Raw genomic sequence first — 72,089 nt, 5'->3', positions numbered from 1 at the left:
AAGTCTGTCTAACTCTAAAGCCAGCGCTCATCACTACCGCATTCTCTTGCCATCATGATCTCCAACTCAGCCTTTTAATACTGGTCTATCTGTCCCCCAAATGTAACTCAGTGTGACAATCATCATGAACTATGCTATTTTTATTATAAATAAATATCCTATTGATGCAATTTCCAAGTTTAACTCAAATTCTAGTCAACAGCTTCATCGTGGGCTGGAGTTTTCTGGAACCTACAAACTCTGTAATGATTTGTGTATTCCCACCAAAAAGACCACTGTGTCCAAGTTTTTCTTGTCCTTTCTGGATACCCAATGCCAATGGATTCAGGTCATCACACGTGTTCTATTTTTCACGGATCAAAAATTAGTCTTCTATAGATTGGTCCATTACTTGCACATGCAAACAAGCTCATATGCACATGTGCATGCATGCAAACACACACTCACACATAAACCCACATGTGACTAAGAATGTACCACAGAAATTACTGAGAAGAGTTATAGTCAACACACTTGGGAAAACACCCAAATTATAACAATGCAAATATTGATCACCCATCATGAAGAAAAGACCAGTTCTGCTGAATCAATTGAATTTAATATCATATTGGAGAAATCATTTTGTAGTCTTGAACCTTATATGAAGTTCTCATTACCATAGTATCTTACATTTCTACTGCAATGTATAATTACAGATTGTTTTATTCTGCAATATTTCATCATAATCCTCATGACAACACCCTGAGTTAAGAATGCTTATTTCCAAACTACATAGGAGGAAATCAAAGTTCTGAGACTTTGTGTAACTTTCTAACCAGTAAGCAGCACTGTCAATTCTTGACTAAAACCTTCTGATACTCAATCCAGGGTTTTCCTTCTCCTGTTTCTAAACCAAGGCTGCACCCTCCCCCCATCTTAGCTGTGACTACTGAGTGGTCCCAAATGGTGATACAGATAATTGAGTGAATTAATTTAGTCCACTGCAAAGCCCCTGTCCTATTTGCACTTCAATTAATCCATCTTTTCTTTTGTAATTTATTGGGGGACCCTGAGAGGTTGTTTTTAAGTGATGAAGAACAGTAGCAAGAATACACAAATGCATCAGTCATCAGAGAATGTATCTCCTTCATCCCAAGAATCTGCATTTTCTGCTGTAGGCTGATGCTCTAGCCTATTAGCATTAGCCCCAATGTCAGCATCAGTTCGTGGAGTTAATCCCCAGCTCCAGGCTGTTGTAATGACTCAGCAATCAAAACTTCAAGTTCAGTGCTCCTGGTCCTCACCCACCTCCAGGGCCAGAGCTCTGAGAGCAAGTTACGGGGCGATCTTTCTGGCTTCCTTTAAAGGTTCTCAGTAGCTGACTTTTCAGCTGTCAGCTCTGTTTGTTACAGAAGGAAAGAGCCATTCATGTGTTAAGTGCCCTGGGTCTTAAAAACATAGAAACACTCTGGAGAGTGTTGGTCCTGGCTGGCTTACTGGAGCAAAGACCCACAGAAAGGCTGGCCAACTGACTGGAACAAAATAGAGAAGGATTTAGAATTTCCTTTCTTCTTCCCAAATAAACTCAGGGCAATCCTTTACCAACTCATTCTTCTAAAATTACAGCTCGGCATGTATTTTTCTGGAGAACTTCAACCTTTTCTTTGGCCACTCTGACATGTTACCCCTACTGAAAGTAAACCTCCCTCCCTCTCTTCTCTTTTCTTTTCTGCACTCACTAAGCAAGAAAACCAACTCTGTTAAACTCCAAAACATTCTCCGTCACAAAACAAAGCTGGAAAAGACAAAAGAAAGCCAGCCATGGATCTGGAGCCAGTTCTGACTGAAAGCTGTTCACCATTGCTCTGATCTGAGCTAATAATAAAGACACAAAGTTACAGTTGCTCAAAAACCATCAGGAACCCTTGAGATACCACAGAGATACTAAGCACATTGCATGAGCTATAATCAGAAAATCCTGAGTTGGCTTGTACTCCACTTCTATTATTAGCCTAAAATAAGTGATAATGAAAGTGTTGCTGTCGCTAGAAGATTCCCTCATTACAATGATTAAATCTCAAATACACAAAAGCCAAGATGTTATCTTTACTATTTTTTTAAGATGGTGTTGAGAATAATCTATGCAATTAATTTTTACCAACACTACAAGTCTAAATATACCCACACTAGATGAGAATGTGAATGGGAGGAGGAACAGTCAAAATTAAAGAGCTCTTGATAAAAAGAGGCACTAATTTACCAACTTCCAGAACAGCATTTTCTAAGGGCTTCTCTTTATTCAGAACAGTCCTAACACAAAACAGATGATGTAAAATACTGTGTTCTGTGCCTGGTACTGATTATCAAAAGCTGCAGGTTAATGAAGAGTTGACCAACCTAAGCAATGGTGATTGTCCTGGCAGTCTGGGGAAACTTCCATCCCCTGACGTAACCCACTGCCACTTGGAACATCGGGGCTCTGCTCTCTCCTTAGAACAGTAAACTTTGTGTTTTTTGTCAACATATTACACTCGCCTTCAGGTTTCATGAGTCCCAAGTTTTCTCCACACACACAAAATGAAATTTTATTTGGGGTTTCTCCTATGTTTGAGTCATTCAAAAGTGAAAAATCCCCTTTCTTGATAAGGGAAATGTCACTGGAACCTATGAATAACAGATGAAAATATTCTGAGCAGAAATAGTTGACAAGAAAGACATGCCATAAATTATACTGATAGGAGAGAGTTTTTCCATAGTATTTTTACCAAGAGCACCCTGTGAAGTAAGTATCAGTCACAGGAGGGAAGGGGGGTCTCCTTTAACTGTTTCTCTAATACCATTATGCAAAAACATTAGACAGATGGCAGGGATGGCCCATGGAAGTATCCGAGTATAATCTCATCTTTAAGTTTTTTTTTTTCTTTTTAGTTCAGAATTTTGAAGAAACCCCTTTCAGAAAAAAGAAATAGTACTAATGATTTGAGTATGATCTTTGACATCTCTCAACTTGGATGCTTTCATAAATCTTTGACCCAGTCAATCGTCTTGGAATAAATCTCTTATGTGACAATTTGCACCATCTCTTTATCTATACAGACGTCAATACTTGGAGAGAAACACCTAGGTATGTTCTCCTCTGCCTAGTTAACATACCTGTGATCTCCTCCATGAATATATTCACAGTAACAGTTCGAGTTGGCTAACATTCCATGAAATATCACAATTCCTTTTAGGGCAAACCATCCATATGCATTGACCCAGGAAGACTGAAGCTCTATTGCTTCCACTTGGGGTCTCGGGATTTTAGAAATATATTTACAAGTGATTCACACTTCTTGGGAGAAGCTAAGCGATGCCAATGCAGAGATAAAAATACTCACAGATGCAGGAACACAGATGCTATCACAATGAAATGGTATTTTGCTTTAATTAAATAACCTCGGGATGAAAACAGGTAAAATGCTATCTACATTTCACTTCGAAAGAAAGGGAAAGAGAAAAAGAGAGAAGAAGGCACAGCTAACCACCAGGAAACGCTAAAGGGACTGAGTTAGACAAGATGTTCGACTAAAGTCACCTTAATTCCTGACTCTGCTTGCCTGCTTTTACAGCCAAGAGTAGACAATTAACAGCAATTTGCAACCACACTCCCTTCTCTAGGGATCACATAGGGCAAGGGGATGTTCCAAAATGAGAGACACTAGTCTTAATCAGGGGGCACTGCATTCAGAAAGGTTAATGAGATGCAATAACAAGAGAATCAGTGCAAAAAAGAGGTTCAAAATACTAAACAATTTCCACTTTGTTCTCATTTGCTCCAATTAAGAGCTGTTGAAGCAGCTTTTCTGTATTCTACACATTCACTACTCTCCAGAGCAGATTTAACTATTCAAGAAAAAAAATAAGTGCTATGGGGAAAAAAGTCTACTATTAAGTTATCATAAAAGTCCAGATTCCCCCGCAACCCCCACCCTCAGTCTCTGAGCAGACACACTTTTGCCTCTAACTCAGAGCCTCTGCCAGTAGCTTTTCTGATTTCTCTTTTTTTGGGGGGGGTGGGGGGAGTCAAATTTGGAGAGTATTTCAAAGAGAGTGAAGGATGGAATTGATTTTGTCCAGATTTCACATATGCAGAATTCACTGTGAAAATGTTAGATAAATAAGAGGTATAAAAATGGGAGGAAAGATGGGGGATGGTTATACAAATGGAAATAATCTCCTTGGCATGAAAATAGCCCCCAAATGCCACACACTGAGTTCTTCTGAGCATCACAATCTCTAAAAATGCTCTTGTAAACTGCATACGGATTTCCGAAAACAAGCAAGAACGCACACACATCGCAAGAAAACAAGGACGAAGATTCCAGGAGTCCCGTGACTTACCTTTATGGATCCTCAAAGTTCACCGAAGAGAATTTAAAATCCTCTAGCTTGTCTTGCACTACTGTATTTTCTTTTCTTCTTCTTCTTTTTTAAAGTCACATAGGAGAAAAATAATCAGTTTTCAAAGGTTCCATTTATCTGATCTTCCAGCACCAGCAAAAACGTGTCCAAAAGACTCCGCCAAAAAGTAAGCCAAAAACTCATCAAAGGCAAAAAGAGAAGGAGGAGGGAGGAGAGAAGGGGGTGGTGAAGGCTGGGGGGCTTCAGACTGTGAGCCCAGGGACCCAGAGAATATTTCACGCTGTTGAAATCTCCCACTGTACGATATACCTGCTTTGGTTGTCACACAAACACACACACACTGACGGACACTCGCACATTCTCTTTCACACAAAAGCAGGCACCCACACTCACACACACACACAAACACACACACTCACACAAACCAGTGTAACGAAAACTGTCAGTAGTAACCTCCAATAGCGGCTGTGCGCTGCAGATGGTACGGCTCGCTGTTACCTTCCCAGATCGGTGTAGGATCAAAAGAACATCCAAAACTAGGGGGGCCCCCAGGACTAGGCAGATTCCGGATCCCTCAACCCCAGGCAGATTCATCAAGCCTGGAGCGGGTCAATCAGCAGAGGTGTCTGCCTGCAGGGTGCCCCGGATTATGGCAAGGTTATTAATCTTGATGTGCTGCATCCCCCACCCCCAACATTCAGCAGCCTGCATTGAGATGATTGCCAGAGCTGTATCTGTCCCTGTTCTACTGCATTTTGCTCAGCCCTCTGATGCTGCAAGTGAGACACGGTGGAGGCAAGAATACTAATAAGGTGGTTAGCTACAGTTTCTTCAAGGCAATCGGCAGGCAGTACAGTAAACGCGTACTTCCAGTGCTCTGTGTGTGTGCCTGCTGTCGGCAGGGAGGGCAGTGAATCCATCTCCAGCCAGAAGGCGAGATGGTTTGTATCCTGCCTGGGAGGACTATATTATCGGAATCATCACTGTCCTGCGACGGCATTGTCTATGACAGTATTTTGTTTGAGATAAAAAGGGGGGGTTAATTGTTAGAAGCCTAGAGCTGGCATTTGAACGAGAGAGAGAGAAAAATGTCCAGGGAGACAAATTAGCTTTATAAATAGGCTCCAAGGAGACCAAGGCAAATTTTAACATGCTGCTGCCCTGGCTGTTAAATGGAAATACAAAGCAATTTCAAAAACCAGCTACAGCCTATAAATCTTGGAGCTGGCAACAAGTATCTGAGTTTGACTGATGGGACTGCGGATAAATGGATTCCTGGTAACATAAAAAGTTTGCTCATGCATTCTGCTTCGGAACCATGACCCGATGCGTGCAAGGATCTGGGTATAGTTCATTCATTTTTAATACGGATTTAGACTCCATCTCTTCACAGTTTACTGACACAGTTTTTATCACATAAGTATCAAATTGTAGAGAATATCTGAGTGACATTATATCCCTAGGAGGACTGGTTGACAATTGCCAATAGTATTACTAAACATAACACCCTTACATGAAATGAGTTTGGAGTTTTCAGGAAAAAAATAAAAAGTATTATATTTCTTTTAGCACTAAGCAATGAAAGAAAATGTATGCATACTATATTAGGTGAATAATTTCTCAGCCTCTGGAGAGCTAAATTTTTTCTTCTATGATTGGGTCTCATATTATAATAATTCTTTACTCAAGGGTACTCACTGAATTCCCTAAGGTGAATTCAATTGGTATCTGAATAAGTGTGGGAAAGTTGGAGAAGGCAGATAAGGGTGAATTATGGATCATTGTAATACCAGCTATTGCCAGCAGATGTCACAAAAGAGGATACAGGTAGAAGAATTCTACCAACTGCAAACATTTCATCTAATTTAGTAAACACAGATCTTAATAAAATTCATAACATTAATCTGAAATACGGAATTTTTATCAAATTTAAAGGTGCAAATAAGAACTTGGAGAACAACTTGCATTTTATTTTTTTCCAAATGTACCTCTCAAATGACTGTTTTACATAACTCCAGTAACTATCCGTTATTAATATTGGAAAGAAAAAAAATGCTACACCACTGACTAACATTAGTTTTGCATCTAACATTATTTCTAGGAGTTATAATATTTTACTTTCTAAAATATAGCATTTAATATCTTCTTGTTTGTAATAGAGCGAATACTAGATGGCAAAGCCTACAAAGCAGGTAAACGGGAAGAAGTAAATCAGGTGATTGAAATTAACACATAGAATGTATGTTTAAGGCTTCCATTGAAAAGCAATAATTCTGTTGCATCTTGATCTTAATTATAAAAATAAGTTTAAAAGAATTATTCATGTTAAGGAGTTGAACATCATTATTAATAAACAGTGGCACATAGGCAAAATATATAATTTTGATTGATCTTCATTAATTCCACTTATGTTAGAATATTATATCATATCATAGCATATCAACTTTATTTATCTAAATGCAATTAATTAGTACCCCCCAAATCCCAGCCTTAATTGACCCAAATGCCAATTAAAGATAGTGTTAAAAGCTTGGGCATTGGAGTACAGACAGACCTGGGTTCAAATTTCAGTTCTGCCTTACATCAGGAGGTTAATTTCTGCAAGTCTTTGTCTATTTCTCTTTTTTTCCCTTTCACTTGCAAGCAGGATATTAATATGTACCTAATAGGATTATTGTGAGGGCTGGAATGAATTAATACTTATTATGTACTTAGCATGCTTCCTGACACATAAAAAGTGATCGATAAGTACTACATAGGTCATACATAAATTAGATCTTTATTTCTTACTATGTTAGCTCTGTCTTTGTTCGCCACTGAATAAAACAAGTGGAATCATTTAATCAATCCTTTTGATGTTGAGAGATTTTTTTAAAATTGATTTTTACAAATAGTTATGTTGATCTTGTTTTTGTAAATCTATAGCTGGGTAACATTGGACCACTTTTTAAAAGTTTATTATATACACAAATACAAGACATGCAACTATGTATGTGCTCCAAGACTCACTAAAACAGAGAAATCACTTTCTTGATTAATTGTCTGAGGTCCCTTTGACTCGAACAGAATATTTAGAAAGAAAATCTAATGGCAGCTTACTGCTTCCCCAACAAGACTTGTTTTGAAGCCAACAGTACCACCAAGCACCAAAATGTAGATGCTTAACAATGTACAAAAAGACCCCAGAAATTAGAAGAGTTCCTAAATCAGCAATTCCAGGACAGATTACAGCAGATTATCATTGCAACTCAGATTATTACTTTAAAATGGATGTCTGGACCTTGGATTTCATCAAACAATTGTTATGTATTCAGTAAATACTTAGCTCAGGAAAAAGAATACCAAGAATGTGACTACTGTTGGTTTGAAATCATAGGAGTGTCCCTGGTGAAATCTGAAGCCGACCCCTGTACACAGAGGGCAAGGAGAGACCAAAACAAGACGCAAATCATTCTCCGTTGGTAGGTGGCAGTTTTAATAAGCAAGAGAATTTACTTACAGACTTGTCTTGTGCAGCCACAAGACGAATAGATCTCTGCACTCACCTGCCAGAATCTTAAAAGTTTATATAGAGGCCTTAAGTGGGTTCAGTCACTATTCTATGCAGGTAGTCTCAACAGCACCTTACTCTCTCAAAGCTGCATCCTTGGAAATGGCCTCCGCTGTGATTACATCTTGAAATTAGCTTGGATCTTTTATTTAAAGTGTTTTAACCAGTTATCAACCAGTTGGACGTCATTATGTTTCTCAAATGATTTAGCTATCTTATTTACATCCAGAAATTTCAAGCTTAAATAACTCGAGCATAAACATTGAGCTGTTTGGATCAACCTCTCCAAGAGGTCTGCCTGGACCTTTGTAACTACTGCTTCTTGTCAATCCAGAGAGTACTTGCTGAAGTCATATCACTTAACACTTATTGTTTTATTATTTAATATACATAATATGTATCTTCAAAGGACTTCTTGTCTTTTTGCTCCCTTGAGAGAACCTAACACAGCTCCCTCCAAACCTCAGGTACTAGATAATTTTTTATTGTTGTTTTTGATGAAAATATGCTAGACAGGAGACTTAATATATCATGTTGTTGATCATAGCTCCTCCTTTCAACTTCAGCCTCTAAATAAACTAACAATAGGCCGTGTATAGATTGCTTGCTAATGGTGGTGCAATTAAACTACTGCTTTACTAGTTATTTACTAATTCATAATATTCTTTATGATCCTTTTAATATCTATACGATCTATAGTGATCCCCTCATTCTTGATATTGGAAATTTGTGCACTTGCTCTTTTTTTATTAGTCTGGCTAGAGGTTTACCAATTTTATTGATCCCCTCAAAGAGCCAGCTTTTTGTCCAATTGATTTTCTCTATGTTGTTTATTTCATTGATTTCTGTTCTTTTCTTTATTATTTCTTTTCTTCTATTTTCTTTGGGTTTCATTTCACCTACTTTCCTAAAATGGAAGCTCAGGCCACAGATTTGAGATCATTCTTTTCTCATGCAAGCTTTTAGTGCAATAAATTTGCCTCTAAAAACTTCTTAGGCTGCATTTCACAATTTCTGATATGTGTGTTTACATTTTCCTTCTGTTCAAGATAGTTTTTAATTTTACTTTCAGTTTCTTCTTTAACGCGTGGTTTAGTCATAAGTGTGTTATGTAGTTCACAAATATTTGGAGATTTTCCAGATATCTTTCTGTTATTGATCTGTAATATTAATTCTATTGTGATCAGAAATCATTCTTTGATTTGAATCCAGTTAAATTTATAGACTAGTTTTATGGCCCAAAATATGGCCTAATTTGATAAATGTTTGTGTGCTCTTAAAAATAATGCATTTTATGCAGTTTTTGGGTGAGGTGCTCCATAAATGTCAATTAGGACAAGCTTGATAATGTTGTTCAGTTTGTCTACACTCTTAATGATTTTCTATCTACTTATTCTACTATCGAAATTCTTCTCTGTGACTGTGGGTTTATTTATCAATTTTATCTGTTTTTGCTTTGTGCATTTTGAAGGTGTGCTACTAGGTACATAAATGTTGAAGATTTAATATGCCCTCTGATGAATTAACCCTTTATCATTATTCGATGACCCTCTTTGACCCCAGTAATATTCTTTTTTATAATATCTACTTTATCTGGCATTAATATAGGCACCACAGCTTTCTTTGGATTAGTATTAGCAACAGATCTCTTTTTGCATCCTTTTATATTTAACCTATTTGTGTCTTTGTAATTGATGTGGGTTTCTTTTAGGCAAGATATAGTTGTGTCTTACTTTTTTACCCAATCTGACAATATCTGACTTTTAATTAGGGATAGTTGAACCATTTAAATCTATTGGGATTGTTAAGAAGGTGTGGTTAAAACCTACTGTCTTGCCATTTCTACTTTACATGTTTCATTTATTCTCATTAATTTCTTTTTCTACCTTCTTCCAGATTGAATATTTTTAATAATTCAATTTTTTCTCATTTGTCAGTTTATTTTCTATACTTCGTTTTATGTCCTTTCTTTCTTTTGGAAAGTAAGTGGCTTTATGATTTAGAGTATACAATTTTAAGTTATCACAGCCTACTGTTAAGTAATATCCCACTTCACGTATACTATAAATATACAACAGTAGACATTAATTTCCCCTCTCCTGGACTTAGTGCTATTACTGTCGCATATTTTACCTCCACATTTGTTATAAATCCAACAATAAACTGATATTATTTTTCTTTAAACAGTCAATTGATCTTTTAATATGACAAAAATAAGAAAAACATTTATGTTTACCTACATATCATAATTACCATTCCCAGGGTTCTTCATTTATATGTATAGTCACAGATTTCCATCTGGTATCATTTTCCTTCTACTGAAAAGATTTCCTTTAACTTAACTTTGGGGTTGCTGGTGATGAATTCTTTTAGCTTACGTATGTCTGAAAAAGTATTTGGCCCACTGTCTTCTTGCCTTTATTGTTTAAAAAAGAAAAACTACTGTTACTGTCCCTCTGTACATAATGGTTCTTCTTACTCTGGCTACATTTAGATTTGTTTTGCTTTTTCTCTTTGTTTAAGTAATTTGATTATGATGTGCTTTGCTGTGGTTTTCTTCAGATTTCTATTGCTTAGGTTTCACTAGCCTTCTTGAATCTGTGAATTTATGATTCTCACTGAAACTGGAAATATTTTATGTATTATTTCTTCATATAGATTTTCTATCCCCACCTCCTCTATTTTGGTGACTCCAATTTACATGTCTATTAGGCAGCTCGCCACGTAATGTTGTCCCACATCTCACTGATACCCTGATCTTTTGTCTTTCAGTCTTCCATGGCTTTCCTTAACATATTTATGTGTTTATCTACTTTTTTTTTTGCAGGGAAGGATTCACCCTGAGCTAACATCTGTTGCCAATATCCCTCTCTCTCTCTTCTTTTTCTCCCCAAAGCCCCAGGACATGGTTGTATATCCTGGTTGTAGGTCCTTCTAGTTCTTCCATGCGAGCTGCCACCATAGCATGGCTACCAACAGACAGGTGGTGTGGTTCTGCAACCGGGAAGCAAACCCAGGCCGCCGAAACGGTGAGAGCACTGAACCTTAACAACTATACCATCAGGGCTGGCTCTGATTTTCTTGAAAATATGAAATATAATTAAAATATGTATTTTAACATCCTGTATACTAAATCTTTCATCTGCATTATTTCTTGATTGGTTTCAATTGATTAGTTTTCCCTCTCACTATGGGTTATGGATTATTGCTTCTATGCATGTCTGGTAAGTTTGATTGTATGTCAGGAATTTTTAATTTTATCTTGATGGTTATTAATTTTTTTAAAATGAATTCTTGACATTTGTTCTGGAACACAATTATTTGGAAGAAGTTTGAGCTTTATTGTTGGTTGCATGTAAGGTTTGTTAGGCAGGACGAGAGGAGCTTTTAGTCTGAGGATAACTTTTCCCACTACTCAGGCAATGCCCTTCTGCATACTCCACCTGATGCCCCATGTATTATGGGGTTTTCCCACTCTGACTGGTGGGAACATAAAATGTTCCTCGCCATGTGTAAGCCTTGGGGATTGTTCCTCTTGTTCTTTGAGGTGGTTTTTTCCCTGGTATTTGTAGTTTCCTCACCCACATCCTCCGATCAGTCCTCAGATGAAAACTAATAAGGACCTTCTGCAGATCTTCAGGGCTTTCTCACTCTGTAGTGCATCCTTTCAGTACTCTGCCCTGTGAACTCTAGAAGAGTTGGCCTCATAGGACTCCAACCTCTATTTCTTCAACTCAGGGTGACTTCTGGGCTGCATATAGCTCCCCCTCCCTACTGTAGGGCAGAGAAACTCTCTCCATGCATTGAGCTGGCGAACCGGTAGGGCTTACCTCATTTATTTCCCTGGCCTCAGGGCTTATTGTCTGGTGATGACTGCTGTCCAATGAAAGCATTCTTTCAAATATCCTATATATCTATATAAGAGATCAAATATCCTATATATCAATATAATATCTATATAACAGACAAAATATATTTTGTATATTAGCTGTTTAAAGAGTGGGGACAAATCCATTCCCTCTTAGCTTTGGCTGGAGGTCTTTACTTACCCATTCAAACAAAAAATTACATGGCAACCTATTTTATACCAGTCACTGTTTTTTGAGCTGTAAACACAGTAATGAACCAGAGAGGCTACATCTTTGCGATCATGGAACCGCCATTCTCTGTTGGCAGACAGCCAATAAACCAGTAAACATACATAGAAATATTTTAGATGGTTTAAGAGCTGTGAAGAGGGGCCGGCCCCGTGGCTTAGCGGTTGAGTGCCCACGCTCCGCTGCTGGCGGCCCGGGTTCGGATCCCGGGCGTGCACCGACGCACCGCTTCTCTGGCCATGCTGAGGCCGTGTCCCACATACAGCTACTAGAAGGATGTGCAACTATGACATACAACTATCTACTGGGGATTTGGGGGGAAAAAATGGAGGAAGATTGGCAATAGATGTTAGCTCAGAGCCGGTCTTCCTCAGCAAAAAGAGGAGGATTAGCATGGATGTTAGGTCAGGGCTGATCTTCCTCACAAGATAAATAAATAAATAAATAAATAAATAAATAAGAGCTGTGAAGAAAATAAAAGATGTTATGTGATTGACAGTGATGGGATCAGAGACTATTTTAGATAGGGTAGTGAATAAATCCACTCTCAAGGAGTGACATGTAAACTGATATACGAATGATGAAGAGACAGCCATGCAAAGATCTGGGGGAAGTGCATTCCAAGCAAAGGGAAGTGCAAATATCAAGGACCTAAGTCAGGAACAAGACTGGTCCCATTACAAGGAGGACTCATTTTTAGCTAGCTTGTCTTTTACTTTTTCACACACTTCTGTCTCTATTATGTGATGTGGAGTGTCAAAACCTGAAAGGTCACTAACATGGTTTATTGTTGATCGTGGATAGATGCCAGAGCAAGTACTTTGCCCTGTGAAGATTGCTTTCAGTAACTTCATGAACTTAATATGATGCTAGATACTGGAGAAGAGTTGTTTCTTTTTTCTTAAGATTTTTTTTAGTTTAAAGTTCACAGCAAAATTGAGGGGAAGGTACAGAGATTTCCCATCTACCCCCTGTCCCCACACATGCATAGCCTCCCCATTATTCACATCCCTCACCAGAGTGGTACATTCATTACAATTGATAAACCTACATTGACACATCATAGTTACCCGAAGTCCAGAGTTTACATTACCATTGGCTCTTGGTCTCTTGTGAAGAAGAGTTTTTAAATCCTTCCCTGTTGTAATCAGTGTAATCAGAGTAAACTAAGTTAGATTGTGATAATAACAACAAAAAAATCCAATCAAAAAAACTTTTTGCTCACACCATGTGTACTTTGCAGGTTGGCAAAGGGGCACAACTCATTGTAGTCACTCAAGGTCTCAGGTGACAAAAACTTCACCTTGACAGGTGATTTCATACCACCTTTGAATGGGCAAGAAAAATAGGGCAAGTAATACTCGTCTTCAAAAGTCAGAAGAAGTGACTCATATTATTTCCACTCATATTCTGTTTATGAAAACAAGTTATATTTCCTCACCTAACTTTGAAGAAGTGGAGAAACACTATTCTACCACATTCATGGTAAGCAGAGAGCCACAAATATTTGTTTACAATGTTAATGAGGACCACACCCTCTACCAAGGAAGCTGTAGACTCATGCCTCTAATAAAATTAGAAATTTGCCCTTATTTCATCAAATTCAGCTTAAAAGCATCATTCACTGAGTAGATCAGGTATAAAGCACATACTCATATATATTCTGAATTTCCTTTACTTTCTTCAAATCCCAAGTGCAAAAGTGGTCTGCTAGTTTTCTTCCCATAAGAAAGAAAGAGAGTGTAAAGGTGGTGACTTAATCTAAGAAAAGTTCCAGCAGCTTGGAGAATACATTTCTACATCTAAAAAGCTATTTCTAACTTCTAAGATAAAAAACATTTCTTTGGGAGGCAACATTTACAAGAAGGCAGTATTATAGTGTTTCAGTATTGTAAATTGAGCTGCTTCAATGAAAATGCACACCTAAGAACAAAGAGACATTTGGATCTGGGGAATAATTAAACATTGAAGTAGACAAAAATGCTTTTTTGTTTTTCTTTTTTTAGTAGTGCCTCCAACTACTAGAGTCCATGGTGTCTTTTACCTCTCCCCAAGGGAAAAAGTTATATGTACTTGAATCCAGGAAACTAGCTATGGTACTAGGAGTTAGAGATTCTATGTAAGCACAGAATATCTTTTTTAACTTTCTAGTTTGGATTCTTTTTCCTCTTTCAGTTCTTGGGATGATATTTATTTCTCCTCACTGCACTCCAGGCCTTGAGTAGTTGTCTTAAGTCAGCTCTTCAAGGCCTTAGGGAATAATGCATGCTTTTTCTTGGCACTCTTTTCCATGAGATCTCTTTTTGTAGCTTCTCCTCACCATGAGAAAGGGGGCAAGTAAACCATTTAACTTGACTTAATTTAGACCTTTAACCAAAGGAACAGAAGTAGATAATGAACCTCACGCATGGTCTAACCCTTCCAACCACACTCACCAAGGCCTGGGGGATTTTTCACAGGGTTTTGGCATCAAAGGCTAATAATTATAAGCAATTTTCTTGGAGATTCTCCTAAACTTTCTTCTAGCTCAACCCTGCAGTATAAGTTGACATTGTGGCAATTGGGATGGAGGCAAGGTTTTTGGTCTTAAGTATCATAACTCTTTTTCAATATATTTCCATAAAAGATAGTGCTTACAATTTAATTATGCTTCTGGCTCTTTTCTTAGTAATCCATAGAGCATTGTTATGTTGGCTACTAAAAATACAGATGCTAACACTTGACTTTAGGGTTTAGAAAAAACTGTTAGGAAAGAAATATTTTTTCTCTAATCCGAGAAGGTTGAATTATGCCTGTACACACACATACACAAACTCTTCCACCCACCTATGACCTTGTGGACTCTTTCTCCTTGTACATAACCAAGACCACCCACAGGGAATGGTCCCCATTATTTTGGTCATGCTTATTCAGTAACTCTCCTTCAAAAACAGTTTCCAGAAGAATAGGCGTATTATATTGTTTTGTCCACTCTTCTCAGCTTCAAAACTAGTACTTGTGAAAAGAGGCTGTGATAGCTTGAATGACTGAAGGTCTGTACTTAGGCACCACAAAGGAAGAACACTCTGGTCATGATGGGAGAAAAGCCTCCTGAGTATGGCATCCTTGTTCATCCTGTGGTGTGGCTGTGGAGAAAAATTTGGAACACCTTTTATGTGCCTTTCTTTTGTCCAGATAATTAGCTTGGCAACTGTTTGTCCTTAGGTTATTCTGAAAAACCCATCTAAATCCTAAATCCCCAAAGCTGATTACTGTCAAAATCTTTTCTTCCAATGTCAATCTTTGGATAAATGGTTGCCACTTTTCCATTATCCTTAAGAGCCAGAGGGTAGATTTTTCTCATCAAAATTTTGGTCAATAATTCCTACTAGAATAGTGTAAGGCATTTACAATTGTCGGCAATATAGTAGACCAAGAAATTCTAAGGACACCATTGTTTCTGGGGAACATTTCAGACTGAGGAGGAATAAAGAAAAATGTCAAAGGTTATAATATAAGATTTTCATATATTTTTGGCTCTAATTTTTAGAAAACTTGAGGGTGGACCCCCCCACCTCCAGCAAGTATAGATACCTAAGCCTTTGTTTGTTACAAATAACATCATTTGTCTAAGTCATGGTATATTTTTATGCCAGAACAATCTCTAGCTGGTTTGTTAATTTTGCAGTTTTTTAAAGGCATGAGTAAAAACCAACTGGGTCATTATATTAATACAATCATTGAACTAAGAGTCAAGTCTCGAAGGCTTAGTAGCTGTGAGGTATTATTCTTTCTCTCTCCTTCTCTCTCTCTTTCTCCCCTTTCTCGTTTCCTTATCAAAAGCCAAATGATTGTAATGAACTATTTGTATCACAAGCTTCAGGTAGGAATCAAATATGATGGTGCATATAAAATCTTTATAAATACCATTATAACCACTACCAAATACATTTATAAATACTACTATTAATATTATGACAAGGAATAAAATGCAAATTATTTTATTGAGAGAATCATTTTCACATTGAAGTAAGGTGTAAGAGTAAACCTAAAGTTCTTCCAATTCAATTAGGAATCTGAGAGAAATAGCCAATAAGTCCCATCGTGTACAGCCAGGACAAGGACCAGAGTTAGAAGTAACTAGGCCATCCCACCGTATCAAGAATAACTAATAATAGTTATATGAACAGTTAGTTGAACACTTTTTTTCAGCTAACTTGTGGTAATTGTAAAAATAAAACTAATATTTTGATAATTCTTTATGTTTTCCCCAAAACTTAGCTGAATCCTTTCTCTGGATTCTGTTTTGGTTTGATGGACAATAATCTGTCTATAGGAGAATAGCTGAGATCAATAGTATCAAAATATTTCATTAGGGGCTGGCCTGGTGCCGCAGTGGTTAAATTCACGCACTCCGCTTCAGTGGCCCAGGGTTTGTAGGTTTGGATCCTGGGCACGGACCTACGTTCCACTTATCAAGCCATGCTATGGCAGGTGTCCCACATAAAATAGAGGTAGATGGGCACAGATGTTAGCTCAGGGCCTATCTTCCTCAGCAAAAAGAAGAGGATTGGCAACAGATGTTAGCTCAGAGCTAATCTTCCTCACCAAACAAAAAAAAAAAAATTCATCAGCTTAATTCAGTTTGACTTCTATATATGTGTATGTGTGTTTGCTTGTTGGGGGAATTATAATATAGTTTAAACTATAAATCTTAATCCCAAACTGCAAATCATTGCACACTTTATCCCGGAAGTTGTAACAATTACATCATTTTGTCAGTCTGTTTTGGTTGACTTAGATCACATTAACTGGAATTAATTAATTATTCACAGAAGATAGGTGATTAAACTTCCAAATTGGTCAATGCTTCCTAGTTTTTGTTAGCAACAATGTCAGATTATTTACATTCTCCATCCTCAGGGGTAATTAATGCATGTCTCTAAATGATTAAAAATTTTCCTGGGAGTAAATTTATGATTGGGAAATAAATGGTCTAAGTGAGGACTTTTGCCCTTTGTGTCTTGGGGACGCAGGAACACTATACACCTCTAGGAGTAGAAAAAAAGGAAATATTTACTGTCTCTTTTTTTCTCTCCATGTGTTCATTTTCTGCCTCACTCTTTCTTCTTTCTTTCATTATTTATGGCTCACTCTCTCTTCTTTCATTTACTCATCCACCAAATATTTCCTGAGCATCATTCTGTGGGGAAACAGTGATGGACTAGGGAGAAAAGGTCTTTAACCTTGTGGTAAACTCTTAGAGCATGGTGCGGGAGCATATGCTGATTGACAGCATGAACCTTCAAGCTTGATTCCCACCTCCCACTTAGCAGCCATGTGAATTTGGGTACCAATGCCTCAGTTTCCTCATCTAGAATATGAGGGTTATAATAGTATCTACTTAAGAGCTGTGACAATGTTGAACTTCACCTGAGCCCTGTGCTTCTGGAAAGCAGCAATTGTTAAGAAATCTCCCCCATTCTTTCCCCATTCTTTCATGTTCTGGGAAATGGCTAATTTCAAAAGACCAGTCTGCCCTCCAGATTCTGAGATAAGGCTCAACTCCATCCTTCCTCATGACTCCCATAAGACTCCTAGATGACTACCTTTTCTATTTGGTCTGACTGTCTCTTGATCTCTATAAAGGGATTCATGATTTATAGAGATCTTCTCTCTGTTGGGTGAAAGAGGACAGAAAGTCTGCTTTACTGTTTTTCCTGTTTGTTTGTCTATTTTGATCTGAAAGAAATTAAGAAGGTATACTCACTGAGAAGAGATCAGGTCTTTGAAATGGACATGTGAATTTTATATTTGTTTATACTGGACTCATGACTGAAATTTTGGACTTAAAACTATAAACTCTCTCATCTGTCTGTATGTTTATATGTCTGTAATTCATCTTTCCTCTAATTATGTGAACATGTAATATTTTCCTACCTCTGGATAGTACTAACTAATTATATTTTAAATCCTTTACATTAAAAGAGCTGTATTGAGATTGGCTCAGAGATAAATATTCATATAATTGGCCATTCTCAATATTTCAGAAATTAAAGAAATTGAACCTCAAATAATTTCAATGTGAAAAAAGAGGTATTCTCATAGGAACTAAGTCAGAAACATTTTTAGAATTTATATTCACATAATTAGGTAAAACTATGGCAAACAAAACTAGTTTAATAATTTGGGTTTAATACAAAGAACTAAGTTTTGTCCAAGTTATCAGTGTTATCAATATAATGCAAGCATACATTTTTATTCTACTTGAGTATGTTCTTTCTAAACATAGGTTTACTGATCAAATGAGCTAGCGTTATTTCTACCTACTGTTTAAGATTATGAAAAATTTAAATTTGGCTTTAACCAAATTGAATCATTGTTCTGACAAACTTTATTTCAACGGTAATTACATTTTGTAGTATGTAAGTTTGAGCATAATTTTCAAGATCTTTAGGTAATTTAAAATTTTGGACTGCTACTAAATTGAACTAATTAATGACATTCATTAGATAACTAGATAATTTTTAAGTAAGATAGAATACCATAACATTAGTTACAAAGCATAATTTTAAGTTTATATACTTTTTGTCTCGTATTTATATTGTAGAGAGAGGCTTTATGTATTTGTGTCTGTTAATAAATGTGTTCCTTTTTGTCATTTTGAGAAATGGCACTGTAGGAGATATGGTTTTGTAAGGTAAAAAAGAGAGTAACTTTGTCTTAAAGTAAAATGACTGATTCTTCCAGAATGAGAAGGAGGAAAGTTTAAGAAAAAATCTGAATGGACATAGAAAGTTGTAGAAGATTCATGAAAAGGGAATTTTATTTGTATTGGTCAGTTCTAGCTAAGGTTTACATAATGGTTTATATAATTTAAAAAATTTTCAAAAAGAGTTTGTATTTACATTTTTCTTAGGTACTGGTCATTCTAAGAGATTGTAAAACGTTCTGAGTAATCTGCCTCTAAGTAAAAATTCTGTGTCCCATGCCTTATGTTGACTTTATCATGTCCTTGGTTATTTAAGATAACCAAGACTTCTCAATTTTGAAAGAACTAAGGTTCTTCACAATCATGTTACCTCCTACATTTACTTTAAAAAAATTTTATTGCCATTTTAATTAAATAAGAATTCAATTGTTGTTTCTCAGTAACCCAAGATCAAATCTCAAATCTTAATCAAATCTCTTGACAACTTTATCAATTTCCCTTTTGTAAAAATCAAATTCTAAATGATATCTTTTTCACTTAAAACTGTCTTTGAGACAAAGATGGAGGGTGATGGACAGTAATGAGAAGAATACTTTTTAGACAGAGAACTCAGGAGAGCCCTTCATTCTTGCCACTTGCTCAGATACATTCTAATAGAGGTCAGCCTACTTGGTTTTAACATCAGGTCAAAGAAACCATTGCGTTGTGCTCCCAAACAATGTCTATTCCCCACCCTAAATTATTAGATTCCTCTAAATTGTCTATAGTTTATTTGTTTTTTTTTTTCTTTCAGGAAAATGACCCTGCTGTATCTGAAATATTTCTCCCCATCTGCATAACCATCCCCTTCTTTATTTCCCTTATGAACTGTAAGGTGCTCATCCCAAGATGTGTGAGAAGCCAGAGTGCTTTTTTCTCCACATGTCTTCATAACCTCCTCCCTGTCTTTCTTCAGTTTCTATTTAAATTTTATCTTACCAGATCTTGTCCAACCAATCGACATAAAATGTCAGTTCCTCCTCCTACATAACCCTCCCCTCCGCACTATGTATGCATACACCATCTATCATTCCCTAACCCAACTTTATCTCCGTAGTACTTCTTGCCACCTTACATATTATATATTGATTTGCTTTATGTTTATTCTGGGACTCTCACCACTGGCACGTAAGCTCTTTAAGGGAGGGATTTTTCTCTCTTTGGGTCCCTGCATATGCCCAGCTCCTAGAACAGAGACTGGCAAATTGTAAGCACTCAATAAATATTGATTGAATATATGAATGGATTTATTAATGGTCCATTGGAGGATAATATGCTGGAAAACTTTATAAAAGTATGCTAAACACAAGTCTTGCCTTCAGTGAAGAAGTGGAACAGAGGAAAAAATAGAATTCAGAGTTCAGAGGATCAAGATCTAGAGAAGTAAGGAAATGCATCACAGATGCACCAGTGCAAGAAGGCAGGGCCTTGAAGGATATGAAGAAATGAGATAGAAATGGTAGGGGATAATGTTGTAGATTCAGGAAATAGTGTGAACATAGTGCAAAAGAAAGCCTGGCTATTTTTTCTGCTGTAGACTGAATGTTTGTGCCCCACCCCCCCAAATTCATATGTTGAAGTCCTAATCCTCAATGTAATAGTATTTGGAGAGGAAGTCTTTGGGAGGTGATTAGGTCATGAAGGTGGAGCCCTCATGAATGGGATTGGTGCCTTTATAACAGAGGGCCCAGAGAGTTCCCTGGTCCCTTCTATCATGTGAGGACACAGTGAAAAGAGCCATCTATGAACCAGAAAGTGGGCCCTCACCAGACACTGAATGTGCTGCTGCCTTGATCTTGGACTTCCCAGCCTACAGAATCATGACAAATAAATGCTTGTTGTTTATAAGTATATATATATACATACGTATAAGCATATATATATTTGTTTGTATATATATTGGTCACCAAATGTGTGGGGTTTATCCACACATCAAGCAATTCTGCTTGATACTGAAGACTTGGGTACAAGCATGAACCAAGAAAATAAAAGTTAATGGAGAAACTGTTTTTTATGAGACCAGAAAAGAAGTTAGTTATGCTCCTGAGAGAAGCATGGGAGGAGAGAAGAGATGATGGGTTCTGAACATACAGAAGAGATAGGAACCAGGCTCTTTGTGGGTGGCTGCAGTTTACCTCGGATATGGGTCAGTGAAACATTTAAGTATGTGGATGAATAATGTCCAATTTGAAGTTGGGAGTGTTTCTTCCTTCTCACAAATCTTAGTAAACTATACTTGACTTAGGGATGCTTCATGTGGGTGGCTTTTGTCGCAAAATAAAGAAGAGGTCAAATGAGGAAGTGGCTCAGCTCTATATCTCAGGACAGAATAGTTGAGTGGCAACAGGAGTTTGGTGAACACAGGCTATGAGCTCCTGGGAAATGACAAGGTTGTAGAGTTTCATGGGACTTGAAATTAAAATGGAAAAGAGCCTCCTGAATAAATTTCAAGGACAGAAATTCATCAGTTGATTTCCAGGTTACAAAAGATAATCAGTTATTATGAGAGCAAATGTGGAAGGCCAACCAAGACCAAATTGAGGCCTATGACAGAGCAGCAAGAGACATAACACAGAAAATGTAACAGTGACACAGCAAGAATGTCCTAATGAGATGAGTTTATTAAGTTGCCAGGAGTGGAGGCAGGGAGAGGGAAAGCAGGCTAGAGAAAAAAAAGAAAACTGTAAATATTTAAAATGAGCAAACAAATAAAACGACAATAAGACTGGATGCCCTTTAGACGTGAAGGAACAAGAAAAGAACCAACATTTACTATGACTCAAACACATGCCACGCAAAATATCAGGCACCAGATTTTTATTTTATTTGTTGAATTTACATACTATAAAATTCACTATTTTTGATTGATAGTTCTATAAATTTTGACAAATGCATAGGGTAACCACCACCACGATCAAGACACCTGCTGGATCACACCAATGTTCTCCTAAGCCCCTTTGTGGTCTACCCTTCCCACCACCCACATCCCTGGCAACTGCTGATTTGATTTCTGTTATTTCTTATAATTTTGTTCCTTTGGAATGTCATAACAATGGAATTATACAGTATGTTGTCTTTTGAATTGGGTATCTTTCACTTAGCATAATGCATTTGAGTCTCATCCATTTGTTGTGTATATCAACAGTTCACTTCTTTTTACTGCTTTATAATAAGCCATTGTACAGATACATCATACTTCTTTTATCCACTCACCACTAGAAAGACATTTGGGTTGTTTCTGCTTTGGGGTAATTATGAATTATGTCACTATAAGCATTTGAGTAGAGGTTTCCGTGAGAACATAAGTTTTCATTTTTCTTGGGTAAATATGGAGGAGTGAGATAGACAGGTAAGTGTATGTTCACCTATATGAAATACTGTCACATTGATTTCCAAATGGCTGTACATTTTGTCTTACCACCAGCAATGTACAGGAGTTTGAGTTTCTCTGCATCTACACCAAAATATGGTAACATCAGTTTTTAAAACGATTATTATTGCTATCATAATTATTGTAACACCAAGGATTTCCAGAAATCTTAAGAAGCTAGGAAAAAGCAAGGAAAGAGTCTTCCCTAGAGCCTTCAGCAGGAGCCTGGTCCTGTTGACACCTTGATTTTGTACTTCTAGCCTCCAGAACTGTGAGAGAATAAATTTCTGTTGTTTTAAGCCACTCAGTTTGTGATAATTTGTTATGGCAGCCCTAGGAAACTAATATATCTACTAATGATGATGAGCATCTTGCACTATGCTTGCTTGCCAAAGAAAATCTTTGGTGAAGAGGCTGTATACTGCCTCTGCCCATTTTTTTTTTTTAATTAGATTGGTTGTTTTTTTATTATTGGATTTTGAGAATTCTGTATATGTGTAGGATACAAATTCTTTTTCAGAAATGAATTTAAAAACATTGTCTCCCAGTCTGTGGCTTGTCTGTTCATTTTCTGAAGAGTGTCTTTTTCAGAGCATAAATTTTAATTTTAGTATTTTAATTTAAATTAATTTTAAGTTGAATTATTTTTGCTTTCTTTTATAGGGCAGTGATTTTGGTGACCTATGATCTCTTGCTAATTTGCATCTTTCCTGCACAGGAAGCTCAGTGTGGAACCCAGGATTTGTGTCCGGAGTTATAAGATCTTATTCTCCAGATGCCTTCTTTCTGATATTCACCCCATTCTTCAGGTTTTAGGGGTTCCTTTTCTTGTGCCTCTGGCCAAAAATAAACTTTCAAAGTTTTACTGCTCTCTCCACTGCTGCTGCAGCTCCAATTGAGGGGAAAAAAAAAAGAAAGGGAAGCTTATCCCTTTTCAAGGTGTTTCTTCAATTTTTGTCTCCCCTCCCCAACTGCCTGCTTTTGTTTAATATTCAGAGTGTTTAGTTAGTTCTTTTTTTTAACTTTATTTCTGTTTTGTCCAGAATTTGGGGTTGTAATCAGCAAGAAAGAATAGCTAGAGTAGGTTTACTCTATCTTGGTCAGAACACTTTATTTTTTATTTTATTTTACATATTTGTTTTTATTTTCATTCAGGGAATAGCTAAGTTCACTTTGGCAAAAATGCTGAGTGCTCGTGAAGTGGCACTGTGGGTGGTAATGTGGAAAGGTAATTTGGCTCTAGATTGAACGGAGGCTGACACGCCAACCTAAGAACTCTGGATTTCTATTCAGTGGATTATAGAAAGTTATAGAGGTGTTTTCATTCAAATGCCTCAATGTGGTTGGCAGCCCTTGAAAACGGTCCTGCTGCCTTTTCCTTTTTTTTTTTAACCATTCTGAAATAGAAGTGAAATAATTTCAAGTGCTTCCATATTCTAGTCCTGGCACCAATCTTATTTCCCCAGAAGGCGTTTCTATTACTGAAAGTGGCATTCAGGCACTGACGACCACACATTCCCTTATTATACATTGCATAACACAGGAAAAAAGACCAATAAAATCGCTGGTCCTACTCAGAGAGAACCAACAGCATTTGGGGCAGGGCTGGCTCTACGCCTCATGCATACATGTCGTGGATAAGGTGGCTACAGATTAATTGATGAGGCCCTATGTATAGATAACTATGTATAGCAAGCAATGCATTAAACATTAACATAAAAAGGCAAAGTCTACATTTTCTCTTTTGCTTAACTGACTCTGTAGAACAATCCATGTTGTTAGTATAGATGTCTCTGGTAAATAACTGTAATATCAAACATTTAATTGGCACCTATTCTGGGTGTCTGCCTTTAGGCTGGGGTTTCCAGAAACAGACCATGAGACAATGATTTGTGTGAAGAAGATCATCTGAGGTGTACTTTTGATTAACACCCATCACGGGTGATGGAAACAGGATTGGCCAGAGGGAGAAGCTAAATAATTTTTGTGTGTGTGTGTGAGGAAGATTAGCCCTGAGCTAACATCTGCTGCCAATCCTCCTCTTTTTGCTGAAGAAGATTGGCCCTGGGCTAATATCCGTGCCCATCTTCCTCTACTTTATATGTGGGACACCTCCCACAGCATGGCCTGATGAGCAGTGCATATGTCCACGCCCAGGATCCGAACTTGTGAACCCCAGGCCAGGCCACCAAAGCAGATCACGCGATATTAACCACTACGCCACTACACAACTGGGACAGCCCCTAAATAACAATTTGATTGCAGCAAAGGCCTCGCCATCCCTCAGGGAATTCTGGACCTGAGGCAGCTTTTCAGAGATGCCCCAAATTGAGGCAACAAGTGGACCTTTGTACTTACCCACCAACTAGTCAGAGAAAGAGGATTGCCCTCTGGGAACTTAGCGTTACCTGTGGCAAGGAAGCTTTTTTTGGTAGAGAATATTCCCCAAATGGAACTCAGCTGTGAGCTTTGGCAGCCAGCATTTCAGATGGCTAGGGAAATGGCTATGTAGTCCTGAAGGAGGCTCTGAGTGGTGTTCCACAGCACTCGTCATGGCATGGCGCCTGAAATCAACATGAGTCGTGTCATCTGCGAAATGGAGATGATAACCCAACCCAACCTCATAGAAGGTAGAGTGGTTTAATATTTTTGAGGGGAAGGTACCCACTAAATAAACCTCACTAAGAGGCTGGGTTGGGAGAAATATATAGATGTATATATATTCTATGCATATTGTCTCATACAAAAGTTCTCAATAAATGTTGTCATTATTTTTCACACAGCATATCTGTGTATAGGTATTAGTAATTGAGAAATTTCATTTCAATATTTTCCAGGAAGCTGAGGTAAAAAGGAGTTAATGCCTGGTCTAACAATTTCCAGACAAGAAGATTCTCTCGATTTCTAAAATGCATGTCCTTGCTGTTACCCCTTTTTGCTGCAGTTCCTCAGCTCAAATCCCAAGACAGATTTTAACTCAAATAGAATCAGCCAGACTTCCACTTGTTTTATTTTCTTTGTTTTTGTTTGTCTGTTTGTTTAATTATTTGCTTGTTTGGTTCCCCTACAAGTTTGCTTTTACCTCTTTCAAGATCTCAGGTTTATATAGTCCCCGTTCTTCTAGGAGAGGAAAAAAAAATAAGACTGCATGTTCTGACAAGTCCCTTTAAATTAAAAAGAGAGTGAGTTTAAAATAGAAAATGTAATTTTAACACATGCAGATATCCCCATGCTGAGAAGACAATTCTATTGTATTTTTCAAACATTAAAAAAAAAATGAAAGAGAGAGACAGTGAGGAAAATAAAATTAGGCCCTATTGGCATGAACACAGCCGGGCCCTTGGCACAGCTGACAGAGACAGCCCTGCCAGGGTGCGGCAGAGCACACAGGGTCCGTTTTTGCTGATCATCGTGTATCATGGAGACCTCTAAATATGATAGTTTAAATCACAATGGGTAATACTGCAATTTTTCTTTCACAAGAGAGTCAATACCATCTGACACATACCATTAAGTTGAAATTTTGGAGGTATTTTTATTTCTGTTGGATGGAAGCTGGCATATTTATTTTTTGTTTCATCATTTTTGGGTGAGATGATGATTTGGCCTATTAGAGTGTTCTCGTGTTTGTGTGTGTGATGTGTAATTCTAGGAGAAACTAGAATAGAAAAACGCATAGCTGCATGTACCCTCTTTTCATTTGACAGCACAGACTGGGGTTACTGTTTCTTCCATCTACTTCCTGACTCATTTCCAACAGGCCTCTATTGTAACAATTGTTACAGCAACAATATTTCCTGTATAGAAAAGAGATTTCCCAATTCACCTGTTTCAAGAAAGTCTGATTTCTGGGCTAAAAAAAAATGAGTACAATCTGCTGGCTGGTTGCAATAGAATCATGGAGAAGTATAATTTAACAATAAGCATAATCTAGAGAAGACTATTTTTACCTGGATTTGGTATCACTAATGCTAAACAACCTATCTACCTTGCTTCATCACTCCATTCACCTATGGGATAATGCATGTATGGACATGTATTGTTTCTGCCTGCCCAAAATAGATCCTCTTTCTTCTGAAACATACTCGATATCCCTTTGGTGAACCATCCCTCCCTCATCTCAGTCCTTCGGATAATCCTGACGTTAACCACAGTTCTGGGGGTGAAGGCACATGATTATGCCTAGCCAAAAAAAACTATATTATTTTACTTCACAAGTCTAAATTACTGAATGACATTTAACCCAGGCCTTTTGCTAGAATTGTTGGGAAAGTGAAGTTCTCTTTTTCTTGGGATAGGTAAGCTTGTAAGACAGTTGCCAGATGCTGATGGCCATCTTAATATCTTAGCACAGCAAGGAAAGAGCCCTCCTGAGATTGGAATCAAAAGTGAGGAAAGCAGAGGTGAAGACAGACCAAGTTCTGTGACCCTGGGTACCTGGACTCAGCCACACTCAAAGAAAATTCTGTGACCATCCTTTCAGTTATGGGAGCTAATCAAGTCCATTCTTTGGTTTAAAGCAAAATAAGGTGCTTTTGCCACTTGGAATTGAAAGAAATCCTGATGAATTCAGCTTACGTTTGATACATATTCATTATACACTTAAAAATATTTAGAGTTTGGAGGAGCTCCACTTCCATGCCACTCCTGGCCTTTCTCTACCATCTCACTAGCTCCCCCACAGGAGAGGAAGAGCGGGGTAAACTGTGGTAATTTTGGAGGCGAACTGGGCCATGTACTCTCTCCTTTCATTTGGGAGCTAGCCTGCCCTCAGAAACCATATAGTAAGCTGAGCAGGGAAGACCCTCTCCTCCCGTGGTGGAGCTGCAATTTTCTCATGCTGTCTTTGATTGGAAGACAGTGTAAGGCTGTCTTTTCTAGGATTTAGGGGGGCTTGCCCAGCAGCATCAACCGCATATTCTAATACAAACATTGTCAGGATGGAGGTGACGTTTTGCTCTTAACTAGCCTACTTTATGTGTATCCCTAAATTGAATCTGAACCCAGGCAGGTAAAAGGAGTGTTTTTGTTGCTCCCCCACTCCCCACAAAATCCCAACAAGATGATGTGTATAAAGACACTTAGATGAGCAAAGGCATTGCATGATCAGGGAATATCAAGGAGTTTTCTGTGTCTAGAATACAGGAAACAAGTAAGAGAGTGGAGGAACTGAGGCTAGACATATAGGAATGGATCAAATTATAAAGGGCCTTCTGAGATATCAAAGGTGTTGGAACTCTATTGTATATACAATGTGGAGCCATTGAAGAATATTGAATAGGGACAGATATTTTCCTCTGGCATGAGTGTGAAAAATGAAATGGAAGGTAAAGGAGAAAAGACAGAGAAGACAGTTTAATGAACTGGTATCCTCACCTAGATAATAATTGTCTTGAAGGCACCACCATAGACCCAGCAGCTAGGCCAACGCTCGGCATCCCACTGGGCTCAGCGTGTGTATGTGTGTATGCGCGTGCCAGTGTGCATTTGTGACAGTCAGTAAAAGAATGAATCATCCAGACAAGAAAGAATGAGAGAGAGAAATAGCATAGGAAACATGACATTAGACATGAATTAGAACCTCCTAAACCTACGTGTTCTGGATTGCACATTTACTAGTTCATGAGTCATAGTCGAAAGTATAGGCATGGGTTAGATTTCATAAGGATAAATTATTCAGCTAATATTTATAGAGATCCTTCAATTTTCCAAGTACCATTCTGGATGCTGGATCTTGTTTTAGGATTTAGGCCATGGACTTCCATCATTTAATGGGCAAACAGAGAAAGAGGGGAACATAATAAAGACTGAGCTGGAACGACCAGAAAACCAAGAGAAGAAGATATGGAGGGTGGTGCTTTGAAAATCCAGGAAGGAAAAGTTTCAGGAACAAGGAGTTGTTGAGAGAGTCAAATATCACGAAGAGATTAATAAGTTAGTAAATAAAACTTGTCCTTTAGATTGGTCAGGAAGTCAGTGATGTCCCAAATTAGAGTGGAGGGATTATGAAAAAAAGGGCAGGGGTCATGGATGAAGAAACAATGAAAGTATGCTGGGGGAAAAGACTTAAAAAAAGGGTGTAATTTTTGTGAGCCTTGAAGTTTCAATAGGAGTTTACTTGGAAAAAAGAGGAAGAAGACAATTCAAGCCATGTATAGTTGTAGCCAGGTCAGGAAACACTGCTTAACCATTTAGGTGTTATGTGCAAGTGGGCTGCATTTAAAGACCGAGGATGAGACATATCTATCTCCTTACCTACAAAGTAGCTGAGAAACGGGGGCACCTAATGAAGTGGTGATCTCTGTGATCTATTTTCCTCATCTGTAAAATGGGCTACTAATAGCCCCTACCTCACAGGTGGTTGTGAGGATTGAATTGATTCATGTAAACTCAGAACACTGCTTGGGTTACAGTAAGTATTCTGTGTTAGCTGTTATTATTATTATTAAAATAATGCCCAGAAGCTCTCTTCGGCATTAGCAAACCTGAGTGATTTCCATTTCCAGAGTTATCAACCATATTGTTTATATTTTATTTACCTATTTTGTATGTTACAAAAGATAGAAGGCATAAATCTTATTAAAATGAAGGTTCTGTGATGTATGACTCATGTAATTTTTTAAGAATATAATTACATCTGAGAATGACATTAATGATTGTGTTTTTTTAAATTCTCAGCATTTGGGGAAATTTTGAGTCCTAATACAAAAAGATAGAATTATATAATAAGCCAGAATGTGCATAATTAACACAGGGGCTTTTATACTGTACCCTAAAGCACTATAGATTCTAACTATAAAACCTGTAATTTTCCCATTTTACATTTCATTAATTCAGAGAAAGACAGATTGTGGGGTAGAATGCATAACGGGTCTGACACGAATCTAATTGACATGTGTTGTTATTTGGAGGAATATAAAGAAAAATATTATAAATTATTTGAAGATTTCTGCTGGTAGTGTATTCTCGGCTGGCAAGCCCCATCTCTGAAATCAACTAGATCTGTGACCTTGAGAAAGTTACATAACTTCTCTGGGTTTAATAGGAAGTTTAAAACCTTATTGGACCATCACCTCATCAAATCTCTTTCAGAACACCATTAAAAAAAAACAACAGCTCTAAAAACAGGTGCTCATTACCAGTCCACTGATAATACGAGCTACATGTTGTCTGAAGACCAGGGACAAAACCACACTGGGATGCATCTGATCCAGTTAAAATCTACACAGTAGCTCAGTGAGTGCTTAATATTGAAAGATTTTTGTAATATCAAAAGCCTCTGACACCTCCTATGTCTTTTGACAGCCGATCTCTCCTTAATTTTATCTTTCCTAAAAGCACAGTGTATGAATAATGAGTCTCGGAGATTATTCCTTTACCTTGAGCTGAGCAGCCTGCCTTTGGCAGTCTGCATGGACACATATGGATGCAACACCATGTAAATATCTACAACGACTTGACAACCCTGGTGAAACCATAGAAACCTAGTGCCTGGGACGTAAAAGGATCTCCATAAATGCATGTTAAAGGAATGAATAAATCTAGATGGGACGTGATATTGAGACTAGGAAGATCACAGGACTTGAAGTCATTCCATCCTCGGATCAAATGCCAGCTCTAACTAATCTAAGTTGGTTGTTTTGAGAAAATTGCTTCCCCTCTCTGAGCCTGTATCCTCATCTACAAGATGGGGATGATAATGTTCACTTTAGGATGTGCTGTGAGGATGAGATAACGTGCTTCTATGGACATAGGTATGAATGGATATATTTTATTTATACCTGTAACAGCCAAGAGTCTAGATTTTAACTTTCAAAAACCAATTCTAGCTAGCTTAAGCATAAAGAGGATAGCATTATAGAATTCAGAGGTTTGAAGCTAGGTTTTAAGGAAAAACAGAAACAGGGGATGACTGTCAAGACTCTTCCCCTTTCTCTGCACCTGCTTCGTACTCCATGCTTTTTTTCCAGAGACTCACAGTTCTGGAGTTTGCATATTACTTTTCCAGCCTCCTCGAGAGACTTATTAACTGTCTCTGAGTCTTAACTTCATTGGAAATTCATGGGAGAGAGAATCTAAATGTCCCAATTTCAGTGAGACGTTCATCCTGGCCCAATTTTCAGTGACCAAAGGACAGGCCCATGTATTACAAAAGGGAACATTGAGGGGACTGTAGTTGAGGTTGGGGATGGACTTTCCAGATGGAGAATCATTGTGAACTGAACAGATGCACTGTAAGCTTTTAGTCCATCTCTAAGCTTTTCTCCAAAAAGCATTCAGGACAGACATAAGAGATGTAAAATATTTGACACAATGCCTGGCAAATAGCAAGCATTAGATAAGAGGCCATAATTATTATAAAGATGACCCACATCTATGTCTGCATTGAATCAGCTCTCATGGAGCCCCATATTACAGTTTAGATATTGGGCCTGTACCAGGAATAGTGGAGTGACTCTGGCCCCAGCCATTAGTGAGCTCATTGTTACACAGGAGAGGGTGAATGTCATCTTCACCTCTCCTAACTCCCCCAAAGTCTTCCTTTACAAAAAGATTTTTCTCTCCAAGATATGGTAATTTTGATATGTTTTGCAACTCAAAAGAGATGTTCTTTCTATGCAATTCTCACAGTAAATTAATCTCATCTTTCCAAGCAAGTAAGCATTCCGATTTGGAGCAATTCCATGCTCATGTATCTTTTCATAAAAATATCTCAAAGGGCTTTTCAGAGGGGCATTAGCGTTGAGTCCACATCCCACAACTGGGAAAATTGTATCAAAGAGAGAACGAAATTTGCTGTTACTGACAAGGCAAAGAGACTGGGTTAGCTGATACCATGTTCTCTTCTCAACCTAATAGGTACTCCCGTGATAAATCCCAAAATAACTGGAAATTCTCACTTAATGAGGATTATACATCCATTAACCATAAAGTATAAAGCAAATCACCTATATCATGTTGTCCAATTGTCATAGATAAAATACAAATACTCAAGATGAAACAGAAAAATCACTGGTCTTAAAATACAATAATCATGGATTTCTGGCCTGGCTTCACTATTTTCTGCTCGTAGGACCTTGGAGAAGTTTCTTTGTTCTAGCTCGTCCTCAGTTTTCTCATATGAAAAAGGAGAGACTTGAGTTTTAATTTTTCTACTATTCCTTTCAATGACAAATTAGACATTGTGTTACATTGGCCATAGAATGATTTTGAGGGTATAAAGCTCTGTTTATTTCTCTTTTTTTGATGAAATTAATATATATGTACTGTGGAGAATTTAGAAAATACAAGTGTATAAATAATATAGAAAATAAATCAAATTCTACCTGCCTGCCTCTCCCACATCCAATATTAACATTTTGAGTTTTATTCTTTAGCGTCTTCTTTATTTTTCTGTATGCATACATAATTTGCTTTGCAAAACTAGGGTTCATGACATGTATAAAGTTTTTGTATGCATTGTTTATTTATACCATGATTATGTAGGGAATGTACGTCATATTTATTGCCACCCAGCATCTTTTAAGCACCTTAACTAACGTTGAGGCAATCCCTGTATCACGAGTCCTACCACTCCAAGGAGGAAGCCAACTCAATTTTCCAGGCTCCTTAGCAATTAGGACATGGCCTAGTGATCCAGGCTCTGTCAATAATATGCACCCAATGCTTCAGTTTTCCATTTGGAAGAGGGGGACATAAGGAAAGAGGCTCCATGTGGAATCCATTTCCTGGCATAGCATAGCCAAGAGGCATGGAGCTTTCAGGAGCAGCAGTGATAGTGGCTCAGTGTAGGGCCCACTCTCAGAATCCAAGGGAAAACCTTCTGGTCTCATGTTTAGAGATATGGAATTGTGTCTGCACCAAGACACAGCACGGGTCAAGCATTTTTCTTGGCTGCATGGCCTCAAGTCATAATTATCTGACTCTCCTAGAGATCCTACGAGCTGATATCCTTTAGTAAATTCCCTTTATACTTTAACTAGCTAGAGAAGCCTCTGCTTTTTGTAACTAAAAATTCTGAGTGACACAACTATGTTCCTTTGTCAATAAATTTTCATTAAAATTTCCATTTTAAGGGCAATAAAATACACCATCATATACGTAGAACAATACGCATTTAACCGTTCCTCCATTATTCCATCTTTTAAATACATTCATCTCTGAAATCTTCCCAGAATGTATTTTGGTATATGATGTTATTCAAAGCTTTAATATTTTCTCCTAAGTATTTAAGCAATTATCTCAATCACATTCATTGAAAAATGCTGCTTCCTTCTGAATTTATATCATATTTGTCAGAGGTTAGCTTTTATCTCTCAGTTTTATATCTTATTCCATTTTTTCTGTCTGTAGCTTTTGGAGTCAGAACAACACTTTTTTTTTCAATTAATTAATTAATTAATATTTTTAAATTGCAGTCACATTGGTTTATAACATTATAAACCAAGTTTAAGGTGTACACCATTATATTTTGATTTCTGTATAGGTTACATCATAGAACAACACTTTTAAGCATCGTAACCTTTTAATTGTTTTAAAATTTGATAAAGGAAATGCTGCCATGGTCCTCCTTTATCCAAACTGTACAGGCTATTTGCACATGCCTATTCTTATCAATAGCAATGTGTTTTAATGACTAAGCAGGGTTTCTTGCTGTCAAAACTTTAGTTCTTTGTGGATGGGGTAATCTAAAAATGATATGAATTCTTGATGTTAATAACTCAGGATTGGTTGGAAAATGATAGTCTGGATTATGACTCTTCAATTTTGGTGGCACCTGAATTACATGATCTAAGATGTAAATGGAAAAACTGCCCTTGCTACCACAAATGCTTTGCTGCTTTCATCGTGAGTTATTTGTCCCTCTTTTCTCTTCATGCCAGCTGGGCTTCCCCTCCAATGTTCTTTTCATTCCATTTAGCTAATCTTTTCCAATGGCAGGAAGCCCTGAGACGTGTGAGACCTCCCTTAACAATAGATCTTTGAACAAGTTGATCTCCGTTGACTGTGACCCTCCCCGTCACAGCATGCTGTCCTCCGGCTTCCTTGTATTTACCAACACAAACTTCTGTTTTGGGGTTGCACTTTAATAGGAAATCTTTTGCCATGCCCTGACATCTCTGGCTGGGTGTGAGATTTGCAGATAACTACAAATATTGCCAGTTCAAAGGCACAGCAAACAGATGCTGCCTCCACATGGCCTCTGAAAACCAAAATGGAGGGCCCTCAGTTGTCAGTCTGCCTGAATTGCTCTGCCTTTAAAAAAATATGCTTTTATTTATTTTTTGAAGGCTGGGGGAAAATGAGTTAAAATCCAATACAATCTCTAATAGAAGAGGAACTTTTAGCCCCAGGCTTTTTCTGTAATCAAAGGTTCTCGTAGGCCAGTTCTATTTTAAACATCTGATTAATTAACTCAGGAATTATAAAGACCTCTGATTTTAGTCTCTGCAATAATTGGTGGCACAGTTTAATGATTTATTTAGTAGGTATGATATGTAGAACTGGCACTCGAAGAATAGGATTGAAAAAAATAACAGAATGAAACCTCCATTTCAAAAGCCAATTGTTGAAAAAATCTCAAAGATTCCCGATAAGTCCCATCTTCACTCAAAATATTATAGATGTATCTTTCTCACTTAGAACAGGAGAAACGGCAACCTGTGAGTGTTCACCAAAAATAAAATAAAAACAGTGCACTTTCCATTTAGTTTATGCACATACTTGAATTTCTTGGAGAAGCCAGAAGAGGGCAGAAGATGCTGTACGTAGAACTAGATTTGCATAAAAAAGTTCCTTTAAATTGAAATCCAAAATCCTATTTCAGAAGAACGTGAAGACACTTTACGGTAAGTGTTTTTTAAGAGAGTACTGCTCAGTCAGAATCAGGCACATTACATAATATGGCAATTGTGCTTTTCTTCCACATCAGCCAACTCTCCTGAATTCTTTCCGATAGTTTAATAGGAACAATACGAATCAGCAGTTATTCTATTACATCATATTTGCTACTTTAAATCAGTAATCTTGTTCAAGTCTATACAGGTGAGATTCTACTATTGATCCCATTTTACAGATGGAGAAACTGAAGCTTGGAGAGGTTAAGTCCCAGTGGTAGACAGCTGTAATTACAGCACTTGATTTTAAACTCAAGCAGTTGGACTCTGCTACATTCTGAATGTTTGTGTCACCCCTAAATTCATATGTTGAAATCCTAAGCCCCAAAGGTGATGGTATTAGTAGGTGGGGCCTTTGGTGGGTGATTAGGTTTTGAGAGTAGAGCCCTCATGAATGGGATTAGTGCTCTAAGAAAAGAGACCCTGTAGAGCTCCCTTGCCCCTTCTACCATGTGAAGGCACAGTGAGAAGGTGCAAGGTATAAACCAGGAAGAGAGCTCCCATCTGACCAAGCTGGCAGCTGCCAGCCCTAATCTCAGACCTCCAGCCTCCAAAACTGTATGAAATAAGTTTCTGTTAATTCTAAGCTGTGCAGTCTATGGTATCTTGTTATAGTAGCCCAAACAGACTAAGGCAGACTCCAAAGTCCATGCTTTCATCCACTATAAATGCTTCTCTCTGCATAATAATGACCATATTTCATTCCAACACTACCAGGTAAAACAGATAAAATGATCTACTTTTCAGGGCCTCAGTCTTAGTCCTACAAATGAATTAATCCTTTTTTTTCCTAAGTCTGGTGTGATTCTTTAAAAAGCTGTGTGAAAAAGCAAACACAAAACCAACTTAATTCAACCCTGGACACAGAGCCTACTGTGGGTAAGTGGGAAGTTTGCAGTCTTTCTGGAGAGCTCCTTTCCTTTCCAACTTGTCTGCATTGCAGTGCTTTGGCTATGCAGCTCCTGTTCTTAGCAGCAGCACAGTGTGCCCTCCTGCTCCCTCCCTGTTTCCTTGTATTAGAGCGAATCTCAGTTAAACTGCCAGCTTGCCTGGACCTGATATATTAATTCTCAGCTTTTGATGTCATTCATCCCTGGCATATTTGCATTTGAAGAAAGACCGATCTCTTTACAGTTAAGGGCCAACAATTTTATCAGATGGTAGAATTTTAGTTGGCGGTGGCAGGGATGGGAGTGGAGGACAAAGATTCTGACCATTCTAAGTCTGATCCTGATGAAACAATGTATCCAGATCAGAGCCTTTGTTCTTACTACCTTAGGAAAGAGATGAAGGTCATTGCTAGAGAATCTGGGTGCAGGATCTAGAGGTGAGAACTGTCCATTTGCTTACAGGTGCCTGTAAAATGATACATTTTGACCTGGATATAACAGAGGTTGGAAATTAAAACTCAAAGTTGTTTGCGAAACTCTGCCAAATTGGACTCCGTCGTTATGTTCTGCATCCAAAATATCCCCACTCATCTTCAGTCAATATCCTGAGATTCCCAGTGTCATAATTAATTGATCTAATGCTGTATGTGATAGACATTATACAGTAACCTGTTGGCTGATGGAGAGGGCAGGGTGGCTACTCCTAAAGACAAAGACCAGCAATGAGAGAGAGAGAGAAAGAAAACAAAAGAACACCTGTGGGGCCTCATCAACACTCTATATACTGAAAGCCAAAGGCATTTAAATGGGCTATTGAATTTCTTTTGTTTTTAATTGTGCCTTTTAATTATTTCATTATAACTATTTAACCAAAACTGTTCTATGCCATTGTATGTTGTTAACGTTTATCTTAATAAAGAAGCAGGGAGAGAAAGAAGAAAGGCTGGAAGGAGAGAGGGAGAGACGAGAGAGAGAATGAGCAGGGGGAGAGAGAGGAGATGTGGAATAAGATGCAGAGGAGAAACAGCATAAAGGAGAGCCAGAACTTCGAAATTGTGAAATAGACAACTTCGATTGAAAAGGTGAGCTCATGGGCTTGAGTTTCCTCATCTCCAAAATGGGAATTGTAATTTACCCACCCTCTAGAATGACTGAAAGGATTGTATGAGAAAAGGTATGCAAAAAAATAGTATCCACAAAAACTTGGAATAACTCCTGGTGCACAGTAAGCTCTTGATGAATGGTACTGATCATTATTATTATTATTAGCTTCTAGCTCCTATAACACTTAATAATAGTCAAAACGCTGTAGAAATCTATTTCCCCTTGTACCACAAAAGAAAAACCAAGTAATTTTACTAAGCTGTAAATGCACCAAATTAAATGCCCAGGCACATGAATTAGCATAAGCAATATCTCTCTGCAAAATTGGCACTCAATATCTCTCAGCACATAATCTTTACCATCAAAGGAATGAGCTACCTAAAATAAGCACATTAGTCAGCCAGCAGAGACAAGCCATGTTAATATCTACAGCGAGCTACAAATTATCCAACAACCACAACACATGTTTCTAGAGGAAACTATCAGAGTACAGCAAATCAGACTTTAGTGGTGTGCGGCTCAAGATACATTAGCTTCCAATGAGGAAATCAGGAAAAGACTGAACCCAGCTCTGGCAAAGGAGCTGAGGTATGGGGAGAAGTATGTTGTTCTTCCTACCTGTAATTGTATGTAAAGTGACATATTAAAGTTTCTTTAATAAATTAAATATATTTTAAGTCTGGTATTTTTTCAGTTCTGATGTCTGTCTTAATAGAAATCTAAAATATAAACCAACCTTTTTCAAGACCAAACAATTGACATCCTCATCTTGGTCACTGCTACCCATCTTTCTACTTAACCATGCTAAAGCATTCATTAGAAAATTTTACTATTTTAGAAATTTGAAGTAGGAAAATAACAGAGATCATATTTTTTAATATCCTCATTTTAAACATGGAAAAATCTAAAGCTAAGTGACTTACCCAAGATATTCCTTCCAGTTAGTAGCAAATTGGAATTAGAATTTAAGTTAATCATCAGGTCCCATAGTAATCCTAGTTTCATTTTTTCACTCAGCAGCTCTATTCCCACTCCCCTGGTCTAGTTTATGTCTTAATTTCCTCTACATAGATATTGCAGCAGGGTCCTGTTTTAACTCCCTGCAACCCTTTGTCTCTTCTCCAGTTTCCACCCATGGGTTCAAATATCTAATCCTGACACTCTGGTTAATGGTAATACTTAAATGACTCCCCTAAAGTACTTGGTATACAGTCAAAATTATTTAACATGACATTCAAGGCCTTACGTATTACGTATCCTACTAACTTCTTCCCCATCAGCACTCTCCCATTCCCCCCACCCTCCAGCCTCCCTGAACTGCATGAGGTTTCCCCAGGAGCCAGACCACTTGCTCCTGAGCCTCTTCACTTGGTACTTTGCACTTTCTGCCTGGGTACCTCCTGCCCAGTAGCTCAAGTTTACACCTCCAAGGTCAGAAGTCCCTTCTTCCTCACCAATTTGGCTGGCTTAGGGTCCTTCCTTGATATTTCTTTCATAGCCATGATTATATCTGAGGGTAAAATCCTCTTTGATTCTTTCTTTTTCCCTCTAGATCATCAGCTCCTTGAAGGTAGAAACCATGTCTTATTCATCATCATATTCCCAATGCCTAGAACAAAGCCTGGTACACAGTGGAAGTTCAATAAGTATTTTTAATCAAATGCCTCAACTCCCAGGCCCAAGATATTTCTGGTGTTCTACCATATCTCCCTAGCACTTAATTATCTACTAGTTGCTTCACATGGATTAGTCACAGCTCATCAATTATATGATAAGCAACTTGAGGGCAGAGATAATGTTCTACTCAACATTCTTATCTCCCTTAGGGCCAAGCCTGTATTAGGCAGCTTGCTTTTGCTAAAGGAGTTAAAAAAGTTTTTTTTTTTAATCCAAGGAACACTTTCTTTATATAAAATCTTAGGTAGAACAGAATATAAAATTGAAAAAAGGAAAAAAAATGAAAGAGAGAGAGAGCTGATCTGGTTGAAATGGGGTTTATGGATTCCCATCCTTAACCCCTGAGACTGTATCTCTAAAAGTTTATTTTTTTAAATGTGGGTCATGGTCCATTACTGGAGAGTTACATTAATTTATTGAGTCACAATCTGCGTTTACAAAATGTGAAAGAAAAGATTAGTTTTCCTCATATATAAAGATAAGCATTGTTATGGGAAATTATTCTATTATTTACTTATACATGGATTTTACTTCTTATTGTGTTTCCCAGTTAGAGAATAAATTCTGCAGATCTGCTGTACAACACTGTGCCTATAGTTAACAATACTGTATTGTATACTTAAAGAATTGTTAAGAGAGTAGAATCTCAGGTTAAGTGGTCTTACCACAATCAAAATTTTTTTTAAAAAAGTGTGAAATCCACTACTTTAAAGTGTTCTTAAAGCACAGATAACAAAAGCACAGTTGTTCCTAACTTTGATTGACATCAGAAAGCCCTGAGGGCTTTGATGAAAATACAGAGTCCCAGACCCACCTCTGTAGATTCTGATTCATTAGGTTTAGGCTGGGCCCAGGCATCCCTCTTTTTATGGAGCTTCTTAAGTCATTGTGAAGCATGCATAAGTTTGAAAGCCATGGCAATAGTAGAAAGAACACATATAGGACTAGAATCCCAGAGTGGAAGGAATCTGAAACTGTCTGGTCCCTTGCTGTTTGAATATACACTCTCTGTTTGGACTCTCTTGAGATAGGGCAACTCAGGGCATTCTAAGACAGCCCCCTCTGTTTCTAGGGAGCTTCCACCCTTCACATTGATTCCTGTGCTGTAGAGGATACATTTAAATCTTCCTCCCAGATAACAGCTCTTTGTTTATTGCACACCTACCCTCAATTTTCTCATCTCTCAAGGTGGTAGAAAAAGGTTCGTTCGCAAAAGATCATGGTCTAATATATATGAACAGACAAAGTAAAATGTAAAGTATAATGTCACCAACAGTTTATTTATTACTATAGCAGACGCTCAGTAAATAGTTTTTTCTCTGCCTGAGAACTGATAATCATGTTTCCTTTTTTACTTTCCAGGCTGGGCACTGCCCTCCTCTTCCTTTCCAAATTAACTAATAGATTAAGCTCCATAAAGCAGGAACCCAGTTTTGCTCATCATATAGCCTGGGTGCTCAGCACAGCACCTGCCAATAAGTAAATATCTGTAGATTGAATGAACCCATAAGACAGAACCGAAATTGCTGTACATGTGCTATATGTGGATGAACTGTGTTTCTACAGACCCTTTTCTTGGTCTCTCTCAGCCCAGTGCTCACTCCTTCAGTCTGGCACTGCCATCACGCTCCTCAAAACAGACATGCAAAAATATAGAAACCACAATAATAATGATGCTTAATGTTGTGATAACTAAGTGGGTTAATCCCTCAAAGACAACTAGACAATTATTTTACGTGTAAAAGCTGTGGAGATATTTCACATCATTTGAACAGCAGAATCTAATGCACTTCTGTTCTCCTCCAATTGTTGTTCTAATCCTGTCTTACCAAACTCTGCTTTCTATTTGTTGATTTAGCCACGTCCATTTGTCAACGATCTTCAAGAGCTTTGTTTCAGTTGAAGACCCCACAATCTCGTTATTGCTACACAAACCATTTTACAAATAAACCAACTTTCGCTTAGACAATTTAAGCAACTTTTTCAAGATTCTACAGATACTAAGTTGCATAGTTGAGAAACATTATGCCAGCAAAGCAAATGCTGTGTGTGTTTGTGTGCACAAGCATGTGTGTATCATATTATAAAGCATAAGCCAGTGTTATCATGCTGCTAGGTAAGGCTACTCTTTGATCTTTGCCAAATTCCTATTGAAATACCTAAGTCAGATACAAGACCAGCTACACAATTTGATGGTATCTAGTGAAAAATAAAAATATGGGTCTTGTTAAAAAATTATAATAATTTCAAGATGGTGACAGCAGAGCATTAAACCAAGTGTCAGGCCAGGTGTGACTGCACAGATCACACATCCAAGAAGCTGGCCCTGAATGTATAACAGATTTAGTGTGAGGCACTGATAGAGATTATAAAATAGTGTGGAGATTTGACTTGACACGTTAATCAGATTCTTCTGGATCAGCAAACAATCCCCGAATCTCAGTGGCATTCCTCCCCGAAACAGTCATTCCTCACTCCTTGGTCAACGAGTCAGCAGTGGCTTGCCTGGGCTTGGGTTTCAGTCTGCTCTCTATGTCTTCTATTCTGAAACCGAGCCTGGAGAAGCAGCAGCCTCCTGGGACATAGTCACCTCATGGCCATGGCAAGAGTACAAGCCAAACCATATAAGTGCGTTTAAAGCCTCTGCTGAGTCACATCTATTCACATTCCGTTGCTCAAATAAAATCACATGCCCAAGCTCAAGGTTGGTGGGATGAGGATGAGAATGCCCCTTCCATGGAAGTGAGAAGGAAGAGTATTTGCTAAACAATCATATAGTCTACCATGGTTGAGATAGTGCTCTATTGAGAACCTAATTACTAAACAATCTAGGCAGTGTTTGGAGAAGATTTGATTCTCCACTTAAGATTCCGGGTTTGCCCCAAGTGCTAAAGACATCAAATTGGCTTGTCTGCATATCCTAAGGACAGTTAAAGGACAAGGATGAAAAGTGAGAGGAAAATAGGCTTGAGAGGGAGAGTGCGACCCTAGGACACGCAACTTGTTTCCTCTCTCTGAAGCAGAGAAAAGGAGAACCTTAAGAGATAAACAAGTTTACAAGAAGGAAAGACTAGAATTTCATTCACTGACACAACGTCCATGAAGCCACAGAGTTTGTGGACCTAGCCACATTTGACTTGAGTGGACAGAAGAGCATGAGAGGAACATGCTAGAGTTAAGGAAGAAAGTGCTAAAGAAGTAGCACCCATTTCCTCATTTGGCATGACAGGTTACCTATAGCCACTGGTAGCTGGAGCTTGCACTGCATTGCCTCCCCTGAGGGGCATCTTCTAAATTAGGAGGCCACAACAACAAAGGTTTGAAGAAACACCAACTGGAATAAGGGCTAAGGAGAGTTAGGGATGAAGACGGTGAGTCCCAGTCAGATATTTCATGCCGAGGGACTGAGTACGGGGAGACCATAACAAGAGCTATGTGCAAAAGAAACAACAAATATATCCCCAAGAAAGAACCAGCAGTCGAGCACTTTTTGCACAAAAGGAAAGTAAGATAGCCATTTAGACGGTTGAAATGAGTCTGTTCTAATAATTGAAAGTGTTTGCAACACTATGATATTGGAATGTCGTTAAGATATACACTGTGCATGGGGCCGGCCCAGTGGCACAGGCAGTTAAGTGCGTGCGCTCCACTGTGGCAGCCCGGGGTTCGCAGGTTCGGATCCCGGGTGTGCACCGACGCACTGCTTGTCAGGCCATGCTGTGGCGGCGTCCCATATAAAGTGGAGGAGGATGGGCACTGATGTTAGCCCAGGGCTAGTCTTCCTCAGCAAAAAGAGGAGGATTGGCAGGTGTTAGTTCAGGGCCGATCCACCTCACAAAAATAAAAAATAAATAAAAAACAACAAAAGATATACACTATGCAACAGCAAAGTGGCTCTGACAGAGCAGTTAGTGGCAGTTTCATATTTTTTTCCTTCACAAAATCCAACAAGTTATGAGATCCTCATATAAAAAAAAAGTTTCAGATGTTAAAAATCAGTGTTGTGCATTCAAATATATATGGGTGGAAATTATAACGTCTTTTTCTTTAGAAGACCACTGAAAGGAAAGACAAGAGGAGAAAGAATAGGAAAGTATTGGAAATTATTGAGTGTATATTGTATGCCAGATACAGTATTATGCAATTTAACATGTAATACATGATTTCAACTCTTGAGGTAGAAGGTAACAGGCTTGCATAGAATAAGAAAAATGAGGTTTGAAGTAAAAAGACAGTTCTCTACTATAATGGCACATAGTTGAAGCCATGACTGGCTGTTAGGCAGATCAACATTAAAATATAAATGTTTATAAACTATTATATTTATCTACATTTTAAAGTAGATTCAATAGCATCTCTGTAAAAGACATTGCTCTCACTTTTACATCTATTACAATATGCTATCTTGAGTTAGAGAGAAAGTGCTGGTGGAGTTACAGCTAGCTTGCCAAGAATTCCCAGGGACTCTCATGGGAATGTGCCATTCATGTAAACACCATCCATCATGCATTTCTTCATGGAAGATAGTTGACAACCGCTGCAGCAGGTAACCACCCCCTCCCTCTACCACACCACATAGCACTGCTCACTCACTCTTTCTGCAACACACAGCAGTTAGAAACATTAGAGCAACAGAGAGACTGTATTAATGCAGGCTCCCTACAGCAGGCATTTTCCCTAGTGGCTTCTCAAACAAGATTGGGAGTAATCTGTAAGAGTCAGCTATGCAATAATACTGCATAACAAATCGCCGTAAAACCTTGGTGGCTCCCTATGAGCATTTAATTTTCCCTCTCAAAAAGACTGCAAGTTGGTTGAGATGGCTTTGCTTCAGGCTGCAGGTGAGTTTGTGCTGAATGATACTTTATTATCTATCACAGAAAAGCACAATAGTTTGGTAAGTAATAGAAAGTCAGCCCTCTAATACATAACTTGAGGGAAAAACTTAGAATTAAATGAATTGGGAGCTGAATGGGTAAACTGAGGCTTCCATGTTACCAATTTGTAAAGTTGAGATAAATTATAATTATTTAAAATAACTAATAGCTTCTATCTACCAATAGAATAAGACAGTAGCAGTTCATGAAATATTAAGCACTCAGCATCTCATTCAATTATTGATTCCTCATTAAATACTGTACGTATATGTAGACGGATGCATACCGACCAGAGAGAGGCCGTGTAGTGTGGGGAAAGAGAATAGGATGTGAAATTACATGATGCTGAATGTGAATATTATAGTTATTTTACAAATATTAGATAATATCATTACATTCTTAATGGTGGTCGTAGAGATGAATAAAGTATGAACAATAGAGTAAGGTAAACCAAGATTTAAATCTAGATTCAAGAATTTCTCAAATGTAACCTGCAGAAAGAGAATTAACCACATTGATGATTACCTCATCTCAGATATTGTTAAGAATCTGGAAAGGGGAGGGACAAGAAGTAACATTCTTTTCTTCTCTCTCCAAAGTTTAGGATTAAAAGAATAGACCCGGAGGACATTATACTAAGTGAAATAAGGCAGTTTCAGAGGGACAAATACCATATGATTCCACTTACATGAGGTATCTAAAATAGTAAAACTTCAAGACAAACAAATGTTGGAGAGGATGTGGAGAAAAGGGAACACTTGTACACTGCTGGTGGGAACGCAAACTGGTGCAGCCACTATGGAAAACAGTACGAAGATTTCTCAAAAAATTAAAAATAGAAATACTATATGATCCAGCTATTCCACTTCTGGGTATTTACCCAAAGAACATGAAAGCACCAATTCGAAAAAATATATGCACCCCTATGTTCACTGTAGCATTATGCACAATAACCAAGTCTTGGAAGCAATCGAAGTGCCCATCAATGAATGAATGAATAAAGAAAATATGGTATATACACACAATGGAACGCTACTCAGCCATAAAAAAAGACTAAATCCTGCCATTTGCAACAACATGGATGGAGCTTGAGGGTATTATGTTAAGTGAAATAAGTCAGAGGGAGAAAGACAAGTACTCTATGATTTCACTCATATGTGGAAGGAAAAAAAAAGATAGATACAAAGAACAGACTGGTAGTTACCACAGGGGAAGGGGGTAGGGGAGGGCGAGAGGGGTGAAGGAGTACATATATACGGTAACAGATGAAAACTAGGCTTTTGGTGGTGAACATGATACAGTCTATACAGAAGCCGAAATATAATGATGTACACCTGAAATTTATATAATGTTATAAACCAATGTGGCCTCAATAAAAAAAATTAAATAAATAAAATAGTCAAACTTATAGAAGTAGAGAATAGAATGGTGGTTGCAATGGGCTGGGGGGAGAGGAAAATGGAGAGCTGTTGTTCAATGGGTATGCAGTTTCAATTATGCAAAATAAGTTCTAGAGACTCTTGTACAACATTGTGCCTTTGGTTAACAACATCGTATTGTGCACTAAAAATTTTTTTAAAAGGATAGATATCACGTTGTGTTCTTACCACACCAGAAAAAATAAAAATAAAAAACACGGGAGGGTAGACACAAGGAAACTTTGGGAGGTGATGGATATGTTTATTACCTTGTTTGTGCTGAGAGTATCATGAGGGTATGCAGACATCCAAACTCTTTAAAATGTATACATTAAACATGCAAAGATTTTTTTGTATGTAAATATACTTCAATAGAGCTGTTAAAAAAATAAAAAATAGAATATAGAATTTGGAAGGTAAAGATGAAATTTTACTTTGTTACTTGATAAAGCTGATTGTTGCAACTTAAATGAGAAGCTGCAATTGACCTGTTAACCATTCATCCGCAATGAGACATTTACCTGCCCTGTCACGTTGAATAACTTTAGGCCTCCCGTAATACCAACCACTGTTCCTCTGGTGACTCTCCTGGCACCATTAGTGGACAGGGTTTGCACCCTGCCTGCCACCAGAAAGCTCAGAATTATTTCAGAACAGCACATTATTAACTCCAAGGCCCTGATGCACCCTAGCTTGAAAATTAACTCTTGATTGCATTTCTCATCTCAAAATATGCACAAAGTATTCAATATATTTTAGCAGAGATTAGATAGTGACTTTTAATGGTAGCATAAATAAACTCCAGTAAAACAATACCAGCAAAATAAAAATCCCCCAAATTTAATATAACCTCCCTCTATCAAATTTCTAGCAGAGATTGAAAAAAAAAAAAAAAAACTATATGGTAAGATCCAAATAAATTAAATCCTACACATCTTATAGTCCTTCTGAATTTCTATTCTGCCCAGTCTCAGGTGGGATGCTCACTCAAATTTCTAGGTAGAGGGATGCTCCTTCTAGGGTAGCAACCTGGGTTTTTTTTATTGTGATCAATCTAAGTCTCTTAAAATCACTAAAATGAAGTAAATTTGACTCCCAGTCTCATATGTACCTTACATTTTTTTAACTTTCTATTTTGAAAGAATTGAAAACCTATAAGAAGCTTGCAAAAAAGGCATCAAGAAATGCTGTACGTAGGGTTGACAGAAAACCCTGGACATCCAGTTAAATTTGAATTTCATGTAAACAATGAATAGTTGTTTTAGTATACATGCGTCCAAAATATTGGAAATAAAATACAAGATATTCAGGTAAATTTACATTTCATATAATTAACAGTTTTTTAAAGTATACATATATCCCATGCAATATTTAGGACAAATCTATGATAAAAATATCCACTATGTATCTGAAATTCAAACTTAACTGGGTGTTCTCTATTTTTATTTGCAAAATCTGGCCTATCTGTAGACTCTTCACCCAGATTCTTCAAATGTTAACATTTTACCACACCTGTTTTATCATTCTTTCTCTCCTTCTCAAGAAAAAAAATATGGAAGTTGAAAACATGATGTTTCTTTACCTCTATAAGGATATTCTCTTACATAACCACAGCGTAGTTTTCCCAATCAGGAAATTAATCTTGATAGAATAGTATTATCTAGTCTATGGACATTATTCACACTTTACCAGCTGTCCCACCAATATCCTTTTTCCTGGATACTATCCAGGATCGTGCATTTTGTTTACTTGTCATGTCACCTTAGTCTCTTTCAGCCTGGTAGATTTCCTCTCCGCCTTTCATGTGTTTTTGACTTTCATATGTTTTTGTCTTTCCAAGTTCTTCTTTGTCTTTCATGACCTTGGCTGTTTCGAAGATTACAGATCAGTAATTTTGTAGATTCTCTCTCAATTTGGGTTTCTCTGATGTTTCCTGATGATTAGATTCAGATCACACACTTTTGGCAGAAATCCTACAAAAAGAATGTTATATTTTTCTCTGTGCATCATATCAGGGTGCCTCACTTTTTAAAGAGTACAAAATGATAACAGGAAACACAAGTTTTTCACAGCACCGGCCTATATCTATCATATTTAGAAAGATAAGCAAATACCCATCCCCTGTACAGCTTTCCAAGCAACATAATGCCGTCACCACCCAGATATTTGTATAATCCAAATCCATCTTTTTCCAAAGATCAAGCAGAGATTCACTTATACCTGAGGCAAGTTGGGTAGACGAAGTAAATCTCAGTTTCTTTCTCTCTAAGGTGCTAATCGACCTGTGTCATCTATCTCTGATTTGTGAGTTTAAGCTTACTTTGCAGACATTTCTACTCAAGAGATGAATGGTGGTTCTACATGTGCTTTATAAGGAGAAAAACACACACAAAACAACACTCTACTTACGTACAGAGTCCCCTTACATGTTTTAAAGATTTGTAGTGGTAACATTCATAGCCGACTGATCTGTGAGCTGCCTTTCTTTCTTATCCAGGATATCCAAAACTCTTTAAAGTTCCCGTCCCCTATAAGACTTAAGTTTCTGCCACTCTAATACCGAACACAGGGTCATGGTCTCCAATGTCACTTTAAAGCAGGCAATTTTAGTCCGGTGCTAAAGTAACTACTGCCGCTAGTTCTGGCCACCACGTTCTCTGAGCTTATAAAGCCTTCCTCATAGGAAAGGCTTCCACTCGATTCTGACGTTAGATTTTAACAGATTCTGTTCCTGCTTCTAATATTTAAACCCCCAGATATATCACAAGAATGAACACCTTTGCCATGTTTTCTCTCTGGTACCTTGCCCTTCCCCCAAATTTTAAATTTTCTGGACTTGAATAACTTATGTTACTCCAATGGCTGCTGAAATATTTTCAACATTTTTGTCCTCAGTAGTGGAATATGGATATATTTCTAATGCTCTCTTTACCTCTGTCAATTCTTCATCACTTTGGGGGAATTTCAGTTGAGATGCTCACATATTATCTTGCGCTTTCTTTCTCTCTAACATATAGAGCTAGCTGTGACTAATGGATCTGAGGATCTTTTGTTCTTTCTTGCTTTTGCATTGCTGTCTCGCCTCCAATTTTAAATTAGTTTTGTTTTTTAGGAGCTTATTTCTCTAGATTTTATCCTGTTACATCTTCCATTTTGAAAAAACAAGGTATTGATAATTTTGGGTCTGCCAAAAGAATTCACTGTTTAAACAAATATCGCCCAAGGTCAACTCTCTGTGACGGAAAAACTCAGAGAGATAGTTATTCTCCCTGCAGAACAACAAATAACCCAGGCCTCAGCACGGTCTGTTCTTCTCCAGCATGACTTCCCTTTAGTGTGTTTCATCTTTCTGCATTTTCATAGAGTTCTAACTCTAGAAATTTCTTAAACTAATTCCCTCAGGACACAGGGACTATCTTTAGCTTTTCTTATGGTAACTCTCAAGTTGGTGGTCATCTCTTAGAGCTTGAGACCATCTACACTGATCTTATTCTTTTACTCTCAAATCTCTCCATTTCCTTGGAGAGGAATGGAGATGAATTCTTCAAGGAATGGTTCCAGTTATCCTTGTAGCCTCTACCGACAACTTTAAGAGGATATTTCTGAATGGTTTCTCTCAGACTCTTGGAGGAGCAATTTCAGTCTCTCACTGAGATATTGTCTCTCTTCTACTGTTAGATTTATTTTAACCTTAGCCATCCTTTCTTATCTAATGACAACTAACATGTCTGCCCTTTCTCTAGACCCCCTATTAAAAGCAGTCAACCTTTCAAATGTATCTAGACTGGCTTCCAATGTCTAATTTACTGTGTTATTTACCTAGTCTACTTGCCAATCTGTCTCCTAAGAAAATATCTCTCTTGTTTCAGCTTAATCAGGTTATGTTTCTTTTTTTTTTGTTTTCTTATATTATCTCATTGCTCTGATTCTGGTACTTAGAGTGAAATTTAGTTGTTTTTTTCCCCAAAGCAATCCAGTTCTTTCTTGATTTCCTGAGAAAACTGATTCTTTGGGACAGTCTTCCAACTACAGGCCTTTTTGACCTTCTTTATTGGCTTATTAGTCATTGAGTTTGGAATAAAAATACATGAAGTTGATTTTAAGTTCAAAAAAAATTAAAAAGCCAATATCCTGTTTATAATAAGAAGCTTCATTCTTTTTTATAAAATTTTCCACCCGCTAGAAAGTAAAACCGCAGTCAAGGACTCTGATATTTTCAGTTGTATTCAAAGACTATTGTGATTAACCTATCTGGAGCCAATTGGAGACCATTTGGTGAGGATTTAAACCTTGAGCTATGACAAAGCCCGTGAGTCAAAGAGCTTAGCACATCTCCAGGTCTTTCTGTTGGCTCTAAATGCTGTTCAAAATACATAGAAAGAAACAGAAGTTGCGACGTTGGATCTAGTTTTGCTTACTATGCCTGAGAGAACCACACACTGGTGTTTTGTAAGAGCCAGCTGTCTTTGTAGTGTCACATCCTATCTTGCAGACACAGCTGGACTACCAAATAAAAGCAGCAAAATATTGCTCAATCTTCCCATACCAAGAGGCCTATATACGAAAATTCTGCTGGCTTGAAATAATTTTTGACTGGTAATAAGAGTCTTGCTCTTCTTTCCAATCTTGAGTTTCACGTGCTCAGGTAAAACCTGCTTCTGCTCAGATCAGTCAGTATCACTTGCAGCAGCTTATGCTCCAACGCCTTGTTGCTTCTCATCAAGGCCCAAGAAGCCTTGTTTCCTATCAAAAATTATCTCTGCATCTGTGAAAACTAGACACAATAAACAGCTCTTATCTGTCGACGTGGGTGGTCTTGTGTCATCCATGCCCATATCGTAAGACAGAAGTTAGCAATCTAGGTTATCACCAGCCTTCAAATCTGTGCCATTTTGCTCCCCAAATGCCAATTTCTCAAGGCTGCAGACTAAGGTGCAAGATGTTGGTAGGTTTAGGAAACCAACAAATAATATTCATTTCTTCTCCTCCTGAGTTAGAATTGATTGAGAGTTAAGCACTCTAGTTAGAGTGATGCTAAAATGCTAAAAATGCAAACTTTATTACTGATAAGATGAATGAAGGTGTGCTTAGATATGTAGTCACAATGGGCTTTCTAATATTCTTTCACCCCTGAATTGTTGAGCCTAACCCACCACGTCCTTAGCGAGGAAGGACAGTCTCAGCGACCCCCCTGCCAAAGGGCAGAGCATACCTACTCAAGTAAGTTTGTTGCCAAGGTTAACACCTCTGAAGGCAAGCAGATCCAGGTGAAAAAGCCAGAGGAGCTTAAACCAAGCTTGCTTGGTTCTTACTTTTAAATTCGCCAATTAGGTAAGTCACTTTTCCTCTTTTGGGAGAGATTGGGGAGTAGGAGGGAGTAAAGAGAAGCCAGAAATATTCTAACAATTTCTCTCCTGGGGTGTGGGGTAGAAAATCTCTCTCATGCATGGAAACGTGGCTCTTGGGAAAGATAAATTTTTGCCTCCGACAGACATCTCTTAATATTGTAACAGTAAAATAAAGGAATATGTTAGCTGGGAACAATTTTCTCCCACTCTTCGTGTTTTCAAGGGGAGTGACTTTCATTAGAGTAACACCACTGATTGCCTCCCTTACTTTCACCACCTGAAGGATAGTTCCTCTTCTGATTGTTAAGTTTGTAAGAATCAGCTGGGCTTAAAGAGTTCAGCTCCTCCTCTCTCGATCTTCTTTCTCTTTCAATATTCTGCATTCTCATATCTTTCTTCCATGGAATGGGCCTGGAGTTTGGAATAAGTTGGGGTATATTTGCAGATACTCTTGAGGGCATCTAAGTCACATTCTCCAACAGCTTCAGCAGTCATAAAGCTAATATTTCATCTCCATCTGTCAATCCCCTGTGTCTGTCTCTCAATTGCTTCTGAACTCAAGTGGAGAAAAGAGGGGATGTTGTTTATTAAGCCCCTTCAGCCCCAAGAGTAATATAGAGAAAATATGTGACAGTGCCTGGTATGGGGCAGGCAATTAATAAACCTCAGTTCTCTTCCATCTTAAGCTGAAACATCCATCATACAGATTCAAAGACCATATTTTTTTCAGACCCCCTCTTGCATATGATTTAAAGACAATTCAACTGGATAAAAACCAATCTCTTCTCGACTCCTTCTATTATATTTCATCAGGCTAAAATAACACATAAGTTATCTTCTGGCAAACTCCTGGAGTGTTCTTTTTCATATCTGTCTGTCCATCTACATAATCTAGGCCCAACTATGATAGCTTTTAGTCAACTCTCATCACTCTAAGCGGGCCTTGATGAAAGAGAGGGTGAGAATAATTGGGGAATATGGTATATTTAAATTCTGTGAGCCCAAAGACAGCTAATGGGACCACGGAAGCACCAAGGGACGTAAGTTCTTTGTTATAAAATGGGTCAAATTTGTTTTCCATTATGAGTCTGCATTGTGTAAGTCGGTGCTACTGTACATTTCTATTCTGTTCAAAAAGCTCCTCTCATTCCTGCTGTGATAAAACAGGAATTTCTGTTTTTCCTGAAAACAGATGGGTTTCTCAGCCTGGAGATACAACACAAAGCATATCCCAATCGCAGTTGTCCCAATTTGCAGCCTCCATCGGTCTCCAGACAATCCCCAGGGCCATTCTTTAATAACAGCCTTCACATACAAGAAGAGTTATTGTATGGCGAATCTACTTCTGAATAGGACCTAACAAGAGGAAATAGCTCTAAATTACACCAAATCTATGCAGGTTGGACATTAGTAAGAACTCTCAGATAATAAAACTCTTGTTGAAGATGGATAAAGGTTATGACAGTATGGGATTATCCAGGTCATCCCTAGGAATAAATTGACAGAAAATTACCACGTAGAAAGCTTTAGGCCTGAATAAGGTAACTATCTGGCCTAGGTGCCACCATTTCCCAGTTTCCTAATCATGAGAGACATCACTAATTGATCTTGGAACTCCTACAGAGCCCAGACATGGCCATAGAATTACTCTCAATGTTGTGCTTCAGTAGGATATTACCAATGGATCAGAGTAGGCACATGAGATGAAAACTTGGCTATCACTATTTTAGGCCTGCAAAGAAGTCTCTGAAGTCTTATATATGGATACTGGCATTCAGTGTTTTATTATCAAATATGCTTGCCTTTGATATAAAAAAGTACATTTGTGAAACTCCATTATCCTTTTAGTATAATACATTCTAAGAAAACTGGACTATCAATAATAAAGTTTCTGAAGATGATGAGCCCAAGCATCTCTAGCCTAATCCTGCCACACTTTATACCCCAGAAAAAAAAAAAAAGGAGCATGGATATTTAAATAAAGATACCCTCAGCAGATAGAAAATAAAAATCACTGTATAATGCGTTAAAATATTCTCATCTGCCGTTCTTTTTTAAGTATTTAATAGAAAAGAGGTGCAACCTCTTATAAAAGAAGTTTTAGAGAAAAATGCAAGCCAAAAAACAGATGAGAGGTAATTTCAAGCAGATATACACCAATCATTGATTATCATGGCTAAGAATGAGTGTGGTCTTAAGAAAACTTAAAGAGAAGATGCAGGATTTTCCAACATAATTTTGAGAGATGCCCCAGCTTGGACAGATAGAGACTGCCTTCATGGGGATATTGGAATGGTTATATTTCATGACTCTCTATTTTTATTCTCTTCCAAAGTAATCATAAACTAAATGGGATTCATGACATAATATAGTCAAGCAATAGTCACAGTATAGCTCAATTCTCTCCTCCCTGACAAGTTCCTATGAATATAAGCCACAGGAATACAGAGTTCCTAGCTAAGGTAATTAGAAAACATAAAGAGTTTCATACTTGAAATACATGGGGCAAGGAGGCACACAAAATGGCCAGCCTTCGTATTCTAATTGTGTTGTAGTTTCAAAGCTGAAAAATCTATGAAAAAAATGATGAAAGAGAAAAAATATTTGATGTGTAATTATTGTATAGATTAAAGAAACTGACCCAGAGACTGCCCACATTTGAGTTAAATAAACTTTGTCATTACATTCTTTTACACTTGTCCCTATGTTTTAGTTTTCATTTCATAAATATATACTCATACATAAATATATGTAGCACTTCATGGTTTTCTACTAATAGCATCTTATACTGTAAGCAATATGAGCTTTGAGTTAGAAAGACATGGTTTTAAGTCCCAATTTTGTTGTTTATTTGGTGTATGACTTTGGGAAAGTTAAACTTTGTGTATGTTACTTTGAAGTCTTTTATGATAATTCTATTTGACACTCTTATGAAGATGCTTAGTGGATTGTCTGACCTAGAGTAGTGACTAAGCAAAATTATTTATACTGCTGTATTATAAAAAACAAATAAACAAGCTCAAATCAAATAGATTGACTTAATTTCATCTATAGTTTATTTTCCTTAGAAAGAAACCTATGCGTGAACAAATCAGTGAGTTGCTGCCCCAAACTCCAAATTACACCTGGTGACAGCCTCTGGGAGCTAACGTCTCATAAAAGATATCCTGATATCTTTTGGACTGAATTTTGGTAAGGCAGTAAGGAGTTTATCTCATTTGTGTATCTGTTTATGGCATAAACAGTATAGCACAGTGCATGGGAGCCAGGTTGCCCTACTCCAAACCTTAGCTCTACCTCTTACAAGATGGGCAACTTTGGACAAGACACTGTTAACTGCTCTGTGCCACTGTTTCCTCATCTGTAAAATGGAAGCACTTGTAAGTTTCTACCTCATGGGGTTGTTCAGAGGATTAAGTGATTTAATAAATGATAGTACTTAGGGCATTGTCTGACACGCAGTTAACATCATATAAACATTAGCTACTAATATTATGTCTACCAAGCTTATTCACCTGATGCACATAAAATTCATTCAAGGTGAATCTATTCCCTTCCTTACAATAGAGTCTATGCTGTACAACTCCCTAGCAATGGATTTACTCAATGGATTATGACATGTAAAGGATTAAGTTCCCAGACAATTATTTCATATGAATAGGATATCCATTGAGGCAGACCTCACATTTTTTTCCTCTCCAAAGAAGAGGCTGAATTTCTGTGTATTGAAAGGAAGAGAAAAAAGTAAAATAAAAAAAGAAAAAGAAAGAGAAAATAATCCTGGCAAATGGACCTGAAGTGAAAATCCTTCTCTTATTTAATAGTATCATTCATAGGTACAAAGACGCAGCCTTGCTTTCCCATTGCCTGACCACGCCATCTCGCCTCTCATTCTCCTTCTGCCTCTTCATCCAATTATAGACAGCACATTTTGTAGTAGCCTGATATATAAAAGGAATTTCATTCTGATTAAATATTGAACATTAAGATGGTCAGGCCTACGTGCAAACACGGAAGGCCTGAGTCAATGGGAAATCTCAGCAAGAAGCAATGGTCCCAAGGAGGCTATCCATCCCGGAAAAGTGACAGAGACATTTATAAAACTGTCTGAAGATTATAAATCAAATTGAGAACCCCCCAAAATTACTGTATGTTGGATATATAAATATATATAATCACACGTACACAACAATGATTCATGTCATTGAGGGACGCAGAAAGGCTAGTTTCAAGTATAAATAATTCTGAGTTTCTCAGACATGCTTTTGGCAGGAGACAGGGAGAAATGGTTGAACTCACTGCTCATTGGTCAAACAAGCATAAAATAAATGACTGGAACCTGAAGATTTCAGGTGTTAGGTTATGCGAAATGATGGCTAAGCAGCGTTGTGCTTTCCCTTCCCGAAGGACGTAGCAAACCTGGCCAATAAATCTCTCTAAGAGCCCCTAGGAGGCAGATTGTGGCATTATCCCATTTTATGGATCAGGATTCTATAAAATGTAGCTTGTGAATCTGCCCAGGGCCAGAGGAAAATTTGTTTCAGAGCTCCTTGTAGGGCTTAAACAGCTGTACTGTTGGAGAAAAAAGGTAGAACTTGGAGCCTGTTTATGTTGTGAACTGAGTCAAATCTCGTTACTTCAGTCTTACCCTCAGTTTCTTCAACTGAGAAATGGTTTGTGTATTTTTACCGTGTCTTCTAGAGAATGCTTCCCCGTTGAGACAGGAGTAGCCACGTGATTGATTGACCATGTCTAACATTGTGTTTGTTAGTTTTGCACACAGTAATTCCAGTTCTTCTACATTTCGTGCATTATATCCACATCCTCTCATTTCCCTTATCTGCCACTTTGGTTGCTGTCAGTTCCTTCCCCCAAGCTATCACACCTGTGCTATAAGAGAGATATATCTATAACATGTCTATTAGCTCATTGCTTTCCTGCCCATAGACCTTCGGTGGCTCAAAGAACCAACACATTCGTTGAGCAAGTACCTTACATTCTCTGCTGTGTAGCATAGAAAGGTTATAGCAGCAAAATGAACATTGATTCATTGATTGGTTCATTCATTCATTCAAGCAACAATAATTTATTGAATACCTATTGAGTGCCAGGCACTTTCTGGGCACTGGGGATTCAATTGTGACCAAAACAGACAATAGTCTCTGTCCTCATGGAGCTATGTTCTTGTGGGGTAGACAGATAATATACAGATAAAAAAGTATAATATATAGCATGTTAGATAGTAAAAGAATTAAGGAAAAATGAAAAACCAAATAGAAAAGGAAGATATGAGGTCATGGGAGGATTGTTAAAATTTTACGTAAGTTAGCCAAGGGCGACCTCAAGAAGAAGGTGGCATTGGAGCAAAGACTTAAATAAAATGAGTAAATATTTTGTACCATGCACTTTAAATATAAAACAACCCTGTGAAGCCAGTGTTATGTCCCCATTTTACAGATGAGGAAGCTGAATCTAGTTACGCCTAGGATTGTCAGATTTATCAAATAATAATAGAGGACTCCCAGTTAAATGCAGATTTCAGATAAGTAATATTCCATGCAACATTTGTGATACTTACACATTAAAAAAAGAAAAAAGTATTGATTATCTGGAGTTTCTGAGGCTGGTAAATGACTGTGAATTACCTCAAGATGTCAAAGAGATTCTCAGTAATACTAACACTAATAATATTAAACACTTCTGTGGCACTTACTATATACCAGGCATTGTTTGGCATTAACTCATTTAATATTCACAATAACTCTGCTAGCTAGGTACTGGTGTTGCTCCCACTTTCCAATGAGAAAACAAAGGCATAGAGTCCTTACCTTGTGATTTTGAATCCAGGAACTGAATTTGGGACTGGGAAAAGATTTTGTCGCTTTGCTAAAGACCTAATGTAATCTTAGAGCATTATTTTAGAAGGAGTTTTATTCTTAACTTATATACCATCTAAATAGATTTTTGCATTTGAGGTTCATTTTCTGCATCATTTGGGCAGTTGCCATTTATTGAGCTGTTACATTCCTGGATTTCTTATATCCTATCTCTAGTCCTTTTAAAAAAATTAAAATAAAAGATTAGTATTTGTCTCAGTCCGGCGGCTGGCGGAGCTCAGTTGGGCAGCTCTTGTTCAAGGCTTTTCACGTGGTTGCAGTCCATGGCAACTGGTGCAGTCATGTGATGGCTTCTTCACTCACATCCGGCCTCTGGGCTGGACGGCAAGAACAGCTGGACTCTGGCCAGGCATCTCTCTCTACCTGTCCTCTCGCTGCGGCTAACTTGGGCTTCCCTACAACTTGGCAGTCTTGCGGAAATCAATTGCTTTAAAGAGAGTCTGGCTTCCCTCAGAACTAGCATTCCAAGATGCTGATCTATCCTTTATAACAAGGATGGAAGCGGATGGTTAAAATACTTGCCTTAAGTCACTGATAGAGATGGAATTTGAACTCAAATTTATCTCGCCCAAAAGCTGATCATCTTTTCACTCTTGCATGCTGGAGCCTGAAGCCAGGGGCAAAGAATTTTATCCTACAAATCAAGAGTAATCTCTCTAAATTTTTCTTCTCAAGTAGATCTCATTTAAATACATGTACTATATTTAATATATATTTATATATATTTAATATAATACACACGTCAAGCTTTCATATATAAATGCAAGCTTTTTAACGTGACTTCAATTATTATGCAGTATGCTATAACGCATAACATCATTTCTTCAATGAAATTCAAAAAAATAATTAACTAATTAAGGAAGAAAAGGACTTTGCCTATAAATCAACCTCAATTACAAAGCAGGGAGAATGATAGACACTTTTTTTGTCTTTCCATTACAGTGCTCCTCTCTGAAAACTCAAATGAGAATTCAGACAAATTAACTTTTTCAAGGAAGGTATTAGGTGACAAAGAAGGAAAAGTGTTATAGATTCTTTCTTTACAATCTGAGTTAACTTCCCCGTGGATAAAGATCCCAGGGTAGAAGGAATAGCCCCCCAGATCCTTTACAACAGTGGGAATTTAGGGAGTGACAAAGAAGAAGGGAATGTAGTTACTTTCTGGCCCTGATTCTAATTCTACTTCATTTAAGATTTAGTTTAGGCATTTGCAAGATATGGATAGAAATATAAGATTATGTATTCAAAGTCCATCTTACTTAATAATGGAATGAAAAGATAAAAACTTGCAGGATCTGTCCTTGTAGCCATGGACCCCTGGGTCCTGGGAATACTATTGGGAATATAGAAGGCAGAGCCAAAATGAAGAGAGGTGTGGATGAGAAGCGTTGCAGTGTGCTCAGACACAGGAGGTGCAGAGAGATGCAGTCTCAGCAGACCCTTAAAAGGCAGGATGGGCTCCGACTGCAGTCTCTGAATGCCCTGACAGGGAGCATTCATTTCACCCTGTGGGCAAGTTACAATCGCTAAAGTCTTTGAGCAGGGAAATTTCCTCATTTTCCCCCTATTTTTATGATTTAGAGTAATAACTAAATCACCTGTACTAAGAATGGACTGCGCAGGTAAGTCACAAAATCTTGTTCAGTGTTAGTTTCCCTTTCTGTAAGGTAAGAGAAATCACCCTAGCCTTCTCTTGGGCTTCCTTTTATATTTCTATATATAGACCTCTTTTGAAATGCCCAGTATTCTCTGTGGCACCTACAGAGACAACCTTTCACATAATTAGTCCCCAAATAGCTTCTTTCCTAAAGAATCACAGGAATAAGGCAATGGCCGTTCATGATTAAGCATACATTTCACTGGATGTGTTACTCCGTGTCTTTCCTTAATGCTATGTAAAATAAAATTGGATTGGAAGAACTAACATAGTTAAGATGCCCATACTTCCTAAAGCAATCTATAGATTCAATGCAATCCCTATCAAAGTTCCAACAACATTTTTCACAGAAGTAGAACAAAGAATCCTAAAATTTATATGGAACAACAAAAGACCTCAAATAGCTAAAGGAATCCTGAGAAAAAAGAACAAAGCTGGAGGTATCACACTCCCTGATTTCAAAATATACTACAAAGCTATAGTAACCAAAACAGCATGGTACTGGCACAAAAACAGACACACAGATCAATGGAATAGAATAGAAAGCCCAGAAATAAACCCACACATCTATGGACAGCTAATCTTTGACAAAGGAGCCAAGAACATACAATGGAGAAAAGAAAGTCTCTTTAACAAATGGTGTTGGCAAAACTGGACAGCCACATGCAAAAAAATGAAAGACCATTACCTTACACCATACACAAAAATTAACTCAAAATAGATTAAAGACTTGAATGTAAGACCCGAAACTATGAAACTTCTAGAAGAAAACATAGGCAGTACGCTCTTCGACATCGGTCTTAGCAATGTATTTTCAAGCACCATGTCTGACCAGGCAATAGAAAAAATAAATAAATGGGACTACATCAAACTAAAAAGCTTCTTCACAGCAAAGGATACCATCAACAAAACAAAAAGACAACCTAACAATTGGGAGAATATGTTTGCAAACCATACATCTGATTAGGGGTTAATCTCTAAATTATATAAAGAACTCATGCATCTCAACAACAAAAAAACTAACAACCCAATTAAAAAATGGGCAAAAGACCTGAACAGACATTTCCCCAAAGAAGATATACAGATGGCCAACAGGCACATGAAAAGATGTTCAACATCATTAACTATCAGGAAAATGCGTATCAAAACTACAATGAGATATCACCTCACACCCGTCAGAATGGCTATAATTAACAAGACAGGAAACAACATGTGTTGGAGAGGATGTGGAGAAAAGGGAACTCTCATACACTGCTGGTGGGAGTGAAAACTGGTGCAGCCACTATGGAAAACAGTATGGAGATTCCTCAAAAAGTTAAGGATAGAACTACCATATGATCCAGCTATTCCACTGCTGGGTATTTATCCAAAGAACTTGAAAACACCAATGTGTAGAGATACATGCACCCCTGTGTTCATTGCAGCGTTATTCACAATAGCCAAGTCTTGGAAGTAATCTAAGTCCCCATCAAGGGATGAATGGATAAAGAAGATGTGGTATATATACACAATGGAATACTACTCAGCCATAAGAAGCGATGAAATCCAGCCATTTGTGACAATATGGATGGACATTGAGAGTATTATGCAAAGTGAAATAAGTCAGAGGGAGAAGGTCAAATACCATACGATCTCACTCATTAAGTAGTAGATAATAACAACAACAAACAAACACATAGAGACAGAGATTGGATTGGTGGTTACCAGAGGGGAAGGGGGGAGGGAGGAGGGTGAAAGGGATAATTAGGTACATGTGTGGGGTGATGGATTCTAATTAGTATTTGGGTGGTGAACATGAGAACATGATGTAATCCATGCAGAAATAGAAGTATAAGGATGTGCACCTGAAACTTATACAATGTTATAAACCAATGTTACTGTGATAAACAAAAAATTAAAAATAAATAAATAAAAATAAAATGGAGAAATAATTGGAATGTTTGGCAGGCTCTTTCCATCTTTCTCAATCAAGAAGGAGTAAGCAACATTCGAAATAGACTTAAACAATGGCAAGGAACATTCTTTGTTTCAGTAGGGACATTTTGAAATTCATATTTCATTTGTAAGACTCTCACTGAAGTACTAAATTAAAAAGGAGCTCTAATTTCCCAGGTGCTTCATTTCTAGGAACACCTCCCTTTCTGTGAATTGTACTAGTACTCCCTTGGCATTGAATAGAGTTTGATTCATGTGATAACTCTCAGGAATGTCAAGTTGAGTATTCCAGAAAATAAGAGTATAAGAACTCTAAGGTAGATAAAGTCACATTTTGGGTTGGTGTCCGACATGGCTATGAAATCAAATGGATCTGGTTCCAGCTGACTTGGTGATGTGGTGTGCAAACATATGTGGATTCCATTTAAAAAACAAACAGACAGGGCCAGCCAGGTGGTGTAGTGGTTAAGTTCGCGCACTCTGCTTTGGCAGCCCAGGGTTCGCAGGTTTGGATCCCTGGCATGGACCAATGCAACGTTTGTCAAGCCATGCTGTGGCGGTGTCCCATATAAAGTGGAGGAGGATGGGTATGGATGTTAGCCCGGGGCCAGTCTTCCTCAGCAAAAAGAGGAGGCTTGACAATGGATGTTAGCTCAGGGCTGGTCTTCCTCACAAACAAACAATCTAATTACAAAATGAGCGAAGGTACACGAAGAGACAGCTCATGAAGGGAAAGTAAAGATGTCAAATAAGCACATGAAAAAATGTTCAACATCATTAGACGTTAGAGGAATGTATATTAAAACCACAGTGAGATATCAATACAGACCTATAAGAAGGAACAAAATAAAAAAATGAGTAACAATACTAAATGCTGGCAAAGATATAGATAAACTGGATCACTCGTGTATGGTTGGTGGGAGTGTGAAACGACGCAGCCACTCTGGGAAACAGATTGACAGTTTCTTTAAAAATGAAAGTGCAACTTACCTCATGACCCAGCAGTTGCACTCCTGGGCATTTATCCCAGAGACACAATAAATTATGTTCCCACAAAATTTTATGTTGAATGTTCACAGCAGCTTTATCCATAATAGCCAAAAACTAGAAAAAGAGACATGTCCTTCAACAGATGAATGGTTAAACAAACTTTGGTATATCCGTACTATGGAATACTACTCAACATAAAATAGAAAAAAATATTGATATACCCAACCATCTAGGTGAATCGCCAGGGAATTATTGAGCGAAAAATGTCAATCCCAAAAGTTTACATGCTGCAAAACTCCATTTAGATAACATTCTCAAAGTAAGGAAATTATAGAAATGGAGAACAGATTAGTGGTTGCCTGTGGTTAAGTATGGTAAAAAGAGGGAGAAGGAAGTGAGTATAGCTATTAAATGCAAAATGAGGATTCCTAACGGTGATGGAAATGTCTTGTAATCTTGATGGTATCAATGTCGATATCCTGCTTGTGATATTGTACTAGTTTTGCAAGATGTTTACCATCGGGTAAGGGGCACATAGGATTTCCGTGTATTATTTCTTGCAACTGCATGTGAATGTGCAATTATCTCAAAATAAAAAGTTTAATTAAAAAACAAGAAGGTACATTTCCACTTAGCTGGTTCTCCTTTATTGCTACAACTCTTCTTTCTCTGGTTTACAATAACTGTTCCTTCTCTTTGCCCCTTGAGGCCTACACCTGGTAAGAATTCCATGCTGTTGTTAGTCTTGGACATTCAACACCATTCTTTGTTGGTTTCCTTTAACCTTGCCCCCACTTTTGTTAATAACACCTTTTTTTAAAGCATTACTCCATCTGTTTCCTACCAAGACTCTGAATGATATAAATGTAAATATGCTTTTCAAGCGGCTTGGCCTTGAGCTCTCAGGTGATGCCCTTAGTGAAGGAAAAGTTGTGGTGTGGTTGACAGAGCACTTAAGTGAAGGTCAGGGAGCATCTGTTGAGCACATCCTACGTATCAGATACAAGGGTAAATAACTTTGCATGAATCACGTCATCAATCCATCTGAGCTAGATATCTTCCACTCCATTTCATTATAAGTTTTCTGCCATTACACTGCAACACTTCTAAAGGCCTGGATTCTAGTCTAGCTATGGCAAAAATCCTTCTGAGTATAATTTCTTTCTCCTTTTAAGCTTTAACATTGACGTTTGATGACCAATGTTCAAGGAGTTCATCCAAACTCAAGAGCACTTTTCTCTTCTGGTCATTTTTTGTCTACTTCAGAAGTCAATGAGTGAGTGTCACCACCTCTTTTATGATGCCCCAGGAAAGGAAGCACGAGGGGAACACAATGTGCTAGACTAGATGTCCAGGGATATTGCTGCTTATCCTCCCTCCCGTGTGACATTGGACAAGACATTCAAAACTGCTGACGTTCAATTTCCTCATCTAACAATGGTGAAAAAAATAATAAGATGATTCAATAGATCCCTTTCCATTCTAATATAGTATAGTTCCATGAAAGAACATATTTCTTTTTTTTAATCCTTTTTTTTTGGCTTTACTTTTTAAACTTTTTTCTTTTATTTTTGTTCTTGGAACATATTTCTTAGTTATTTTTTTTTTTCGGCTCTCTGTAGCCAACCATGTTTTACCAGAGTGACTTGGCCAGGCTCAGAGAAATAAACATACATGAATCTCTATCAAATTCTCATGTCATTCACAATTTGTTTTCACACATTAGTACGACCAAAACTTAGGATGTGAGTGAGATTTTTTGTTTGTATAATTTTTTTAAAAAAATATTTCTTACCATCTTTTTAATTTCTTTTTCAACTGATCTCTCCGTATTAGGAATTAATTAAAAAAATAGAGACCTTAGAAGCAATAGAGTTTCTATTGTTTGAAATCCTACCAGAGGTCCCTCAATTTTCCATTTTGAAGGTCTTGCCCAAACAACCCAGACACTTTTCTTCACTTCTGCCCATCCCATGCCACTCCAAAAAACAAATGCTCTTTGTTTACTGGAGCTGCTTGATGTTCTTTGTATTGTGACAACTTATTTAAAAGAAATGGAACTCACGTCCTGCATAGGAGTATTTTGCTCTTGCCTTTAAAAGGCTTGCACTCAGCCTGTCAGAGAAAGGAAACCCAATCTCATTTTCATTTAATATACGCTGCAGAAACTACTCTGATATGAGCTGGAGCTTGAAAATGGAGAAGCAATTGTTGTTGCTAATCAGACACAAATATCACACAGAGACAATTGCTTTTTTTCCTGTGCAAACACTGTGCTCACCCATTAAATTCAGACATGCCATTGACACAATCTGATCAGAAGCCGTTCTTAGCCCCAGATGCCTCCAAAATGCTGACTTGTGTCACAAAGGAACACAGTTCCTATCCACTTCTGTCTGATGCAAGAGGGAGATGCAAAATGAAGGAAGATACTATTGACGAAGCACACAGTAATTGCCAACATTGAATGAGCATTTGTTACTTACCAGGCACTGTGATATGCGCTTGAATTTCTATTTTTTCCCCCTTAGAACAAACCTAAGATGGGTCTACTGTTGTACCAATTTTCTTGATAAAGTTAAGTAGCTTACACAAGCTCACACTATTAAAGACGTCTGTGGACAGACTCAAATCTAGTATGTTTAAATGACAAAGACTATATCCTTTCTCTACATATAAGATGGCTTAGAACAAAGCTAAAAACAGCCAGCCCATCCATCCATTCAATCATTCACTTATTCTATAGCTAGTTATTGAGCACTTAACATGTGCCAAATATTATTTTGGGAAATTGGGATATATTACTAAAAAAAAAAAAAAAAGTCTGCTATTATGATGCCTACATTACAGAAGGGAAAAAAAAAGCAGAGTAATGGGGAGTGTGGGGTGTGTGTATGGTGGGTGGGGCTGGACACATTTTTAAATAGAGTGGTCAGGGTAAGCCAAATTGTAAATGTAACATTTAAACAAATATTTGCAGGAGACAGGGGAGTTTGAAAGGTGGAAATTGGATGGAGAATGCTTGCAAGAAGGGGAACAATTTCTGCAAAGACAATAAGGCAGGAGGATGTCTTATATGTTTGAAGAATAAGAAGAGCAAGGAGGCAGAGACATCTGGAGAAGAATGAGTGAAGGGGTGAATAGTCGGCATTGAGCTAGGAGAAGGACTGTAGGCTAATGGAAGGCATTTGACTTTTACTCTGCATAAGATGAGAACCATTGGAAAGTTTGGGGCAAAGAAATGACATTTTCTGACTTGCTTTTAGAAAGAATCACTCTGGTTACTATACTGAGAATAGAGTGTAGAGAAGCGAAGTGGAAATAGGAGACCAGTGAGAAGGCTCACACAGAGTGATAACAAGTGATAAAATTCTGGACATATTGTGAAGGTAGAGCAAATAGAATTTCCACTGACATCAGATGTAGTGTTTGAGAGAGAAAAAGTGAAATCCAGGACAATCTAAGATTTCTGGTCTCAGAAACTAGAAGGATAGAACTTTCATAACTGAGTTGATAAAGCCTATAGACAGAATAGAATTTGGGAGGAAGAACAGAATTTCAGTTTTGGACGTGATAAGTTTAGGATGTCCATTACACATCCAATTGGTGATGTTGAACAGGCAATTGTAGCTGTCAGCCTGGAGTTCAGGTTCTCGGTCTGGTTTGGAGGTATAAATCTGGTAAACTGTGGCACTAGCATGGGAACCAGATGCAATCACCAAGGGAGTGAGTATAGATGGAGAAAACAACAGGAATCAGGACTGATTTCTGGGACAGACAACTGTAAGAGGTCCAGGAAAAGAGGAGGAACCAGAAAGGAGGGTTGAGAAGGAATGACAAGTGAGATAGGAGGAAAGCAAAGAAAAAAATATCCTGAAAGTCAAATGATGAGAGTGTGTCAAGGATCAAGGAGTGACTACCATGGGCAAGCGATACTCTAAGTCAAGTGTGATGAAGACTGAGAAGAATCCATCATAATGACTTTGACAAGAACATTGACATTGAAGGGGATGGAAGCCTGCGGTAGTGGGTTTAAAAGAGAAGAGGAGAAGAGGAATCAGAAACAGACAGAATAGACAACTCTCCTAGGGACACAGACCACAAAGGGAAGAGGAGAAAGGGTGTAAAAGCTGGTGCGGGAAATGGCCTAAGAATATTTTTTTCTTCCAAAAGGGAAAAATAGTAGCATGTTTGACTACTGATGGGAAAGGTCCAGTAGAGAGGGAAAAATCACTTACATTGGAAACAGAGAGTTATAATTGCTTGGATAATATCTTTTGAGTAGGCAAAAAAGGATAGGATCTAGGGAGCAAATAGAAGGATTGATTTTTATTTTGAGGTATGCATAGCTCAACTCTAGCAACAAGATTCATATTTTGGTTGAGTCCATAAGTGTGGTGGATGTGGATGGAAAATTAGTTTCTGATTGCTTCAGTTTTCTCGGTGACCTAAGAAGCAAAGTCATCAGCAGAGTATTAAGGTAAGAGAGTGAGTCAGTAACACTATATGGTATTATTGCTGAGTACATTTCAGGACCCACGTAAAGCATGTTGTCATGAATTCCAAGCGAGATCAGCCAGTATTATCAAGACATTTATTTCCAGGCAGAGTCAACTGCATGGGTATACACACTGGGTAGGTGGAAGGTTGGATTTAAACAGTGTTTGTTTTCTCAAAGAATAGTAATAAATGAGAGACAGGCAAGAGAATTGAAAATGAATGCAAGAACAAAGTGATTATAATGACTGACCATGAAATTTAAGCTGGGAGAGGACACCAGAAGGGTAAGGAACAGTGAATAGCCAGTAGGATCAAAGAACGGAAGTCTCAGTAGGGTCTAATGATTATTGGAATCACAGTAATGGAGGGATTAATCTGGGGAAAAAAATGACACATCATGTGGTGGTTCACATACAATTGAAATTAAAAGAAGGTGGCAGTTAAATTAGCAGCATGTGAGCCAAGGTAGAATAGAGACACAGACCATGGGAGGAGAGGAGCTCAAGGAACTGAGACCAAGAATGATTGGTCATATATATATGTTCCTTCTATGTATATATATATAGCAAGAACTAAGAAAAATGTCACGTTGAAAAAGTAACATTCAACCAAGAGCTAAAATCATTTACGTATCAAGGGAAGTAGATCAAAGATTGGTAAGCAAGAACACTAGTGAGGGGTGGTAAGTAGATGATATAATATAATGACACTAGATTTCAAGCTGGGGCTTTTAGGGAAAAGATTTGGAAGCTTAAGTGGGGAGAGGAAGATAGCTGCCCTGCCTCCAGGACAGGAGAAAAAATAGTCACACTTGAGAGCTTGACAGGAGAAGCAGTGTTCTCAGAGCACATCCAGGTTTACTTCAGAGCAAGGAGACAAAGGAATATTTGACAACAATCTGAGGATATAGGGAATTTTGCTGATGATAGACTGTTAATTCCAGAGGGCACACTGGACAGGTTTTAGAAACTGGAAGTCATAGGGTAATAGGGAATGTGCAAAGTTTGTGGAGATTTAAAGTATGAGAAAAAAAGAGAGATGGGGGCTTCTTTCTAGTTATTCTGAGTGCTCAGAACTCCTCTTGCCTCTTGATATTGGGCAGGGGTTGGGGGTCACATATTTATGATGTTTAAAATGGACTAGGCCTTGTAATTCTGAAGAGCATCTACCTTTTACACATTCTTCCCAGTTTTAACGAATCTAAGATTTTTGGGTATGGAAGTCCCTTTTTCTCTCATGTTAAATCCAGAGGTTGCAGGGTCTAAGGATTGGAAATTCTCTCTCTAGAACTAGGAGGGAATCTACAGATGTCTAAGTGAGCAAGAAAGATAGGGTGTGTGTGTGTGTGTGTGTGTTGCATTCTTGTGTGGATTCATTGAGAATAGGAAACCAGAAAATATATTCCCAAAAGACTACTATTTTATTCCCCAGGTGACAAGGAATCGTTTGAAAGGAGAAACTTTCTCCTAACAAGACTAAAAGCTAACAGTTTTCAGCCTTCTAGCAAAAAATAGCTGATAATAATGAATCTTCTTCCCACCCCCATGCCAGCCCTCAATACTCCACAGAGCCTCCTGGGATGCATGCAATGCAGATAACAACGGTTTATGTTCCTGTAAACCTCTTTCTTATTCCTCCTTCTCACTCAGAATGGGTGTGGGAGAATGACCTTCAAGCATGGTTAGTGTTTCTTTCCTCTATATTGAAATTCTGCCACTTACCAAATCATTAGTCAATTCCGGATATTGAAATATTATTGCTAATTCCATACCCTAATATATTGTAGATTATGATCACAGACGTTTGATTCCTTTATATGTCCTTTATTAATATAAATTACATTTAACCCATTGTCAATTTTCTTGACAAGAACACCAAAGGATTTCCTCCACTTTCCCCATTCGGTGTCCAACTGAACTGCTATTTCATCCTCTTTTGTAATCCCTTTGGACCTTCAGTCCCTTTCCATCCCTCAGCTATCACTAGAATATCCTTTCAACCTCTTCTGTAACTTGAATTTGCCATACATAAATCTCAGTAATTGTCTGAATTCTCTTAGCTTAGACAACAACCCCCCTTCCTGTAACCTTATGATAATGCATGAGACAACACTAGTGCTTCTAGAATTTCGGTCTCTGAAAAGACTGTAGTTAACAGTGGCTACTTAAAATTCACAGAATCAGTACAGTGAAGAAAATGCTCTTCTTGAATCCCTAAGATACGGATATGAAACCCACTTCTTCGCATTCAAAAGAGAGAGATAGCAGGATGTAAGAAGCACTGTACAAATTTTAACACATATAAAAGTTAAATTATCTTTTCTTTTTGAGTCAGAAGATATGATATAGGGAATCAGCCCACTTACCTCCCACAATTTCTACCCAGCTGCCAATACTGAAATGGCTCTTGTCCTCTCTGTTAAGAGACCATTGTTGTCCTCTTGTCTTTGGCAAGTTTGTTAACTTTTCTGAGCCTGATTTTCCTCAATAGAAAAACTGTTTATATTTAAACACAATACATGTGTGTCTATGAGAGAGAAAGAGTTAAATATCCTTTGCTATTTCCAGTGCTACCCACTCAGGTAATCAGGGGACCTGGAGCTCTGTCCAGGCTGGATTTCAAGGAACCTTGCTAAGCATGGATGTGTGTATGTCAGCATGTGTCTGTGTATGTCTAAGATCATGGAACAGAACAAGATTCCAAATTTGGGATGAAAGAAGGTCCAGAACATAAAGTTCAGTTTGAAGCACAGATAAGGGTCAAAGGCTAATAATTGGATTCAAAGACAAGGATTCTGCAGGTGACCCTACAGAATATCCCGATGAAATAAACAGGTTCAGGCAGCAGATCATGAAACAATTCCCAGAAGCAACTGGGTACAGGATTATCAATAGAGTCAAATTAAAGGTGGGAGGGATGCTAAGTTTGTCCATCCAGGAAGGAGAAAGCCACACCATTCTGAGTCTAGTTACACAAGGATTGCTGATCTAACCAGATGTGTCCTAGACAATTTGCACCTCCTAAAGGACACGTGTCACAAGTGTAGAAACACCAGATCCATTTGATGACTGGTGAGGAATAACAAGACTGCCTTCCTAGCCCTAAGAGAGAAACAAAATGATCTTTTTCCATCATTTGGAATAATGTGAAAACTGACTTAAAAGATTTTTCTTTTAAACATTACCACTGGTGTGATATAAATACATATGGTGTTTCACGGCACAGTCAAAATGTGGAATGGTGTTGTAGAGAATGCTCGTTTTCTGAAATGCATTCTGCATAGAGCTGTCACTCACTGCTGGTGGCTTCCTAAGCAGGCCTCATCTTGGGGCTCTTTGAGCCATTGATCTCCTGTACCATCACTTCTCCTGTGGTTGAGTAAACCCCAAAGGAAGTAATAGAGCAGAAGCAGCTAAAAGGTTTGATTTAATGTCTTTTCTTCCTCTATCCCAGAGCTGTAACACGCAAGTATACCAAGGTCAAAGGTGTTCTTAGATATACATTTTCTCAGCTCAGGCAGGGCTTAGGGGAGCCCGAGAACACGGGGCAGCCTCATCTGTTTTTCTCAGTGTGCCCAACAAATGTCACCATATTTTACGTGTGCCATGACATGAACTAAGATGTGATGCACGGAGCTAACTAGTAAGAGGGGACCTAGAATGTACGTACATTCAGAAAGGATGACTTTCAACATCTAATAGCAGGTAATATGACCAATAGAAAAAGTATAGAATCTATAGCAATTTAAATCTGGGTTTACCTCCAGATTCCACCAGCTAAGGGAAGTTTTGTTTACCCTCATGAGTTTCTGTTTTCTCATCTGTAAAATGGAGACAGCAACCCCCCTTCCTGCAAGCTTACGATAAGGATTAAAATCTAATTTCTTGGCTCAGTACTACGTGGCACACTAAGTGCTCAAAAAATGCTATTTTCATTGCCTGCCTGTATGTTAATACTACATCCTCACTTACAAGCCTGAAAGATCCTTCAAAGGAGATAAAAGGACTCTATACTCAGGGTTTTGCATAGTAAGAAAAAGAATTTTAGCAGCACCTCAGTCTTGGCTTAGAATGTCAACTATTGCTTACATCTATTTAAATATGACGGTTTCTGGATCTCAGATAAATCAGTTCCTCCTCTATGAAACATTCTTTACTTCCACTCTCAGCCTCCAATGAATTATTCTCTCCCCTGTAGCTCATGGTGTTTGCTTATGTACGTTTGGTTTCGAGTTCCATCTTGCTCTGCCTTAGAGTTATTTACATGCCTGTCTTCATTAGCGCATTCTAGGCTCCTTAAACGGCCTTTTCAGATTACTCTTTGAACTATTGCTCTTCTTAAACCTAATTCTATCCCCAATAACAATCATCTGTACTTATTATTAAAACTTACTGTGTTCTAGGAAGTGTTCTAAGTGTTTTACTTGAAAGATAGCATTTAATACTCACAATGACTGAGGGAGATGGGCGCTATTATGGGTCATCTCAACTTTACAGATGAGGAAATTGAGGTTCTTAGAGGTTAAGTCAGTTGTCCACGGCCACAAAGCTAAACAATTGTGGAGTCAGCATTCGAGCTCAAGCAGAATGCTTCCAGAAGCCAAGCTCTTAACCACTATTCTGGTGATAGAACACATTGATTTAGAACACAGGCTATCTCTTCCGCTCTCTGTCAGACTGCAGCTGAGACTGCACAGATAGAGTGACAGCTCAGGAACACGAACGCATAGCAGAGAATGTGTCTTTCAGAACTGAGTGCACAGCAGAGGTATTTAAATTAAACTGTCATGTTCCCTCCCACACACAGTGCGGGGATCTGAGTCATCCTTTAGGAATAGCAGCATGAGGCTGCGGGGAAACTGCCTCATGCAGCACTAATTTGGATGGCAGTCCCCAACCCAAATCTACATCTCACCACAAATCAAGGTGGATACCGTCTGTGCTGGGAGACAAATGATGTCAAGCATCTGTTGAAAAACACGTCTACAGATTGTAACAAGTCAAGCTTACAAACAAGCACAAGCACAGACACCCCAATTACCTCAGTGATGGGAACCTTATGGGTTTCAAGTGAGTTCTTTCTGATAGCAAGGAAGTTCTTCTGCAAGACACCATCCAGGCGATGTGGGTGGGATGCATAGAGAAGGAAGGGCCAAAAAGAGCATACCTGAAAGTAACCTTGATTGAGCTCCAAGGACTCTGCACTGTGTCAAGTGGTTTATGTGTGTTATTTTTTTTAACTCTCTCTCTCTCTCATATATGTGTGTGCATGCACGCGTGTATATGTGTGTATATATATATTTTAAAATTTCTTTGAGTATATTCAATTATCAAGGCCAGATTTTCCTATGTTTTATATAGGAAAATGTCAAAGAAATTTTCCTATATAAAATGTAATTTTTCCACTGCTCCAAAGAAATACAGTATATAACTTTACTGTGAAGGACCCTGATGAGAACTGTGAGTGACCACCAGGCCCCAAGGAACACAAGCCACAGGCCACCATTGCAGCTGCAATGGTAGAAGCACCCAAGAGTGCCAACATCACCACCAGCACAAAAGTCTTTTTCATCTATATACACGTAAATATATATATACATATATATAAAATCAGTTTTATACTGTTGAAAAAAATGAGACTCATAAAAGTTAACAAATTTGCCAAAGGTAAGGTGGACAGAACCAGGAAAGGATTCAGGCTCAAATTCTCCTTGACTCCATAACTTGTTCTCTTCCTACCTCATTCCAATCTCAGACAATGGCCTTCATAAAGGCTTATTATATTTTCAGTCATTCTTTGGACAAAAATGATTGTGTACCTAATATGTGTCAGTACTGTTGTAGGAACCAGGGATACAATAGAATATAAAACAGGCATAGTCCTTATCTTTGTGGGAAGGATGGAAAACAAAAAGTGACGCGTAATTAGTCAGGTGGTGATAACTGCCATGAAGAAAAATAGAAAACTCTGGTGTATAGAGTGATGAGGTATTCTATTTTCAATAAAGTTCTCATGGAAAGCCCTGGTAGGGTGGCATTGAGCAGAGATTTCCTGCACTGCTAGACATATCCATAAGCCATGCCAATATGAGAATGATAAGAGCATTTATGCGCGAGAAGTAGCAAATGCATAGACCCTAAGAGAGAGTTTATTCCAAATATTTGAATTTGCTCTGTTGTAGGAAGAACAAAGGGGCTACCGAACCTGGAGCACAGTGAGAGAGACAAAAGCAGTAAAATTTAGGACAAAGAGATATCTGGGGTCAAAAAGAGTAAGGTCTTATAAGCCATGATTTGGAAATTACTTTTAGTGTGATGGGAGGCTTTTTGAAGGGAGAACATAGCATGACTTATGCTTACTGCTACTGATGGAGATAAACTATGGGGGGGTGGGTAGTATCAAGGGTGAAAGCAGTAGCATCAACTGGGAGACATCTAAAATAATCTAGGTAAGAGATTGTGGTAGAATGCACCAGGGTTGTAGCACTTACGGTGATGAGAAGTGCTGAAAACCAGGACGTATTTAAAGAGAATATACAGAATTTGTGGACAACTTGTATGTGTGGTGTGAGAGAAAGAGAGAAGTCAAGTTGACTTCAAAATTTCTGTTTAGGCAACTAGAAGAATGGATTCTCCATTACTGAGATGGGGACAACTGGAGTAACAGTTAAGTGAGGAGAATCAAGAGTTTAGTTATGTTTGAGATGCCTATTAGACTTCTAAATCATCTTGGACATAATGGTCTAGAGGTTATGATGGAGACACAATATATGAATGCAGACAAAGTTACATCCTCTCTCCATCTTTCTTTAACCTTCCTTTTCTTCTCAATCCCTCTGGTATCAGGACTACTGACTTTCACTTACCTAATTATATTGGGTTCCTTCCAGGAGCTGTGAAAGAACTGTAGCCATTGGATTTTAAGAAAAGCTTTCTCTCAAAAACCAAAGTGAAGAGCTTTTCTTAATCATACAAATAGATAAACAAATACCAAACTTACTACTTTAGTTGGAGTGACTAGAATGAAATTATGTTAGTTAGAAGAGATACAGGAAGAGCAATGAAGAAGGAAAAATGGTCTTTTACCAGAAATGAGAAATATTGTTATAGATGTGGATAACAAGTTGCATTGATTTCTCCTTCAAAATTCTTTCAGCTGAAAGATGCTCAGTTTGACATACTCTTCAGTGCTCTGATGATATTACACTTCTAGAAAGAGACCAGAACATTCCATCAGTGACTTTAAATAGCAGAAAAAATAATAGTAATTAAATTTTGTTTAATTTAATTTAAAAGTGGGAAGAAAAGTGGCCCTGACAGGCCCTGAATAAATAACAGAAATACAAGAAAATCTAGGATAGGCTTTGGTTTTCTGTTCAGACAAATCAAAGTTATCAGAGTTAGACACAAGCTCCTTTCTTGGGACAAGGAAGAGAGAGAGAGAGAAACAGAAAGACAGAGAGAATCAGACAGAATGATAATTTGTGTTGCGGGTAATAAAAAGAAATGGAAGAAAGGAAGGAAAGAAGGAGGTGGAGGGAAGGGGAGAAGGAAGGAAGGAGGGAAGGAAGGAACGGAGGAAGGAAGGACAGAAAGAAGGAAGGAAGAAAGGAAGGAAGAAAGGAAGGAAGAAGATAGAAAACATAGATAAAGAATGCTAGAAATTGTTGTAAGCCTGAAGAAGAGAAGACATAAGAACATATTTCAGAGATGGACTTCCGTGTTGAAGAAAGATAAGACCGCTGTGTAATTTCAGGGGACAGAAGTCAC

The sequence above is a fragment of the Ceratotherium simum genome, chromosome 34 (genome assembly GCF_057802395.1).
Source record: "Ceratotherium simum simum isolate JZ-2026a chromosome 34, ASM5780239v1, whole genome shotgun sequence".
In the NCBI taxonomy this organism is placed as follows: domain Eukaryota; kingdom Metazoa; phylum Chordata; class Mammalia; order Perissodactyla; family Rhinocerotidae; genus Ceratotherium; species Ceratotherium simum.
Note: the sequence above shows the minus strand (reverse complement) of the source record.